The 71,483-nt window shown below is 41.9% G+C and overlaps 2 protein-coding genes across 3 annotated transcripts; both read left to right on the top strand.

Moving 5' to 3' along the window:
• Positions 1-16,372: 16,372 nt before the first annotated feature.
• Positions 16,373-46,002, top strand: NAP1L1 (nucleosome assembly protein 1 like 1). 2 transcript variants are annotated; one of them, XM_064701965.1, is made up of 15 exons: positions 16,373-16,468; positions 31,161-31,195; positions 31,874-31,962; positions 33,062-33,164; positions 34,225-34,366; positions 34,824-34,904; positions 35,108-35,236; positions 35,739-35,810; positions 36,448-36,587; positions 38,321-38,466; positions 38,575-38,594; positions 39,737-39,859; positions 40,981-41,013; positions 41,441-41,491; positions 43,242-43,968. In XM_064701965.1, exons 2-15 carry the CDS (start codon positions 31,179-31,181, stop codon positions 43,275-43,277), a joined length of 1,182 nt encoding a protein of 393 aa, XP_064558035.1. In that variant the 5' UTR covers positions 16,373-16,468; positions 31,161-31,178; the 3' UTR covers positions 43,278-43,968. The 2 variants fall into 2 exon arrangements, with proteins under 2 accessions (XP_064558035.1, XP_064558036.1); XM_064701966.1 differs by lacking the exon at positions 16,373-16,468 and adding an exon at positions 16,664-16,809 and having other exon boundaries at positions 43,242-46,002.
• Positions 46,003-50,943: 4,941 nt separating this feature from the next.
• On the top strand, positions 50,944-57,168 carry PHLDA1 (pleckstrin homology like domain family A member 1). The gene is made up of 2 exons (XM_064701964.1): positions 50,944-51,533; positions 51,631-57,168. Exon 1 carries the CDS (start codon positions 51,079-51,081, stop codon positions 51,526-51,528), a length of 450 nt encoding a protein of 149 aa, XP_064558034.1. The 5' UTR covers positions 50,944-51,078; the 3' UTR covers positions 51,529-51,533; positions 51,631-57,168.
• The last annotated feature ends 14,315 nt before the right edge of the window (positions 57,169-71,483 follow it).

Raw genomic sequence — 71,483 nt, 5'->3', positions numbered from 1 at the left:
TATATAGTATGCTACCTTAAAAAGAAACAATAAAATTTGGACTATTTCTAAGAAATGAAATGGCTTTTCCTTTGTAGAAATGTTGTAACAGTGTGGTAGATTGACCTTGGCTGGCTGCCATGTGCCCTCCAAAGCTGCTCTACCCCTCCTCTCCCCAGCTGGACAGAATACAATCAAAGACTCCTGGCTAGAGATAAGGACAGGGAGAGACCACTCACCTGATACTGTCACAGGTAAAACAGACTTGACTTGGAGAAATTGATTGAATTTATTGCCAATCAGATCAGAGTAGGACAATGAGAATTAAAACCAAATCATAAATCACCTTTCCCCCCTTCTTTCCAGGCTTAACTTCACTCCTGATTCCTTCTCCCCTTCAGCAGTGCAGAGAGATGGGGAATGGGGGTTATGGTCAGTTCACACCAAGACCCTGCCATGTGAAACCAATGGAAACAGTGCCAAATAATCCAGTGAGATATGCACATGCTGATGTCCCTGTGCCCCTCAGTGTGCTCCTCTCCTCAAACTGCAGATGGAGCATTTCATTTTTTTCATTCTCACTTACCAATGCCCCAGACTCAATTCTTGTGCACATGCAGAATAGGAAACAAGACCATTGGTTTTGACAGTTTTGTCCTTCTGACACCTTTTGTCCTTTTATCCCTTTGTCCACCATTTTCAGAGCTGCTCATCAGGTGTCCCCTCTGCACCCCAGGGAAGAGCAAAGGGGTGCAGTGAACTCCAGCTGTTTAAGGGTGCAGAATGCAATTCCACCACTGCAACAGGGAGCTTGGCACAGATTCATTTGCTCTACTGAGAAGCATCTTCTATGTGTAATGCCAAGACATGGCAAAAATGAGTGGCTCTGAATGCCCTCTGAGTTTGGTAGCCCCTTGCCACATCTCAGGCAGCCTCATTCAGTCTCTGGGTGGAGTTTCAGGATGGATTATTAGTTTCTCTCCCTCCTCCCCCGTATGCCCCTTTGGGACTGCGGGTCAGAGATTTTGCAAGAGGACATTTAATTTGAGATGCACTACAGAAATGCCAGATTACATAGCAACTCCCTGATGGAAGACAATCCTCTTCCTCACACCTGCAGGAATAGTTTCAAGCCCAGTAACTTGCTGGTGCTGTCAGCTGTTGTGGTTTACCCCAGCCAGCAGCCAAGCCCCACTCAGCTGCTCATTCACTCCCCCACCAGCGGAACTGAGGAGAGAATCAGAAGGGCAAAAACTGGAGAACTTGTGGGTTGAGATGAAGAAAGTTTAATAGAGAAAGCAAAAGCCACACACAGAAGCAAAGCACAACAAGGAATTAATTCACAGCTTCCCACGGGCAGGCAGGTGTTCAGCCATCTCCAGGAGAGTCCCATCAGGTACAACAGTGACTTGGGAGGACAAAAGCCACGACTCCAAATGTCCCTCCCTTCCTCCTTCCTCCCATTTTATGTAACTGAGCATGATGTCAGGTGGTCTGGGGTATCCCTTGGTCAGCTGGGATCACCTGTCCTGGCTGTGTCTCCTCCCAGTCTCCCACACACCCTCAGTCTCCTCACCAGCGTGGCAGTATGAATGAAGAAAGAAATGGCCTTGGCTTCCAGCACTGTCAGTCTGGCACCTTTCTGAGCTCCAAATTCTCCTGAAAATGTAAACGGAGATGGTGAGGATGAGAGTTAAATGCAAAAGTGGTGTCATTTTTTTGCATCAAGATTATAAAATTAAATCAATTTTCATAAGATCTTCCATTCTTTTGAAGATTAATTTCAACTATGAAAGACAAGTACATTGCTGCTAATGTAATTTCTTTTTAATCAGGAAAGAAAATAAACTAGCAAAGAAATTCTAGGATAACATAAACCCATTTAATTAAACTATAGCATTCCATATTAAGTTTGTTGTATTTTTTTCCCTTGTGCTTGGGATGCTTCCAGCCAAAGATCTGGCAATTTATAAATAAACAGATCAAGGTATTGCGAACATCTTTTTCCTTTCCAAGAGTGGATACAGAAACAACAACATAAAAGGGAACAAGCACAGAATGATCTCTACAGCTGCTGCAAGGACTGCCTACTCAAAGTTGGAATTGTGGGATTTTAATGCATCATCTGACCTTCCAGAAAGTGTGAGCTTGTACTTACAATCTCCTTCAGAGAAGAAACTAGGATTGTCTGCATTTGTTCCCTAACGCTTGACATCCTGGAAGTGAAGGTTTAAAATAATTCACATGGAAATTGCATCTAGGCATGGCATTGCATATTTTCACACAGCCATTTCTACTCTCTTTAACGTGTCTCATCCAAAAATAATGGTGTTAAATGGCACTAAGGAGGAAAAACCTTACCCAGACAAATTGCTTGACTGCTAAAAATCCACTCTACCTGCACACCACCTCTGCTCATTTAGCATGAACTGAAACCCACACAAGTAAGGGAAAAACACACTTTTCCTTCCTTTCTTCTTCCTATAAGAAATGGGTGAAAAGGGGGTGAGGGTGAAAAGAGCTAAAGGCAAAATTCTTTATTGCTTAGGATTATTTGGTGCTTCTCCAGAGAAGCAAAATTATAACTGAAGGGATTCACTTAGCTAAATTTTCTCCTATAGGGAGGGTTTCATTTGTACAGGACACTTGGAATGTGAATTCCAGCACTGAAGTGCTACCCATGTGGATATAAAGCTGTAGAAAAAGGCATGTAAGCAAAACCTGGAAATTTTTATATTAAGTTTGTACATTAAGTACAACATTATTGTACTTAATGTTCAGGAAACATAGTTGTGGCCTATCAGGCAATGCAGCTTTGTTAAATTACATTCATTTGGAATAAAAGAGATTTGAAAAAACATAAGTGAATAGCAAAAGCAGTGTGCTGTGAGAGTTGAAATGAAGGAGATCCTCAGTCTGACGATATTCTGATTTTAAGGACTAAGTACCCATTTTATTTCAGCTGCTCCATATTTTTTCTTACACAGTTCTACTGCAATTTATTTTTTTTTAGATCTTCTAAGCTGTTATGAGCCCAATAGCATTCTTAGAGGCATTCTGACTCCTTTTTCCTTCCCATTAAAAAGAATGCTCCTCTGAAAAGAAGTAGGTAGCATGTTTCCTTCCTACCACCCTTGTTCTTGTCATTGTCTATTTAATTAAAATTTTATTTATTTAAGGGATTAAAGAATGTTTAAATAAAATTAAATTAAAATGACATTCTAAAAAATATCTAAATTCAAAATGAGGACAACTTGTCTTCTCCTCCTCCAAAAAATACAAAATACAAGATTTTGCCTTGAGCTCAGTCCTTTCACTGTCTCCTGATGTGCCTGGGAGGCAATCCACTCCAGACCAGCCTGCAGACATCTCTGTGGCTTTGGGCTGGGAGATCTTTCAGGCCATGAACACCCTTTCCCTAAGAGCCATGCTACTCTGGAGAGCAAAGGGAGAGTTTTGGCATGTGAGCATCCCCTCCTGAGCATGTCTGCTACTGACTTGGGAATGGAAATTAAATATTCCCAGCACCCAGGAAAATTAACACCTTGAGTGGCTTCCTTCTCTGAGCAGGTAACTCTTTTTTGACAAATTCTCACACTCATTTGATCAGACCTAGTTCTACTTTATTCAAGACAACACCTGCCTCCAGGTCACTGCACAAATATTGACTTTCCACCAATTTTTAATAGAAAGTGGGAGAAATTTTACTTATGCAGACTTCTGTCCCTCTTTAAGAGCCTTTTGCAATTTTTATGGGATTTTTGTCCTAACTCCTCACATTTCTGTTAGTATTATTATTGCTAAAGAAAAGGAAAAATTAGCAATCATAGCAATTGTAATAATAATAAAAAAGTAATAATAATTAAGAAAAACTGTGATGTCTTGCATCTTTCAGTCTATAAAACCAGATTTCAGCCTTCTCTTTTTATCTTCACTCATTTTCTATTCTGGTTTTTCCTTCTGTCTTCTTTTTCTTTCATGAATCTACTATCCTATTTGTTCCCCTTTCTAGCAATTTTTTGCCTCACTCTGCTCTGGCCTTGTAACTTGCACGCTGGCCATTTACTTGCTGTTCCTGATCTTTGTTTCTCACACTAAAAAGAAAATCTCTCTGATTCCTCTGGAGCCTTCTAAAGACCACTACTCATCTCACATGCAAAGCTGAATAAAATCTCTGATGATAACAAAGCCTGAGTTAATATCTTCTTGGATCTGTTGGCTTCAGCAGACTTTCCCAACTGGATAAATGTGTTCATTTCAATATAACCATTAATCACATACTTTAAATTCTTTGTTGCTCAGAACCACTACCCAGCTGAATATGCAGAAAGAGCACTGAACCATGCAGGAGTATGGAAAAAGAAAAGGAAAGGCAAAAATCCTGTACTTACACTAAAACACTATAAAGCACTTCAATGCACACAGAACTATGTATTGTTCCTAGGTTTACTGGAGCTTGGTTGAACTTTGGGAAGAAGATACTGAGCCAAAAGACACAGCTGTATTTTAAAATATATTTTAAAATAATTTGAATAATTTTAAAGTGTATTAAAAAGGAAGAATCTATTTCTTTCAGAATACAATATATTTAATTCAATGTTTGGTTGAAGTGATGTTGTCTGAAGGTTAATCGCTGATGTTTCCCTCTCACACAGCTGTGACTCTTACAAAATGTATGTAGCACTCATGAGAAAAATTACAAAGGTTTATGTCACTTTCCTATTGCTTTGGTAAGGTTTGAGATTATCTTTTTACCTGCTACACTGTGTGAGGCCTGTGTAGGCAAAATTTATCTTGAGGGTGGGTCAGCCTAGAATGCAGTCTGTGCTAGGTGTCCTTCAGCCTCCTCTCATTCACTTTATGAAGAAGAAAGAGGAAGAAAGAGAGCCTATTTATTGAACATCCTCAGGAAAAATCCTCTCCATAAATATCAGCTATGGAAAGGCCGTGTCAGACCAGAAACCACCTTCCCAACAGAAATCAATGAAATGTGTTTATTTCCAACAAAACCAAATATTTTTTGAGAATTCACACTTTGCAGTGAACAGCTGTTTCACTGGAAAATTCCTGACCAGCAGCAGCATATGGAAAGACAAGGTCATTGTGACTCGGTGTTGTCATCTCCATTTCCTTGGAGGATTAATGTGGATCAGTAATAACGGCAGCAGCAGAGCAATTAATAATTGAAAAGGCGCTAATGAGCGCATTGATGATGTCAGCAGAGTCAGACATTTCTTACTCACTTCTTACTCATAGTATTTTGGCTCTTTTTGATCCTTTTACACCATGTGCTGAGCAAAGAATGGAGTTTGTCTCCTTATGAGGCCTGACCATCCTTTATGAGTGGAACTCTGTTTGATGATACTGTGACTGCAAGTAGATTCCTGGCCATTAAAATCCTGCAATCTGTGCTTATCTTTTGAAGTTCCATGTAGTCCATTAATTTAGGGAGCCGAGATCATCTTTGTTCTGTGATTTACTTTATCTGTCAAATATCCAGGCCATCAAAGAGGGGTGGTGACTACACATTCCCTGTACATTTCTGTCTTTACCATTTAGGATGAGCAATCCTACCTGGTTAGGCCCTTTACAGTGCTTGCATGGCCTCTAGTAAGATCCACCAGAAAGAGAGGAAAATCTTAATCTCTAAATTCATCTGCCATCTTTGATGTAAAATCAGCTTGAGCTGTAATCCAGGAAATCCTTGCTAGATGCTCAGGCTGATGCTCTTAATGGTTTTGCTCTGCTGAAAGCTCTGGACTAGATGGTGTCTCAATGAAATGACTGTGCTGCACAGGGGAGCTGCTGCCTCTCAGATTGACTCTGTGGGGAACAGAAAAGACCTGCCCTTGGGGTCACCTCTTGTTGGTTAACTGCAGGATAAGGAATGATAGGGCAAAGGAGAAGCAAGAATAAGTAAGTAGCCTCATTTTCACAGCTGCCTCATCTCTTCCCTTTGCAAAACCATTTCAAAATTGCATTCTTCCTACCTAAAATGTCTTGGGGGCTTTATCAGGGATCATTTAAATTAGAATTTGCTTTTTTTTTTTTTTTGTTATTGCAACTCTACATTTCATTTATGGCACCTGCACAATGCCACCTGTTCTTGACAGGGATTATTTTGAATGCAACACATGGATCAAATGGAACCTCTAGAGCCCTGAAAAGTGTTCTAAATATATGCCATAACCGTGAAGTTAAGAAAGGGATATGCAGCCTGCAAACCTAAAATTACACAGTGGCCATTAGCAGCCATGTGCCTACTGGAGGAACCTGAAGTGCTCTGGGCTCCTGAGAAGGGATGAGGGAACAGAAAGAGGAGCATCAAGCTGCAGTTTGTGGGGCTGCAAGCAGAAATTTCTGTTTCCAGGAGGAAGAAACTAATTTGAAGAGATAAGAAACAGTACAGAATAATGTCTCTCTGTTCTCAGGAGCACTGGAACAGAGTAGTAAGTGCTCTGTCATACCCACGAGGGCAAAGGCAGCAAAGCAGCATGTGGGAGGGAGCTGGGAAGGACTGGGTGTGGTTGATGGCATGCCATCCAGCTCCAAGTGACATACTTAATGGCTGCACATTCCCAGCAAACATGACTGATGCAGATGAGGCAGATGGAATGCACACGCTCATACTAAGGAAGAAAAGAAATTCAATTATACTGTTCCAGTGCAATAATCCCATTAAACAAAAGCTGCACACCAAGAGGATGAGAAATCAAAGCAAGGAGCAATTGTAGGTATGGCTGAGAGATGCTGAGCTGTTCAGGTTGGGATCTATGAGGAGTTCTCTTAAGGACCAAGCAAAGATGTGTAGCTCTTTCCTTTGCTGATGCATGCCCTGCCTGCTGCTTAATCCTGGGGGACTTTTAATCCTTTTCCAATTGCTATGCAGGACTTTCAATACTTGCTTTTTTCCACAGATTTCCTGCAGTGTACAGACTCTTATCCAAACACTTCAACCAGTCTTGACAATATCCATCTAAGTCCAAAGCAACAAGTGAGTATTTTACAGACTATAAGCCAACTTCATTATAATTTTCTGCTGAGTAATGCATGAAGAAGATTAGGCCTGCAATCACCTATCGCTGCATCTGCTTCAATTCTTTTTCCAGAGCATTCTGACAGCAAAACAAAACCCCAAAACCCCACAACAAAAACAACAAACAAAAACCCCAAAAGTGGTAAGTAAACTAGTGAGAGTAAAGATCATATTTTTACACACAGACAGTGCAAATAGTTAATTAGCTGAAGCAAATGAATTAAAATTCAAGAGGCCACACATTCTTATTTCCTTTGAAGCTGTTTTTTCTTTTTAGCTATGTCAAAAGTGCCTTCTATTAAGGTACCAAAGTTCAAACAGAAAATAGTTGTTGTTTTAATGGTTGGAAAAACTTGTACATCTTTTATTACAGAACCCTCAGGTCCATGCAGCTGCACTTTGCTGTACCTGCTTTCCCAGCCACCACCTAGGAGATGTTTTCAGTTCCTTGGTAGGAGTACAGAAACAAATAGGTGCAACGCTAGTGAGACCTTAGATGACAATTATCAGCCACAGTTATTGATTACAGGAACTGAAGGCTAAAGCTGGAGCCAGGAGCCAGGGGTGGGAGCCCCACTGAGCTGCAGATCAGCACCAAGGGGAAGCACACAGGAGGGAGGCTTGAGCTGCTGCAGCCACACACACCAGAACGAAGTTCAGAGCTCAGAGGGCAGCACAGCAATGCTGCCCCTTTTGGCACAGGACAAGGAGTCACTGGGACTGGGATTAGACTGATTGCTCGGCAGCAGGAAGGAGGGCAGCAGGAACAGAAGAATGGCTGGAATACTCAGCATCTAATGAGATCCTGAGAGACTGAAAAGCATTGGGGTGGCTGCTGCTGCCGTCTGCCTCATGGGATTTGGGAGGAAGAGCTGTAGATGGAGATATTTTTGGAGTAAGCAATCAATTTAATGAAGCAGGATTCCTCCAGTTCATTGACTGTCGAGAGCATATATTTGCAAAGCAGTATTTCATCAATTCATATTTTGCCATTAAAAAAACCTAGAGCTTTGAGCATGCTAGACTTTCATAAATATTTGGAGCACTGCTTGCCTATGAATTTATATCCCCTGTACAAATTACTTAATGATTGTATTCCTATTCCTCTAATACAAGTAATTCCACTTTAATGTTATAAAATGCCAGGTAACATGTAAGGTGTTTTAAATACCATGACATTTTAATGAATATATTCATGTCTGAATATCTAACAGGAAACATGCTTTACTGATGGACTGCACAATAAAATGTACTAGTTTACAGTAGTAAATATTTATATTAGTATTTTATAGTACATTATATATTGATATGTGAAATGCCACTACTTGGGTAGCCATGGAGAATTTAAAACCAATATGTTACCCTAAATGTAAAACTGGTTTGGTAGAGAAATCCCAAGAGCTCCAAGGTAAAATTTATTTTGTGAACAGACAAATCTTCTCTAGAAATTTCTGAATGCTAGAATTTATTGAAGACATGTTGTCACTGTTGTCATAACGTTTAATTGTGTACTATTGAATTTACATAGAACACCTGATTTTTACAGGACAAATGTAATTATGCTGATCCAATCCTAAATAAAAGGTGGGAATCTTTTTTAAGATTCTTTTTTTCTAAGTCTGTATTTCCCATGATGGCTATCCTTATAAATTATTTACATTGTAATCATATTATTTTTCATTGTGCATTAGTAGTGAATTAATGACTGGATGAACAGCTATTAAGAAGAAATTAAAGAATCTGGCCTTTGACATGTGGGGAAACTTTTTTTCAGAATCCCTTAAAGAATTTTGCAGAAAGGCTCTTTTCATCACGTCTTCTGAGTTCTTTGTTGTTTTATCTACCATTTATTATTCCTTTTGAGCTGAAAAAAAAAAAAAAAGCTATTCCACAGTGATGTTTTTTCAAGAAGTTGTTTACATAAGAGATGCACTTTTGGATTAACAAGTCTGCTTTCTGTCTTTTCTCTCTGCATAGCTTCTCTGTTGCATCAATTTGCCTCTTTACCTGTATGGTGTCTTGTTTGGATGAATTCCCCAGGCTTAAAAGCTGCTTCATAACCAGGTATTTCTATCTCAATGCAGATTTGTTCACCCAAGGGACAAATACACATAGCAGTTCTAGGCTATCATCTAGACCTTCCAGGAATCTTGACCATCTTTAGTGTCCTTCTGGCATCAGCAAAAATACTAAGATATGTTGCTTCCTGGAGTAGCAAATTAATAAGAAAAGGTATCTTGAGGACAAACACCTCATCTGCCCCAAAACAACAAAGCTGTGCTAAGGGAAAGGAGAAACACATCATATAATATTTGCACATCTGCCTACACCTGGAATTTTTCAGCCATCATAAAGTAGAATAATTCTGGAGCACCTGAGGAAAAGGGACTTAGGGAGCCAGGTGAAATTGGGCAGAGATGTGATGCTTACAGATGCAAGCACAAGCCAAACAACCTACTGACTATGCATACTCTCTGCATTTCAGACCCAGACACCACTGTGCAAAACAGAAAGGAAAAACAATACTAATCTTGCAAAATAAATATCCTGGCAATTTGTGTTCCAGGTGTTCTAGGGCACTCCATTTTGGCAATACAAGCTGCCCAGACTGCTTCTAATGTTCAGCTTTCTGTTCTTCACTTTCGGTGTGGAAAATAGTGCTAGAGAATTTATGTGGATTCATTAAATGCACACACTTATATTTTTGATCATCCTTCAGACCTTGTATTGTCAACAGACAAAAAAAGGCACTTCTAGAGCATAAGTCCTCCCACCTTCCAACAATTAAAACAGCCCAGGTGAGTTATACTGTACAAAGGCTTATCTTTCTCCATTATTAATGCAACACAGGAAAGTGGAGATATTCAAGTTGAGAACACCTGAAACAGGTGGAATTAATTCCACCTTATTTTTAAAGGCTTTGGTTACTTCACTCACCAAACTTCCTCTCCTTTGCTCTTCTCTCATACTTTGCAACTTCCCTTTATTTTTGTGCCTAGTTTCTGCCCTGCATCCTTTTTCAGCTGATGCAGCAATACCACAGAGTTCTTAAGAATCCCAAATCTGCTCATTGCAGTGGGAGATAGAGAAAGATGAAAAGCAATAGCATCAAAATAAAGCAACAAAACAGAATGACAAGCAAAATGTCAAAGCAGTTTTAGCAGTACTATCAGCTTTTAAATACTAGTATATTTTATAAGAAAACAGCCTAAATTAGGCTACAGATATGATTTGAAATGAATAGAGATTATAAGGCCAAATGATGCAGAAGCAGTCTGCTCTCCTGCAGAACACTAAAATGTTATATTTATAACTGGGACTCAGGGTGGCTTTCTAGAAAGTGACCTAATAAATAACAGAATACAGCCAACTTCCACTTCCCCAAGTATGAATACTTTCTTTCCCTAGGCAAATCTGTCATGCAAGCCATAGTGAACAATTTTGATTTGCCTTCTTCATGGACATTTTGGAATTAATCAGATGACATGTGAGCTCTGAGTATGTCAGGCATGCTGTGCTACTGTTCTGGTGGTTTTGAACTAAAGGTATTACACTGCATTTTTCATAATGACAACTTCAGCTGAGAGTGTTTTTCCAGATTTTCCATCTAACATCCTTGAACATCAAATGTCAACAAGGCTTTTATGTAAATTTCATAAAATAACAGAACAGTCATCCAGTCTGAATTCCTGCTCAAAGCAGGAACAGCTAGAGCAGGATGCTGAGGGCTGTACTCAATTAGGGTTTGAGTATCTCCAAGGATTCAAACTGGTGTCCTGTGCCATTCACTTTCAGAGTGAACAAGTTTTGTCATATGTTTAAATGAAATTTACCATATTTCAATTTGTGTCTGTTGCCTGTTGTCTTTTCATTGAGCATCACTGAGAAGAGTTTGGCTCTTTTATTACCCCCAGGCAGGTGTGCATAAATATTGATGAAATTGCTCTTAGCCTGCTCAAGACTAAGAGTCTCGGCTCTCTCAGCCTTTTCTCACAGGAGAGATGCCCTAGTGTCCTAATCAGAACAGCTTCTTTCCAGAGCTGCCTTACTGAAGGGCAGGACTCAGTGCTACAGATACATCTCACCAGGGCAGACCAGAGGGGAAGGAACACCTCCCTAGACCTGATGAAACCCAGGAGGCTGTTGAGTCCAGACTTTCACCCTGTCTTCAGGGACCTGGAACTCCTGAAGGCAAATCTTATCTGTGCAAATTGAGGCAAAGGCAGCATTGTGCATCTTGGCCATTTTTGTGTCATTTGTCCTGTTCAACACAGGGCCCTTCCTGTTGAGACACATGCAGAAGCCCTTCTGGTAGCCTTTCACGTCCCTTAACAGAATCAAGTCCTGGTAGGCTTTGCCTTTTCTAATGCTATTCTTGCATGCTCAGACAGCATCTCTATATTCCTCACAGGTTACCTATCCCTACTCCCACCTCTTGTGATGCTTCCTCTATATGACAGTGTTTTTTGAGGAGCTCATTGTCCATGAAGATCTCCTGCCACCTTTGGCTCTCTGAAAGTTAGGATGGACTGATCTTAAGCTTCAAGGAGGGAGTCCTTGAAAAATTAGTAAACTCACTTGGACCTCTCTTCTCTGCAGGCCCATCTTCTAAGGGATTCATCTCAGTAGGTCCCTGAGCAGGCCTTTTACCACGGAAAGTGTGAGATCTTCCCTCACAATGTTATCTTAGCACTTTCTTATTTGGGTGTATATGCTCAAGGTTCCCTTCAGTCCTGCACTGCTGGTTCCAGTCAAAAGTGTGCTTTGGCTATATCAGCCAACAGGATTTAAGCATCTGAGAACCCCATTGGTACAAACTCTTCCAGACACCCTCTGGACAGAACTGGTGTCAGCCCCTGACAGACTGTCCTAAGAATCTGTATGCAAGATACAGCAGCCATTGACCCAGACTCAAAGATCTTCAGCACAATACCCTCACCTCTCCTTTCCTTTTGACTCCTCTCAGCTCTAGCCCCAAGCCAAAGCTACAGAGGAAGCAGTATGGGAGCAAAGAGAGAAAATGAGCCTTATACAAAAGTTTTAAATATGCACCATTTCTTACAAATTTGCTTAATAAAGCTTGTTCATATCCCTAAGTTGACATGCTTCAGGTGGCTTTTTCCATACAGCTGATCAGCCCAGAAATAACCCTAAAAACATCAAGTGTACTGTACTTGAGATTTTAACTTCTGTACTACCTCTAAAGTAATTGTACACACATTTCTTCATTGTTTTCAATACATCTGAACAATTTAGTTTTTTTGCTCCAGTTTATCACTACATACCACATCCCTATTTTCTCTATCTCTCCTCTAGGTCTGGATTGGTGGGGTTTTTTTCGTTCTGTTAATTTTAATTTATACCTTCTGTATCCATGAGCAATCCCTCTAATGTAAGAAAAAGTCATAATTTAGTCCCTAGATAGTAAAAAATATTGAAAAATTAAAGATGTTAAAGGTTTATTGTATCAAAAAGTGTATAGTCTTCTTTCAGCATTTCACTTTTTTTCAAACCATGTAATTTTTATTTGTCTTTTATTACAATATGTCAAAGGTTACACACACTGTATTTCTTTAGTTTGCTGCTACCCCTGTGTTCCCTGAGGGAAAATCTGCACTCATTTCACAAAAGCAGAAGTAAATACAAACCAGAAACCTATGAGAGCTGTTCACTCAGCTCTACGGGGGGATTTGCATGATTTGCCATGTGTTAGCTCAGCAGAACTTTCTATGCTGCCTGTGGCACTGTTTCTAAACTGACTTGCTTTCTGGGATGATGTGTTTTCCTTAATAGAACAAGTAGCTCCTCAAAAAGTAAACAATACATAGAAAAACTAACCAGCTCTGTGGTGTGTCATTCATTGTCTGGCCATGTAATTTGGAATAATCATCCAGTGAGAGTTGAAAGAATTGCTTTTAGCCACACAAAAGCAATCTCATCTTGTTAAAGGAATACTCTGGATTCTCTGGTTTCACTGTGTACTGATAAACCTAGTACGTCCACACAGGTTTGAGATTGTACCAAGGAAAAGGCATCTCTTTGTGACACTTGGAGTTTTTGCTCTGTAAATAGTTCAGTGAGTGTTCTCATTTCCAGTGACTGATGATAACTTCCATGGTGATTGCAGTTCAGCCAGCTACCAGAGACACAAGCACACAAGGAGCACTTATATCATCCATTGCTGTGACTCAGTGCCCACATCTGCCAACAGATTTCAGGAGAGGGTAACCTTGGACAATTGGTCCTTTGGAAAACACTCAGGGCGAGCTGTTCTGAAATCTGCCATGATCAGAAGAAAATGCGTAGTTGTAGTTTTTCATACATTGCAGGTCTGCAGTGCTGAGCAGGACATGAATCCTGTAAAACTGAGCCTATGTTAGGTGCCAAGCCTGTTGCCTAGTAGTCTGAAGGGGTGTCTAGGTGTTCAGGTAATCACATCCAGGTTCATACTAAGGATCTTTGGCATTTTTCAGGTAGTACAAAAGAGAATGAAAGCAGCTTTAATGGTCAAGGAATCACCTGCCACAGTGGAGTTCTTGATTTGAAGTAAGCATACTAAGCTTCATGACCAACACATTTTTCTGAGCTAAGGCAGTGCCGCTTTAGCCTGGCTGCAGCCTGAATGCAGCACAAGCACGCTGAATGCTGTGCTGAGCAGGACTGAGCCTGGATCCCAGTGCCAAACCCATCTGTTGCAACAGGCTCTTACAGAAATACTGGTTTAGCCTCCTGCAATAGAATCAGTGCTTGACCTTCTTTAGGGGCCTCCATGTACCAACCCAGAGCTGTGCTCTGTCCCTGGGTGCCCTCAGGCTCCTGGAGACAGCCTCTGCTGGAGCCCCCCTCCACAGGCAAGGACTGAGTCAGTGATGCAAGCTCTGGGGGCAGGATGCAAAGGGAGCATTCCTGATAAGTGCTAGGCACTGAGGCAGAGCTCAGAGTCCTGCCATTGTGTAGCTCCATGTGTAAGACACTCAACTGGCAAGTGAGGGACCTCATTCAAACTCTTCTGCTGATTTGGAGCAGCAATTTGACCTCAAGTCACTGTCTCCAGAAGACACATCCCAGCTTCTATGCCATAGGGCAATTCTCCTAGTGCCTCTGTCAAGGCTCTTTGTCCCAACTGGGAGAAAACGATGGCTCTCTGTGCACTCAGTGACCACACCTGAATGTTTCTTACACACATGTTCTGAGTCTTTTAAAAAAGCTTCAAGATGTAATATTAAAAAAATAAAAAAAAACCAAGATCACATTTACAAGGAAAATATATATATGTCAATATCTAAGGTATTCTCTGGTGATTTTATTCCCATTATGCAAAAAATGGCATTAGTTTGATGTTCTGTGCAATTCCAAGTCAGTACTTCAACTATCCAGACAGACTGAAACCACAAGTTACAGAGCATGCTCATGGAAAACACACAAAAAGCAAAGAAAAACATATCAGCCATTAAAACTCAAGTTTTACTAAAGTTTATGTAATTTTCATGACTGTACAAATGTTAGGATGAGTTGAACCATTTGACAGCAAAACAACTGAAACTATAAAGTTTGAATGTGCATACAATTCAGGTAAGAAGTAAGTTTGTTTTCTCCTCGTACCACACATCTGTGATGGCAGGTGCCATGTGGAAGCAAGAGCTGTGTCCTTATATCCTGTCTTTTGTCCCTTTCTAGCTGTTCACAGAAACTGCTTCTTATTGAAAAATGTTTCCATATCTGTTGTTCTTCCAAAACTGCTAAAAAGCCCTTGGTTAAGGACTTTGGTTTTATTTTGTCTTATGAGAAGGGGCTGAGTTACTTGACTAATTCAAACCCCCAAAAGACATTTCTGAATTCTGGTTGGAAGGCATTTCCCTCCAACCTAGAGGTACGTTTCCAGCTTAGACTCGTGCCCAGTCTTTACCTGTGGCTGTTGACTACCTTACGCTCTCTACTCCACACTGCTGCCTTCTGCATGTCTCATTTCTCCTGTGGCCCTTCACAGGGGTCACTGGGTGTCACCTCAGGGTTGGGCATGTCGCCAGGTGGCAGATGTCAGAAAGACAAGCAAGGCGAGCCACTGCCTTGTGAGTCACTTATTTACAGCAGATTGCCACTTTAGCTGATTGAATAAAGGGAACGCCTGTAATGGCACATAATTGTTGTTGCAATAATAGCAATCGACTGCTCATTTTTACCACATGCCTGCTGTACTTCTCTGCCCTCTTCATATTCCCAAGCACCAAACACCTCGGATAAATAAGACATTAGTATCCAGTACAACTTTAAAAGGGTTGCAAGTGGGAGTACAGGTATTTTAATTTTAGAGTCATGTGGCATCCCCATCTCTGTTTCTCCCTAATTCCTGTCACTCAGACTATGCTGTGCAGTCCTTGTCCTGGATCCTTCTTTTTCTTCCTTACTGCTTTGTGGTTTCAAACTATTTAAAATTGAATGATATAAAGAAGCCCACCTTCAAAAAGTCAGTGTGCTGGGGAATAGGAAGGCATCCTTAAGTTCTCTCCATAAACTTCTGTCTTGCAGATGGGATTTATTTGCCACAAAGACATCTGCTTTTGGGGGCTGAGATTTTACTGCCAAACACCGGAACAAAGCTGGTGTGGGGCCATACAGAATAGAATCCTTTATATTTCCTTGTTCTTAATATAGAAAGTGTTGCAGATACTTGGCAGATGCACTACTTTTTTTTTTTCTTTCTGTTGTCATTTTCATTATTTAAATAGATACATTCAGGCTGCAGATTGCTTTGACAAGTAGATGGAAGAATTTGGTAAATTCCAAAGAACACACATTAGGTATTTGGCAGTATATCCTCAGCAAACAGCTCTAATGCCATCACACCCTGTGTCTGGCCATCCCACCTGATTGTATTTGGAATCACTGGCTCCTTCCAGCCAAGGGGAGCTGGAAGTCTCAAAGACATTTACATTTAGTGTAGATCACAGATGTCTTCTCCAAGTGTGCTCCATGCTATTACTCAAGACCATGGGCATGGGAGTGAAACTCTAGAAAGGAATCCGTTTTAGGAACGGCATTGTTTGGAGCTCAAAGTCAGGCAGGAAACCAAGTCTCTGGCAAGGCAAAATGGGAGGGATGGAGCTGTTGCTGCCTTTGGCCGTTCATCCCAGCCAAGGCAGAAACGGTCGAAACTGCTGAACCACCGCGGTGCCCAGCTTGGTTTTTCAAGGTAAGCTAGTACTGACTGTGGTTTTGTGGCACCTGCGGCCTCTGTGAATGCAGTTTACCTGCCCGACTAACTTCTATTTATGCTCAGGTGCCTTCAGGAGCCCCCAGGTCCAGGCTTAGGGCAGCACCGAAGCACTGCGGGTACATCGCACCCTGACCGGCGGGCGGCTCCGCCCTCGCCCCGCTCCTGCCGGGGCAGCACCTGGCGGCTTGGCCGGCGGCGAGGGGCCCGTTCCCCCATTCCCCTGGGCCCGCGGGCGGCCGGTACGTGAGCGGGCGCGCGGCCGGGGGGCGGCACGGGCGCGTGGCCGGGGGAGGTGACACGGGCGCGTGCCCGGGGGTGCCAGCGCGGGCGGCTCCGCGCGCGCCGCCGCTCGGGCCCAACGGCCCTCGGCCAACGGCCGGCGCGCGCTCCCGGGGCGGGCGGGCGGCGCGAGGGCGCGCGCACGCGTTGCCATGAGACGCGGGCGGCGGGGGAGGGGGGTTACGTGGTGACGTTAATTCTATATGAGCGCGAGCGGCGGGAGCGCGGGTCCTTTCACCGCCGGCCGCGCGGCGCCTCCGCCTCGCTGCTCCTGAGTCACCGCCGCCCGCCGGCCGCGCAGGTACCGCCGGAGCGCGGCCGCCGCCGCCGCCCCGGGCTGGGGGTCTGGGGGGCACGGGGGGCGCCCGGGGGGCGCTGGGCCCCCCGCTCTCTCGCGGGGAGGCCGTGGATGCCGGCCCGGCCTAGCGGGGCCCCTGGGCTGGCGGGACGCGGGGGGCCGGCGGTGCCCGTGCCACACCGGGTACCGGCCCGCGGGGCGGCCACGCCGCTGCTCGCCCCCCCGGGCCCGCAGCGAGCAGCGCTGCCCGCCGCCTCCAGCGCGTCCCTCCGCTGCGCCCCGCGGAGCGCCCGGGCCGCGCTAGGCCGGGGCCCGTGGCGTGGCCGGCGCTGGGGGGAGGCGGGTCGGCCCCGCAACACGTGGGCGCCCGAGCGGGGCCGCGCCCGGCGCGGCCGGGGACCGGGAGGGCGGCGGGGCCGGAAAGCGGCGCGGGGAGAAGCGGGTGAGCGTCCGGCCGGGCGCGGGGAGGGCGCGGGAGGGGCTCGGTGCCGGAGCGGCGCGGGGCCCCGCGCGGTGAGTGCGCACATGGCGGAGCGGGGCGGCGATGGCAGCGCGCCGTGGCCTTGTGCCGCCTCCCGCGCCTTGTTCCCGCTCCGAGCGGAGCCGCGGCGCGGGTGTGCTGTGCTCTGCTGCTGGCAGGGGGACCCAGAGATTCAGCCAGCGGGCGGGCTGCTCCCTGCCTCGGGGTACTGTGGTGTCCGAGAGCTCAACATGTCGCTTCTCCGGGCGCCTGTTTGCTGGTATCGCCCTGAATAGTGTCCCCAAGGAAGGCTGAGACACTACCTGGAGGATTTAGTAATTACAAGTGGATCTACTGTCTTGTGTTCAGCATTCATTTAGATGTATAAAACATACTCTATTCCATATTGAATGTTTAGGGGCCTTACACTGCCAATACTTGTGAGGCTTTCAATATTGGCTAAAAAACCGACATCGTCTGCTTGCAGAAAGAAAGTACAAACCTTTTTTGAAGCAACTGGGATAGTAATAACGCTGCAGCACCTTCCACATTTTATCTCCAAGCTCTCTGCAGTTAGGTACATGTTTGAAGTCCTGTTGAGATACACTTTGAGTGTATCTCACTCTAGTGAGAGCATTTCGTGTTCTACCTCACTTGTGGAGGGTCAGAGAAGTGGGCATAGTGTCTGCAGGGTATGACAAATACTCTCCTTTGCTCAGCACCTCTTGGGATTTTAACATCTGCTGGTAGATAGATGCTACATTAATCAGGCAGGAGATAGTGCCTGATAATTTTAATTACAGTCATGAAATGAAACTTGAGGGAAGAGTTAAGGCCTAAGGCTGTGAACTCCTGAAGGTAGTTTTTGACAAACATGTTGGTAGCTTTTTAGCAGCCTTCCTGCTGAGCCCATTTTACAGTGGTACTCTTTAAAGAATGAGAGAATCACTGTACTTTGATTGAAGCAACCTGAGTGGTTTCCAGTCTCTTGCAAATCCAGAAACTATATTAATCCTTAGAGGAACATGGTATTTAAAATATACATACATGGAAGTTTAAGTGACTTGGATGCTTCTATACGAGACAAAAGTTGAGGCTGCTCAGGCTTGGAGTACCTGAAACATTGATAGAAGTGCTTAGAACAGGCCGCTGACACCTGAGCTTGTGTGTGTCCCACTTAGTCCCGTGAGAGTGATACATGTTAGCAGTGTTACTGCCCTCCACTTTTTCTGTGCTTTGTGACAAGTCTTGGATATCGTGTACTCTTGGTTTCTGAGGCCAGAATGTTGGTCCTGTGCACAGGTGGTAGATTGGTGTTTCTCAGAGCTCCTGGTCCTTCTCTGCCTTGGACAGACTAGGGAGTGAATGTTGGGAGCACGCAGAAGTTCTGTGCTGCATCTGTGCTGCCAGCCCAGTGTTTCAGAAGTGCCCGATCTGCTGCAGCTCTGCCTGTTTACAGGTACACAGCAATGCTCCCACCATCCTGGTGCATCATCTACCGCCTGCCTCACTCAGAAACTATCCCTGGGAGCAGCTGGGGGCTTGTTATGGTGACCTGCTTACTAAATACCCTGGAAAGGGGTGGTGTGGTTTTTTCCTTAGCTTTGAGCATGTGTGCACAAGCGAAACTGAAACCAAGGTGGTGTGGGCATGGTGTTATAAACCTCTGTTAACAGAGTTTTCACAACCCCGAGTGAGACCTGGATCTTCCAGGCTGAGGCCGTGTCCTCTAGTAGAGAACTCCACATCTATGAGGAAACTTTGGCTTACCCTGTACATTTGATAAAAACCTCTTTATTCACTAGGCTCCTAAAAGTTAAAGCAATGCTAACATGAAGAGCTTGACTTATCATGGCAGAAATTGTATTCCTTCAGGGAGTAAAATAGCTTGAGGATATTAATTTCAGTAGTGAAAAATTTTAGGGGGGAAATAAGACAAGAATCTTCTATTTTGAATTTTTGTTCAGTCCTTTGGAAGCCAGTTTATTCCAGTAGAACATCAGGTATTATGAACATGTCTCTGATATCTTCACCTTTTTGCTAATGTAGTTGTAATGCAGTTCATATTGAGGTTCTTGTGAAACAGCTGCAAACATGGCATATCTCTAACTAAGGATCTGATTCTAAAGGAAACTGCAGGAATTGGACAGGTTACAGAAAATGGAGATGCAGGTGTTCTTTCAATGCCTGTTTGTTTTTCTGCATCCCTGTAAACATTCAGTGCAACTTCAGCTCTGGGATTTTCCATGAGCTGGGAGTGCTTTGGTATTTGTGAGGTACAGATAGCCATTTACACAGAAGACAGAACTTTGCAAACAGAAGCAAGACTTTTTAATGCTAGTTTTATTTTAGTACAGCTGAGGAGTCTTCTCAACTGCTCTGGGCAACTGCATTGCTTTGAGCTTCTCCTTAGGGAGGTGGCTAGTAAATAACAGAGTGGAACTTCATAGTAGGTCTTTAATCCAAGGAGGGGTTGTGATGAGGGGTTTAATACTTACAGGTCAGTTTTCATTTGTAAATTGCTTGGCGTTCAAAAGTGATTATAATTAAAGCTAATTCAATCTAGCTGATTCTCACTCAGCTCAGAGGTTAGTGCATTTCCTCATCACCCAACACTGTTAATCTGGAGAGTAGGTCTGGTGTCATAATGTATTTGTCTAGAAAACCAGACATGCCTGGAAGGCATCACAGAAGTTGCTTGGGGATTCATTTGATGACCTTCTGAAAAATTAAGCTATTTAGAAGCAACGTGTGAGGGCTTCCTACACTGAATGATTATATCATTTTCTGAATCAGCAAAGTTAATGCAGAAGTAAAAATCCTAATTATTGATATACTTGTGTATTTAGCCATAACTTTTGACCTTAATTTTTCAGGAAGATTTGACATATTGCAGATTAAATCTTCATTGCAGTCAATTAAAAAAGTTTTCTGATTTACCTTTGACACTCCAGAATTACTTAAAATATAAATATTTAAAGATATGAACTTCCTGAAAGATTAATATTTTAAATAAATTTGCATCATCTGCTTAAATGAAGACATTATCTGTATCCTAACTAGTTGTCAAAGGTTAAACTGCAGGTCTTTCCTAGATAGAAAGCTGTTTAGATTTTTAGTACTGGAAAATACGATGCATTTGGGGGCTGTGTGCTTAAATGTACATCTGCACAGACATGACTTGCAATGGTGATGTCTCAGTTTAAATCCTAACTTGCCACAATGAATAGACAGTTTGCACATCAACTGTTTCACCTTGTCATTGAGGACTGTAGAAGAAAGTACTACCAGTTGCTCCTTGGTAGATTTTTATGTTCAATGAAAGCCAATTTTAGATACAAAAGCTGGGTTTTGGATGTACCTGTATCTTTGAAGCATTCAACTGATGATTTTATATTTATTCTTTAAAAAACTACCACTGCCAAATAACAAACAAGCAATGAGGAAACCTTCACCCAAAACATGAGAGATACTAGAATTAACTGAGTGTTGGAGATTGTGGTTATGAGGTTTGACAAAGTGGGTGCCTGAAATCTGAAATGGACAAACCCCTAGACTTCTAAGACCCAGGATAGAAACATAAATGTTATCTTTTCTGACCATCTGCACTACAATTGGTTCAATCCACTACTTTATTTAGTTATAGTTTAATATGCAGTGTTTCAAAGAACAGAGAAGCAGTTCTTTCAGATTTCTTGTGGGATGACTTGCCCACGAGGGAAAGTTTTGGTTTAGTTTAGGCCCTCGTTAAACCTGATAGACATTGAAAAGTCAAGTTGAGGAATGCAGGGAGGGTCCATGAAAAAAAATTGTTCATATTGAAGCCAAGTTTGAATCAGTTATTTTTGAACTTCTTGTTAATGTATGTATTTTTGTCATTTCTTGTTGCTCTTCACGCAATTGCTATTAATACAAAATGTGAACAGCTTCTGTTGCTCAGGTATTTATGTTGCTAGGCCCTTAACTGAGCTAGTTCCTCTCTTCAGTGTTGAGCAGTGGATACAGTATTTTCATTAAGGACACATTACTGAAGTGCAGGATGATCGTATTTTGTGATTGTGTGTTTTAGTCACCATGGATTCATTTCAGATCTTGCCGCTTTTGCATGTTGAGAAGAAGTCTTCAGTGGACTGCATGCCATTATATATAGTCTTTACATAGCAGATTTTTGACCTTTTGAATTCTAAAGCAGTTGGAATTGCATCTTTTTATTTGTTCCTTTAGATTTAAATACTATTTATTTTGCCTCACTTGACTCACCCTTTTAAGCAGTAGTTGAATCGTGATACTACAGTTTTGGAAATAACTCATCTTTGAATGAAAGTATCAACTGGTATAGTGCTTTATGCTGTTTCTTGTGTGTGCAGGGTGGCTTTATCAGATGCATGCTTGCTATGTTTGAGCTGCGGAGATCTTCATGACACAGCCTCTTGATTCTTTAACCACCATCTTCAGTGTTTTGGAGGTACCACATACTTCCGTATTGCTGCTGAAGGCAAGGTTGAGTGAAATTCACAAGAGAGTATTTCTGGAGATAACTTTGTAAACAGCGCTCAAGTTCCATGGTTCAAGTCTTCCGTAGCCCTACTGCATGTTTACAATTGCTTTTTAAACTGCACCTGTATTCATTTGAAAGTGACTGGCTGAAACCATAACCATGGGCATTCCTCTGTTGGGTCTCTACTGCCAATTGTAACATCTCATCCCAATAGCCTCCAAAATGTGTTAAAGTTCTGGTTGTGTTCTTTTTTAGTGCACACTAACTTGTTAGTTGAAAACTGCGTGCTTTAGAGTTGGTAGTCTAGTAGTGGCCTGGCTTCCATAGGAAAAATACTAAACAGAAGCTAACAAAGAAGTTGCTAAATACATTTAGGAATTTCAGTGGCTTCTTGATTAGTGAATGAATTTAAAATTGCATTCATCAGATGTTCTAGGAAAAAGCACACTTCTGAAGCATGTACATTTTTTTCAGTATTTTATAACTTTCTTTTCACAGAAGGATGCTTAGATGTTTTTGAAGTCATATTGGATAAAAACTTGAATGCTGCAGCATGTGAGTTTTGCAGATAGCAATGTAATTGCCAGTATGGTTGTGTTTGATTATGTGGCCATCTAGGCAACCATTTAATGCTCTTTCCCATTGTTTGATGTTGTGGCACGCACAAGTTTGGTTTTCATTAAGTTGTTACAGTGCACCCTGTTACCTGAAGAACTTTGTTTAAAAACAATTTTTTTTTATTACTTTGCCACTTTTTAACGAACTGAATACCTGAAAACATGAACTGTATTGGGAAATACTGTCATAGGAAATTTCAAATATTTCTTTATACACAAAGACTTTGATTTCAACCCTCTAGGATGGCTGCTGTTCTTCCCATTATCCATGATGGAAAGTAAAACCATAAAAACCTATAGTAAATAGTTTGTTTTAAAAAAAAATAAAGATCCTTGTTAATTTTTCCAGGTTTGTATTTAAACTTGTGACTTACCTAATAACGAAAGATTGTTCTAAGTAGAAATTGTTAAGTTTTCTGCTGCAGAATCTTGGCATTCAGAACAAAGGCAACATTGTCTGCTAATTACCCTATTTTTAGAACATGATCACGGAGCTCAGGTCAGTAGTATAGACAAGCATGCAGATGTAGTTTAGTCCTGATTTTAATTTGTAATTTGGTAGTCCATCTCCTTCTTGGTATGGAGGCTCTTTTCTGCTGAAAGAGTAAACAGGCACTATCTAAAATGCAGTTAAAATACTACAGAGAGAGGAGTTCAGTATTTGTTGATTGAATCCTCATTTCCTGATAGAAAACTTAGTTCAGGGGAAAGCTTACAGTGGTGTTCTACATGAATGAAAACAAATCCTGAGGTTACTAATAGCTGAGTAATATTATTACTTATGTATATGATCCCTTTGCTTTGTTTTGCAGAATTTGACTTTTTTCCCATCAACTGGCATTCTCATACAAGTGTAGAGCACTTCTGAATTGAAATGTGGAAAATGTGTTTTCATGCTGTAACATGTATACATGTATTGTGCAGAGGCCTGCAAGGACTAATGAAATAGTTGCATTGGCAAATGAAGTTGATGACTTTACCTCAGGAGTTACTAGGGAATGCAAAATAATACCACTTGAAGGGGAAAGAGCAGTTTCAGTTGTGTTGTGTTACTTGGTTCAGCATTCTAATGATTTTATCATGTTTGTTCTCTACAGTCAGAATCTGGATTTTTCCACATTATCATAAGCCAGATGTATCAGTACAGTGTCACAGTAACTTCAAACTTGCCTAACCCTTTTCATGAGTTATAAAAGATACTTGCCTGTGACAACCTCTGTCTCTTGACCCTGCTGATACTCGGTAACTGAAGGTCTGACACTGTACAAAGAAATGCTTTCAACAGTTTTTAACTTTACTGTCATTCAGACATTGATGGAAGGAAGGGAGTATAGGGTTATGCATAGCTGAGGAAGAACTACAATAAACTTTTTCAGCAGGGTTTACTTTCTCTAACTTGAAGATCATTCAGAAGAGAAACTGGCTGTTCCCTTTATGAAGGGAATGTATCTCTCACATGATGATATGAGTGCTTCCCATCTCAGATATTTAAGCTCATGTGCATAGCTACAAGTTGTTCTGAGTGTTTTGTGAAACGCCACTTCTTGTCTGAATTTCTTGGGCTTTTCAACTTTGTCAGGACACCTTACTTCAGCTTCTGCTTAAGATTCCTGTACATCTCCATGCCAGTTAGCATGTCTGCAGTTAACTGTGTATGTTTTTGGCACACAGTGGATGAGTTGGTGCTAGCACAATAAGTTGTGTCAAAATGATGGGATTTGAGTTACTGCAAGAGTCCAGTGTCACCTTCTTGTTACTGTATTGAGGCACCTGGGTTCCTTGCTTCCACTGACCTTTAACTCCTTAGTCTCTTTATGCAGAACTTTATAGCTTTTATATTAGTATTGTGTTTTTTATTAGATCATACTCCCTTGTTCTGTGCTTATTTTTGGGCAGACAATTTTAATTATCTATTCTAGATTTGCAAATTTAAATAAATTTTGTCAATTTTTGTTCCTGCATTAACAGTTAGAAATCTTTTGTGAACAGAATAACTTTGCGGCACTAATAAAGGAATTGTCTCTGGAGAGTTCAGTGGCTGATAAAGTCTTTCATTACACACATGTGGTATGTTGATGTTCTAGCAGTGCACTACTCTGCTCATTTGATTGAGATTGATTTTCTTTTGGACCTTCACCTTTCCTAAGAAGGCATATTTTTTCCTTAAGATGAATGATAATGTGTTTATCCGTTTAACATGTTTATCTGCTGTGTTAATCATAGAAACATGGAATTGTTTAGGTTGAAAAAGGCCTCTCCTCTAAGACTGAGTCCAGCTGTTAACCCAGCCCTGCTGTGTTCACTGCTAAACCGTGTCCCCAAGTGCCACAATAACACATCTTTTGAGCACTTCCAGGGTTGGTGATTGCACCACTTCCCTAGGCTGCTTGTTTCAGTGCTTGACAACCTTTTCAGTGAAGAAAGTTTTCCTAATATCTCATCTAAACAAGCCCTGACATAACTTGAGGCCATTTCCTCTCATCCTGTTGTTTGTTAACACTGGGGAAGAGACCACTCCCCACCCAGCTACAGCCTGCTTTTGGGTTGTAGCAGGGAGTGATAGGTCTCCCCTCAGGATAGTAATAGGTACAATATCCCTTAGTTTCATGACCAGTTTTCATGATAGTGGTAATGGATGCATGAATTTGATCTCATAGGTATAAAGGAAACACCTGGTCTTCTGCTTTATTCCCTTTTAAAATGACATTTTAAACCTGATACATTATTCCATTGCTTCTTTTTAAAGAAGAGCTAAATTTTCTCCTGGTTACTATTGAACTGTATGATCTTCTCTCTCATAATGATTTCCCTACCCTGTGACTGCTACCATAGCTTCTACTAACAGTTTTGGAATGAGTGATGCATTTTTTGGGTTGTAGTCCCAAGACATTTGAAGTGTGAAACTCTATACCATGTACTGTGCACTTTTTAAACAGTCACTCAGTTCTCACAGAATTGTTTAGGTTGGAAAAGACCTTTAAGATCACTATGCAGAGCATCTGAGCTCTTTAAAGTTACAAACTTGTGTTAGAGATTTTGAGCAAAATACCCCAGACAATTGTTTTGGTCATGTGCAAAGAGAGTTTTCTAATTGATCTCTACAATATTTTAATTTTTGTTTCCTGTATTTATTGATGATGATGTAAGGAGAAATAATACAAGTTAAGAATTCCAAGTCCTGGAATTCTAGGCAAGAACATCAGTTAGAAGTAACTTGTAGTGAATGTATTGCCCTTGAGTTTCCCAGTCTTTAGTGAGAGTTGAACTTGACTGGTATGATGTCATTTGTCTGGCACCTTTGGTTTCTGCACACATTGCAAATAGTTTACCAGACTTAATCCTGATTATTTTTTTTTAATACAACTAGCTGTCCTCCTGTGTGATCAATTTGCCTAGAGAAGGGGAAGAGGTGTTTGCTGAAAGGGGAGGCTATGGGTTCTGTTGGTGGTGTGGTGTGCTCAGAGCTGCAGAACAGCTGAGATGTGTTGTCAGCCTGGCAGCCCTGGGGCTTGTGCAGAATTGCCGATGTTTTGCTGGAGGAGCTGTGTCTCAGGAATGTCTTGCTGCCTCAGCTGACTTGGAGTTCACCTCGCTGTGACCTGCCTTCCTGAGGCCAGCGGATGTCCGGGTAATCTAATAGCCTGTGCTTACTTGGGACATGTAAAGCTGATCTGAACGAGAGAAGCCTTCTCACCAAAGCCTCTGTCCTAGCTGTAACATGGCTGGTGCCTCTGTGCAAGCTCAGGTTCGTTTCTGTGTGGATAAAGGAAAGATTAGGAAGCACTGAACACTTGGAGTTTGTATTTCTATCTTCACTTATGCAAAATCACTCAGTGAAGAAATAAAAGCCCTTGAAAACTGAAGGCTCACTAATGACTTGAGGATGAACACGTGAGCATTCTGCTTGTATCAAACTCCATTTTGTAAAAAAACATGACAGTTTAACAAGATTGTGTCCTTTAAGCCTAATGAAAATAACAAATTGTCACACAGTTTTGATAAGTTTTAAATTTTAGGGGAGTTTTGCTAATTTTTAGTAATTCTGGAGGATGCACTCAAAACAGTGGGTAAGCTAGTGCTGGATTAAGTCTTCCAACCTTTTGATTTTGATAAAGAATGTGCTTTCTTGTGATGGCAGGCAAGCTTAAGGTACCTGTATGAAAGAGGTTTTTAATTGAAACCTATAGGAAACTTGCACTGTAGCTTGCTTTTCTGTACTCTTGCTTTCTTTTTGTAGCATGAACTTCCTACACATTCTCTTTCAAGCCCTGAAAAGATAACTGTTGCTTTTCTTCTGCATATTTTTACAATGAGCAGCAAAACATTGTAAGTAAAGCCAGTGGGTGCCTCTGTATTTGATGATAATGCATCTACTGCATTCAAACAGTTAGTGACTGTAGCTTTCAAGAGGGAAATAAAATATTTTACTAAGGTGTATATTTATATTTTTAAGGTTTTTTGCATGCTGGCTTTATGCAGGGGTGTAGACTACCCTTTGCCTGTGCTCATAAGCCTCTTCATGCAGTCAGGACTCCTACAGTCCAAACAGTATCTTAGTCCAAAACAGTTACCTAGACACTGAGGCTTGAAGTAACACACCAGGTGTATCCAGGTTTGTTATAATCCTGCAGTGACAACTGGTGAACTGATACCTCCCTGGCACTGCTTCAGGGAGTGACGCTAGTTGCTCACATGCCAAGGTGTAGCTGCTGTTTATGAAAGTAAATGCACCTATGAATGAACTGTGTCTTATGGAAAGTGGATTGATAGGAGTTCTATATTTAAATATTTATTGCTGGGGAGATCCTGCAAAATAAATACTGCAGAGATCTATTAAAATTTTATTGATTGTGGTATGTAGTGTATTTGAAACTGTGAAGACAAGGCCAGGACCTTGAGCTGGGCACTGCTCAGAGATAGTGGAGGTTGTTTGCTCTCAAAGAATGCATTTTATCAGTGCTTTTTTGCAGTGTTTTTGTTTCTGTTTGGGTTTTTTTAGCCGGTTGAGCTGTGTTTGCAGAGAAACTTATGGTTAAGTAAATGACAGTAAACAAAATGTGGTGCAGCTACATCTCTTCCATGCTAGTGGGTTGCACAGATTAGCCTAAATGTCTGCCAGCATAGTTTTCTTGGCAGTGCCTTGTAGTCTCCTTACTCAAGAACAGTTGTCTAGAGCTGGCAGATAATTGTCATGACAGACACTAGTATCTCCTCAGTTTGCAGAAGAACTCTTCCAACTGTGTACATTCTGATACTGAGTTGTGTAAAAAATGGAGGGAAGATTAAAGGATGGGACATGAAAAAGACTGCTGCAAGGAGAATAGGAAAAATTGGATGAGAGAGAGAAACACACTGGAGGGAGGCTCTGAAGCTGACAGCTGCTTGATACAGTCTATTTTAATTTCAAAAAATCTTTGAAGAATGTTGTTCAAACTCTCTGAGTAAACTGGGCCATAATTTGAAACCATACAGTGCTTGCAGGGATTGTTTTAAGAGTCAGGAAGCAGAGGGTGATAACTGCCCATTGCAATGAGGAGAGAGAGGCACATGCTGGAGTCCCACAGGGTGCTGTAGCAAGATGAATGCCTTTAGCGTAGTCAGAAATGATCTTGGAAAGAGGATGAACAGTGAGAGGATGGAGGAAAGTTTGTGATGACAAGTAGTTGTTCAGAGGCTGAAAATAAGGGCCCAGTGAGGAATTCAGTAAGGGGAGACTGTTGGTGAAACTTTCTCTGCTACACAGTTGCATAGTGTAGAAAAATCATTGAACTGATCTCTGAGCTGAATATTGCACCTGAGAAACTTGAGTGATATCATCAGCTTACCTGCTGGTTCTAGGGAAAATGAGGACTAGTTTCTGAAATAAAAATTTGTTATGACATTGTCAAATACCTGCACTTCTGATCCAGTGTGTTTTTGCTGAACGTAATTGAAAGCTACAAGTGTTTCTGGGAGAATTCTTACCATGTCATTGCTTTTTTCCAATGTATTGGCTAATGGCCCTTGTTGGAGGTGGGATGGATGCTGCTTATAGTTTTAAGGCATCATTTGTTTATAGCCACTCTTGTATTCATTTGGGAAAAAATGTTGAAATGAACTGTGGAAGTTGGTCTCTTTCAGAAAACCTCTAAGGTGTTTCAGCTGCTGGTTGATCTAGCCCATTGACTTGGAGAGACCACAGGGTTTGTGCTGCCACTGGTCTCTTGTTTGTTGAAAGAACTACCTCCTGTTTTATGGCAATTAAAGTGTTTTTTGATAGGGAGAACAGAGAAAGGAATTGCTGGTCTCTGCAAGGAGCACCACTATGTTGGATTTGCAGAAAAAATGTATGAGAGGCAGGTGAGCTGTGCTTCTTTGCTCTTTTGCACAGCAATACTATCGGTCTTCTTGAAATGCATTAAAAACAAGTTAAGAGGAAGTGTGTAAGTGTGGGATCTCAGCACCTCAGGACTGAGGTGCCGAGTCACCGAGACCACCCTTGGGGGGCTCGGGAGTCCTGGAATGTTGCCAGAAGTGTCTGGTGGCTGGACTTTGATCCTACACAGGAGACGACACCTGTATGAGGATAGGAGGATTTCACCGGGGTGAATGGTGAAGGGATTAGTTAATTAGAGGGTGAGACACAGGGTTTAGGATTTCTGTACAGGGGGGTTTAGAGAAGTAAGATGGAGGAATTGGGGTGTGTCCTGTCCTTCTTCTTCTTCTTCTTCTCCTCCATCTTCTGTGGTGATGGTGGCACTTTGGGATTGGTCATTACTAAAAGTGCACTGGGCAAGAAGGGTGAAAGGTATTGGGGAAAAATGATAAATATTGTACACGTAACTTTGGGTATAAAGATAGGTGACTGTCCGGAGGGCAGGGGAGTGTGCTCATGGCTGGCTGCTGAGCAGACCTCTGTTGGGCCAAGAGAAAATCTTTTAGATAAGCAATTAATAAACACAGAGACCGAGAAAAGAACTGAAGCCTCTTCTCGTCCTTTGAAACGCGGGCTGCCCCAAGGCCACCCCGGGCCTTTCCAGGCCATCCAAACAGCTGAAAATCGGACATGTAAGGAAAACGTAGTATATTTTTCATGGATGCAATATTGTGTACATCAAAAATAATGCTAATTGTTACATTGCTCAAGTAAAACAGGGCCCTGTATGTGAGAGTTGTAATTGTAGTATGTTGTTTCTGTAGGTCTTCAGTGTATGCTATATTTGAGAATGATATTCAAAGGAGAGTCTTTTGAATTGTTGCAGGGAATTGTTACATGGGTAAAACTGAAATCACAAGACAAGCAAATGTGATCTGAATAAAATGAGTCAAGAATATTGCTGTAATTCTTCTTACTGAATTGTTAGATTTTCTTTGGTTTATAGCAGTGCTCCCATCCTATTTATTAGCAAATACTGTATTATTTTTCTGAAATAGATGGCTTTGGTTCTCTAGTTTTTCTGCATATAAAGGAATTGAATCTTTTGATTACATTCTAGATCTTTATTTGGCGCTATGAAATTGTGGTCCTAAATGAGGACATCAGATACCTTCTTTCTATGTAATTCTTGGGAAGTATTTATGACACCAGAAAAACTATATTTAGATTATATTTACATAAAATGTGGGAGTTTATTTCTGAAGATTCTAAGATGTTTCTTCATATTGACTGTTAATTACTGGGATTGTGGTTTTGTGTTACACTTCAGTAGATCAAATGCAGTTTTTTCTTTTTCTGGAACACATCCGTGTAACACTTTGCTAAAATTCCCATTTGAATGCATTGTAAGGAGTTGAAATTTCTGAAGGAAATTTCAATTTGTTTAGCTTACAGGAGAACAGGTAAAATGGAGACTCTAAAGCATTGGTTTCCTTGCTTTCTGGGCCAGCAAATTATTCCTGGTAGTTGGAGCCTCCTGAATTACTGGCAGTTGGTAATAGCAGGACAGTGTTTTCTTGTGCATAGTATTGTGTTAGACTTCAAGTTACCTGAAAGATCTTTTTGGAGAAGATACTCCCAAGTACTGTTTTGCTGGTAGAAAATGTTACTCATTTTATAATATATTTGAGAACATGGGTTCTTCATGGTATGCAAGATTTGCAATAGTCTCAATATTAAATGCTTCTAGTTACTGTGTATGGAATATGTTTATGATTTCACTAAGATATTTAAGAAAATTGTGATCATTCTGAGCATGGGAATTGGTCATGTTCTAAAATTTTATCCTGGCACCTGGCATAATTTTTTTTGTAAAATGTTGCAATATTGTGGCTATTCTGAGGAATGACTTGGATTGGTTTTGTAAAGTTGGGATTAAAAGTAAAGCCACGAAAAGGCGTTTTCATTCTCAAATTGTTTTAGCTGTAAGTATGTTCTGTCTGCAGTCACATGCTGGAAATGATAAAACAGTTACCAGCACCCTTTTTGCTTCAGTTTTTCTCAGGTTATATTCCAGTTTTATACTTAGGACTAATTTTCAGTCAGTGATATTAGAACAGTCCTACAATCCAAAACTCAACATGGTGTTTTGCTGGTACTTGGTACTTCAGTTTATGTGAGTAGATCTATAGGTTCTAAACCAGAATGAAGTTTTTCAAAATTTCTGTATGTTTTAAAGACTGACAGCTCAAAATGTGCAACGGAGATGTGCCACGCTTCAGACTGTAATATATATTTATCACGTTTCATAAAGCTGACATGATTTTGTTTCTTTTAGTATTATGGCATGTGGCCATAGAGTTTATAACTGAAATCTAGTGCTCCTGTTCTAATGTGGTTTTTTTCTTTTTTTTTTTTCCCTAGTGTTTGAAGTCTTGCAGAATGGCAGACGTAGACAAGTAAGTAAAATCTGTCCATGATTTTACTGCAGCTCTGAGTGTGTCCTGTACTGTACTTGACATGGCTGGGCTCTCCAGATACTGGATAGGCAGGGTCTACACACTGACCTTGAGCACTGTGGCAAGACCTGAGGAGAAAAGCTTATGTTGCTCATGATAAATGGGTTTGTGATCTTAATTGTAAGTAAATAAGAAAGTGGAAGAAGGCATGAGTCAACTTCCTATATTAGTTGGAATTCTGGAGGGGAAAACCAGATAATATTGCCCATTCCTATTGTTTCACTCCATGTAGGGTTCTTTCTATACTTTGAGTGCTCTTTTGTGGCATTCAAAGTATAATGTAGGTGATCCTACCCACTCTTAAGGAAGATATGTGGAGCAGAAGGGGGCTTTGACTGGTTGATAAGAGCAGGAGATGAAGGAGTTTTTTATAGAAAGAAACTTTGTAATTCTGGAAAGTTGCTAATTCTGTAAACTGTTCCGGGATTGTCAAATGTGAAACTTTGTGAAAACAAAATTGGTTTTGTTTGTCTATTAAGACTTGCTTGTCAAAGGTCAAAAGATGCAACAGTTTGTTTCTACCACATAACCTCTAGTTTGAGCTCTTTAAGCTCCTTAGAGTATATTATAAAATTAACTACTTGATTGAATGAACTTGTTACTGAATATTTCTAATAGCAAAGAACAGTCTGAACTTGATCAGCAGGATATGGAGGATGTTGAAGAAGTAGAAGAAGAAGAAACTGGTGAAGATGCCAACAGCAAAGGTAATGTTGAAACGAAGAGTTTCTAAACTTCTAAGCATATGTGCTTTCTAGCTAGTGTGTTAAAAAGTTTTTACTGCAAAAAAAATAGGAAGTGGTAAAACAATTTCAGATGGACAATTGTGTTTAAGTTCTGAAGCAAGGACTTTTTCTTTCAAATTGAGTGATTTTTATTAGTTGCAGTTACTCATTGTAGTCATGTTTAATACCAGGTTCATGCAGTGCCAGCCACCTGTATAATTGGAAAAGACAGGATTATTGTGGATATGTAACAGGATTATTTAAAAACTTCACACACCTGAAGTTTTGAGTATAAAAAATTAATGTGTGCATATGTATGTATGTGTATCTCTTACTTTTGATTAGTTGCTAATAATTTGCTGTTGAGTTGACAGTGAACAGAACAAATCATGCTTAGTGTTACCACTCTTGAAATTAATAAATTCTTTTTTATTCCCCCCTCAACAAATAACGTAAGCACATATCAGAATACTTGTTTTGTCAGTGCTGAACAGTCTTACTCATGCTTTGTATTTGAAGTGTGGGGGCACAGATGGAATCTAAAGAGCAATTAGCCAAAAGAGAAATAACTAATAATCTCTGCAATAAAATTACTTGGACTGCTGATAGTGCCATGTTTCAAGTTTGCCCAAGCAGAATAATAACATTAAAATAGAACATTTTTCTCAAGATGGTATACTTCGCTAATCTATCAAAAGAAGTGTTTTCAAAACTGGATTGCAAAATTTTAGGGAGCACTAATTAGCTGAAGTAATTAAATGGCCTACAGTAATTAAATGGTAAGTATTCAGGTGTCCCACAGGAGCCTAGAGATGAATAATGTGTATTTTCAGTGATTTCCCAGTTATTTTAGGTGAGAATCAGAGGGGAAATTATACTCTAGAAATCCTAGACAGAAATCAGATTTTATAAATTAGAAACATATTTTGGTATTAGGGAGACTTCACACAGTTTTAAACAGTTCTTCTGCATCTGTAATTCTTGCTTGTCTAATTTTCTTTATTTTATGCACCATTCTTTCTTTCAAGATTGGTTCCAGAAGATGCACTTTGTGCTTACTTAATCTTCTTTTTTAATTCAGCTCGGCAGTTGACTGTGCAGATGATGCAAAATCCTCAGATTCTTGCAGCCCTTCAGGAAAGACTTGATGGTCTGGTAGGAACATCTGCGGGATATGTAGAAAGGTACAGCATTGGTTTAGTATGAGCAGAGTGTTAAAATGGTTCTTTTAAAATGTTTTCTGAACAGTGTTATCTATGGTTTATGGTCATAAACCACTATTTATGTGGTTTTATCTGCTCAGCAGAAAAGCTGATATAGTCTGTTTGTAGTGCATCTCAGAATTGAAGAGTTTTTATTTGAAGTTTCATGAAGAGTGCTAATATTTAGCATTTAGTGGCTGACGTTTTCCTCTGCAATTACAGTATGGCACACTTGTTAGGATACTTTCCTGATCCTTGGAATCTCTTTTGTAGCTTTGCCTTGGTCATGAAACAGTTACTTAAACTGGACAGATGCTTGGAGGCCTGGTGTCTCTAGCATAGTAATTTTATGCTTAGACTGTGAGCATTAGCTGATACAGCAATGTTATTAGCAGTACTTCATGTGGTTTTCTCAGTATCAAAACTTGATATAAATTCTTGCCAAAATTTTCTGTAGTTGATCTGCATTTATGAGGCATGCAGTAATTGCTTTCCTTTTGCACATTTGTAGTACAGTGGCTCATTTAGCAAACCAGTTCTGGCTCACTTTGGGTCAGACAGTGTGTTTAAAGACAGTGCTATTAGCTGCTGCACTCAGTGAAACAAAGCAGCAAATTTTGAAGAGTAAATATCTAAGCAAAAAATAACAACTGTCTTGAACTTTTTCATGAAACCAAACAAATTAATGGTGAGACCTTTCTTAGTTGTACTCAATACTGTGATTTTACTTTGTAACCTATTAATAATGTAGAACTTGTTTTTAGAAGGAAGATTTATTGCACAAATTTCTCTCATGATTTACCCAGGTGTTTGGAATACTCTGGTTCTAACTGTGGTTGAGCCTCAGTTTAAGAGTTTGTGCTAAGGATTTCAGTGTCATTGGTGAAAGTGGTTGCAGCTTTGATTTAAATCTAAAGCTTAAAGCAGAGTGTAAAATGTGTTGTGGTACAAGTTGGTTAACTTGCAAGGGGTCTGGTTAAGGAGAGATCAATATGTGCTTAAAATGCAGTGTTGGTAACAGTTCTGTCACTGAATTTTTCAGCTTGCCTAAAGTTGTTAAAAGACGTGTGAATGCCCTCAAGAATCTTCAAGTTCAGTGTGCACAGATAGAAGCAAAGTTCTATGAGGAAGTTCATGAGCTGGAAAGAAAGTATGCTGCTCTCTATCAGCCCTTATTTGACAAGGTATTTTAGTGCTACTCTGATTTGTACTTTAAAGCTTCATCTAAAATACAGCAAGGGATTATAAAAACCAGAACACTTAGTCATGTTCCAAATTACTTTGGTCTCATGTGCACCTTCAATTCAATTGATACAATTTTGCCATCCAACTGAATATAACTAAGATTGAGAGAGTGAAAAGTTAAGTCTGTTCCATAGTTACCAAAATGACTTCAGCATATCAAACCTCATTTTAATTGAGCAAATGTCAGATGATACTCTAACTTTTCTGGGACTTTGGTGTTTATTTTAGTGTGTTGTAAACCTCCTAACTGCTGAATCAATCTTCTAGAGCCATAAGAAAAGGTAGATAGTTAATGTATTACTAATTGTGTAATTTAGGATTAGGAATTTATTGGTTAGGGCATTGCTGATTGCAATGACTAGGAAATTAAAAACTATTCTTGGTTTAATCTTCCAGCGAAGTGAAATCATCAATGCCATTTATGAACCTACAGAAGAAGAATGTGAATGGAAAGCAGATGCTGACGAAGAAATTTCAGTGAGTATCTTAATTAGTTCTCATCAATGTCTCAAGCTTTAGCATGGAACAAGAGGTTTGTAATGATTATTTGCTATTAGTAATGATGCTAATTCTTAATGGTTGCTTAAACATCTACATGACACTGGTATCAACAAAGAACTGATGAACCTTATGATGAACCTCTTAAAATTAAGGAAACCAAATATTTTTATTTTATCAAGGATGAAATGAAAGAGAAAGCTAAGCTTGAAGAAGAAAAAAAAGATGAAGAAAAAGAGGACCCTAAAGGAATTCCTGAGTTTTGGCTGACAGTATTCAAGAATGTGGACTTACTCAGTGATATGGTTCAGGTAGGCAGTGGTCTAGCTTCGTTTAAAGTTGCATTGGTAATTAATCCAAGTGTCTTTAAGAAAGCAGTGGAAACACTTTGATACTCTATATGTCTGTTGGAGAGCAATAATGGAACTGTTGCTTGGATGTCATCTCTGGTAACTTATCAAGTGAGAGTACAGAGTACTGAAATACCTCCCTGCTGTTTTATTTCTTGAACCTATTCTATGATACTAATGAATTTTTGGTGCTTATAGAACACATGTAAAAAGTGTGGCTAGACATGACTAAAAATTGTTCATGGTGTTAGCGTGGGTTTTGGTTGTGTACTGTACTAGGGACTCTGTAACAGCCATTGTTGCCATCTGCTGGTCATGTTCATGGAAGTATTTCAGTGTTGTAACAAGGTTTTTTTTTTCTAAGTCAAACTTGTTCTAAACATGGCTTTTTATCTCTGTGAGGCCTTAAATCTGTGTGTAATTGAATGTTATGAAAATTAAATACACTGTGTTTTCTCTACAGGAACATGATGAACCTATCCTGAAATACTTAAAAGATATAAAAGTGAAATTTTCAGAAGTTGGACAACCTATGGTTAGTTTGACTTATTAAACAAGATTACTTTTATGTTATCTTAAAAATTATTTGTATTTTAGCAACATGGTCTGTGATAGCCAATTGTCTTGTGGAAATCATGAGAAAATATACAGCTGCTGCTTCTGAGAAAGCAGTACAAGGTCTAGTGCTAATCTTGCATCACCCTGTGAATGAGTGTATATTGAATTTAGCCTTCAGCTTCTGATGAGATTTGCCTTAACAGCTGATAACTTAGGTTTCACCATTGCATTTTGATACCTTTGGGTACTTTTTGTGTAACTGCTGTAATTTCATATATTTCCCTGGCAGAAATCAGACCGTTTTCTAAGTTATAATATTTTTAAATTTAGAAATTCTCCCTATACATTAGTAGCAGGAAATCTGTGTGCTGGGAGATCTGTCATTACTGCCAGCAGTACAATAACTAGAAAAGTGCAAGATCAAGTAAATGAAAAGATTTGAAGATCTTTTCTTTTTCAAGATTTTTTCAACTTGGGTGGAAAATTCTAGAATAAGTTAGGCGTGTATTGGAGAAAGGTGTATTCTGTTGCATGTGTACTGCTTGGATTTAGGTGTTAAGAATTTAAAGTTGTTTGTAAATAATTAAAGTTACTGTTCTGCAATTCTTTTTAAGAGTTTCACATTAGAATTTCATTTTGAACCAAACGACTACTTCACAAATGAAGTGTTGACAAAGACGTATAGAATGAGGTCAGAGCCAGATGATTCTGATCCCTTTTCCTTTGACGGACCAGAAATCATGGGTTGTACAGGGTAAGTGCTAATAGATACCATTAAGGCAATATAGCAGCTTTGCCCTTAGCATTATCCAGCTGTAGAGTTTTACAGCATCTTGGGGAGGTGCTGGAAAAGATACTTCCCCTAGTAACTTGGGAACAGCTAGGTTTGATATGAGGTTTTGTGTAGTTACCAATAACTTCAATACAATATAGAAAAACATTATTTGTATTGAGTCATTTATAAGCATATATATTATATAAGCATATAAATAAAAATATAGTCAGTATTTGTTTAGAACTACTGTTCTGCAGTCACTAAAGAGGAATGGAAATCTTTTAGTATCTTCTAGTAGGCCTGTATAGCTTTTGCTAGAATTTGTTTGGTTGCTTTTATTAATATTTTTGTATTTCTGACATGCTGCATTTTGGGGAATTTATATCAGATTTATTTTTTATATTGCAGTTGTCCATTTTGTTTTATAAGCGTTGAATGTTTGCCTTTGAATTTCTGTCTATTTGAGAAATGGAGAATAGTCCTCATAATTCCAGGTTACTCTTTTTAAAAAGCTGTCACACTGCTTTCTTAGTGAAATCTTCTGTTTTAAATTAGTTATTTTTTCTGCTACGTTTCCCTTTTTTGTGAACAGAGGGATGAGAGAAAACTATGTTGTATATAATTATTCTTACGAGTACACTTGGGCCTGTTCAGTAGCTTTTGTGTTCAAGTCTCTAGTGTTCTGACTGCTCTTCTGAGTGATAACAACTAAGTTACAGACTTTCACTGCATAGTCTGTATGTGTTGGTTTTACTCTTTAAATTAATCTCCAGTTGCTCATACTGACTTTTTGCCTCTTTATTTTCCAGTCACTTAACATATTTTCCAAAGTCCTGTAAGATTTAATTTTAAATGATTGGGTAGCTTTGATTAAACTGCTTTGTTTTCCCCGGTTTGGACTGATTGGCAAATCATGAATCTTGACAGGGTTTGGTGTGAGTTGCCACTGCTTCTATAAAAATTATTAACTCCTAGTCCTTGTTTTCTCTTGTAGCTAGGATGGCCCCTTCTTGTCCCAAAGCAACTCACTGAATTCCTTTGAGTCTGTAAAAGAATCTAAACCAGAAACTTCTGCAAATGCAGTTACTTTCACTGATGTGACTTTTCATTTACTTGTCACCTGAATGCTTTGACTGTTAGGGAAGCCTGTAGGCATGATTTTGCTCTGTAAGCAGAATAGAGTTAACCCAAAAAAAACCAAAACCCAAACAAATGAATATAACACAACACTACAAAATCCCCACAAACAACTCAAAATCAGCCAAAACCTACATGCTTGTTTGATGCATTGTTTTAGGGACTTACTGGTTATAATGATAGGTGTGGTGAACTTTGGCATATTACTAATATGCCCAAATATGACATTGCTTTACAATGGATGGGAGGCTCTAAAATTAGTGCAGTACTAGCTGTTGATAGAAAACTAGGCACTATTTGGTAGCTAATGAAAATTAGCATTTCAGAGATTGAGTGGAGAAGGAAAAAATTCGGGATGGAAATAATCCTAAAATTAACCTGTTACTCTTGTTCTCAACTGATAAACTAATGAAAAGATAGAATATTAAGTTAGTATTTATTTAGTCCTTTCTTCCCTGTATCTCTTGCAGTTGTGATAGTCTCAGTAGATACTCGTAACAAGGGGAATGGTATTAAGCTGCAGGTGGTTGTGGGTTTTTTTCGCTGTAATTTGGTTTTTTGTTTTTACTCTTTAGTTGCCAAATAGACTGGAAAAAAGGAAAGAATGTTACTTTGAAAACCATTAAGAAGAAGCAAAAACATAAGGGCCGTGGAACAGTCAGGACAGTTACAAAAACTGTTTCCAATGACTCTTTCTTCAACTTCTTCAGTCCTCCTGAAGGTAAACTAAACGCTAGTAATATAACACTAGTTAATGCTACATGTATTAACTTTAGATGTAGAATGTATCTCACTCACTTGTTTCTTCTGCTTTTTTTTTTTCCTACAGTTCCTGAAAGTGGAGATCTGGTAAGTTGGCTTATTTAAAAAATAATGATGGCGTGTTTATGGAATTTTAAAATTTGTTAAACAGCCTCAGCTTTAACTGCTTCTGTCTTTAACTGAGACTACTTATGAAGACTAGTATGTATTTGAGTTTTCTTTTTCAGGAGGAATATTTGAGTTGGATGGTAGAGTTTAGTTTAGTCAACTTTAATAGCTTATGCTTCCTGAAAGCTACCTTGTGGATTGTTAACAGTTGTAGAAATGTAGTGATCTACGTTATTAGTCTTTGATCTAATGGGTGGTGTAAGTCTCTCTCTTCAGGTGTTCTTTGGATGATTTTATCTAATGGCTGAATGTATCCAGTTTGTGTTTTATTCTGTTAAATTTTCTCAAGCTGTTAACTCTTGAAAGTAATAAAACAGGAACAGAAAACTGCAAGAGCCTGCTTTTCTGTGTGCTCACTATGGTAATAACCCATCGTTTTTGTAACGAGAAAAACTACCAAAAATACTTAACAGTAGGGAATATATTATGCAGTTTGAGTAAGAAATATGAAATTAAAGCTTCCAGAGGCATGCTGTAAGAACTCTAGTTGGCATGAAGACCAAAAACTGTATGTTCATAACATTTAGAAAAACAGAAAGTAATTGCTCAGATGGGAGGCAGCAGAACACTTGGTATGAAAACAAGAAGAGTGCAAGTCTCAGATTGGATCAGAGAGCGTTTTGAAGTGTTCAAGTGCTTCAGTAGTGGCTTTGTCTTATGGGAATCAAGGGGATGCACTGTAGGAATCAGAAGTAGGTTGTGAAATCTTTATTGTGATAGGCTTACCTGGCTATTGTTCACTTATTTAAGAGTATTGTGCATATGAACTGAAAGTCTCTGGGAGATATTAAATAATCCTTATACTTGGAATAAAAGAAACTCCAGAATGGTATATAATTAGGCTTTCTGAAGCAGCAGCTCCTCCCTGTATAATGTAGGTGGGCTGTTCAGAGTGTCGAGCTTGGCTCCTCAGGTTTAGTTCTCTAAAGCAGCTCCTGGAACAAAAAAATCAGTAATGGGATCTGTATAAATCTGACCCACATTAAAACCATGTAACTTGTGTGTATATATCAAAAGTAGCTACCATCTTATAGTTTAGGAAATAATACTGTTTTCTGCAGGATGATGATTCCGAGGCAATCCTTGCTGCAGACTTTGAAATAGGTCACTTCTTGCGTGAACGTATAGTGCCCCGGTCAGTACTGTACTTCACTGGAGAAGCTATTGAAGATGATGATGATGACGTAAGTATAATATTCATTCAGAGCACTAAAAACCTTCAAATAATGCTGTTTCATGCTTGGGTAATTTCTTACATTGGTATCTTTAGAATGGGATGTTAGTTGCAGCAGACCTTCCTAGATTGTTCAGGAAGAGCAGTATAAAAATAATTCTTCTTTCAAGTAGTGACTTCAGAGTTTTTTGGCAAAAGCAGTGGTAGAAGCTGATCATCTAGAGGATGCCATAGTAGCATTTTGTATTTAAGGCATTCCTAGAGAAGTGTACCCAATGCTTTGTGGAACTGTAATGAACTGCCAGAGAACAAATGAGACACTTTCTAGCTGCTAAGCCTGTTCTTTGTGCTTACAGTGACATTGGGCTATAAAGTTTTCAAGTCTCGTCCTTTCAAAAGTACTCTCTTACTTTAAAAAAAAAAGCTAGATAAGCACATTCAAAGCATGCCAAAATAATCAAAGCAAGTTCTGCAAAAGCTTAAGTGTTTTAAAAGAGCTAAGCTTGAAATTGTCAAAACGTGAGACCTCAGAATTTTATACAGGTATAAAAGATTTTTTCTGTCGCTGCCTCGGCTAAACAAGGACAGTTTGACTGTTAAGATGGCTTAGATATATGCCATCTTAAAAAGAAATGTTTAGAATCTAAACTGTTGTCCCTCGTTGCAAAGGCTTGGCTGGGGCTGCGGAGGAGGGAGGTACTGACAGGACGGGCTGCTTTGGGCTCCGCTGTCCCCTGCTGTCCCCCAGTGGTACCGCAGGGCAGTCAGCTCCTCCCGGGCTGCACGGAACGGGGACAGTCTGCTCTGACGAAGCTCACCGGGGGAAGTGGAACATTGCTCATGCTAATGCACAAAGTGTTTTTAAATCTGACAGACACAGGAGCTTCTTGGTTCAAATTAAAAGAGACTAGATTTAGATTAGGTTGGATGAGACTCTGAGCAACCTGGTCTAGTGGAAGGTTTCCCTGCCCATGGCAGGGTGGTTAGAGCTGATGACCCTCAAGGCCCCGTCCACCCCAAACCATTGTATGATTCTCTTAAGATCACCATATGGAGTGGTCTCTGGCATCTACTTGAGCGATAGATAGCTGCATTTATGAAATTACCAAAACTATTTATTTTCTTTTCTAGTATGATGAAGAAGGTGAAGAGGCAGATGATGAGGTAAGATGACAGATGCCCCTGATTAAAATAGTTTACGTGTTGTAGTTTGTTATCTAGAATAAGAGTTCCTTTAGTTTTTGAGTGCTGTGGACACTAAGAATTACTTCTGAAATAAGATAAAACATACTGTTTGGTGGATCTCAGATGAATAATTTAAAAAACCCAAAAAACAAAACAAACAACCAGCAAGACAACAGCAACAAAAAAAAACCCAAACCAAGCTAAGACAGCCTTCAAGGTATCTTAAAAATTAAGCTGCCGCTGATTTCAAAAGATACACATTATTGGAGGATAAACTAATACAATATGTATAACATAAAGTGGTAATGGATGTATTTCTGAGTACAGTTTAATCTTAATTTTCATGAAAATGGCTCCGGAAGCTGAATGTGGTTAAGCTAGAGAAATATTAAGTGTTTTTTTTCAGGAGGGAGAAGAAGAAGCAGATGAAGAAAATGATCCTGATTATGAACCAAAAGTAAGAAATTAAAATGAATGTTTAAAGTTTGTGTATGCGTAGAGACATTTAAAATTTTATGTATGTTGAATCTTGATTTTAGATTAAGTATTTAACCAATAGTTCCTATGGGTGAGCATGTTTTGTTTTGAGACTGTTTCGGGCCTAATTCTGACAGAGTAGAATTGGTAGAGAAACTTTGTAAAAGTTCTTTCTCCAGGAGTCATTTTGTAAAAGTAACTTTTGGCTTTGAGCATTGAGGTTAGTCAGGCTTGGTTTTCTATAAACTTGTCTTGCACCAATTTGCTGCCTAATGAACATTGCAAAATGGTTGTAAGGACATGGAGAGAATTGTGTCATCCAGCTTCAGTTTTTGGGGGCTTGCTACAAGCTGGCTCTGCTTGTAGCAAGGTTTTCCCAGCAGAATACAAAATACACTCTTTCATGTTAGGTCAATGGCAAATCTTTCATTGTTTGAGATAGCAGAAGTCAAGGTTCAGCAATGCATCTACAGCCAAGTCCTAAAATGTGAACAGCCCCAAGAGCAACTGGAAGCTTTCTTATTCCATGAGAAGGGAAAAATCATTAATCAGGCTGGAAAAACAATTGTGAGCCACTCAATTCATAGCTTTTTGATAGCTGAGATAAAGGAGCCTCTGGCCACATGAAAACATCTGATGTGGCAGGTGAAAGTTGCAGTCATGAAGTCTGAAGTGCTCCAAAATGCCTGTTGTTAAAAGGGCTTGTCATTTCAAATTAGTGTTTTTCAGTAGGAATGGCTTGAGCTGCTATCAAAGTACTGTTGAGAAAATTACATTAATCTTAGCTTTGTACATAGAAAGGCAGGGTACAAACTTGTGATCAAAATGTGCAGCCATCTTGGTGATGTTTGATCTGCTGTAGTGTATTCAGATTGGTTCCTAGTCAAGAAAGTTTTGAAATCCAAATGAAACAGCTGCAAGTTGGACTTATTTCCACCATTTCAGATTGCTTTTCTCCGTGAAACAAAACTGAGAAAGGGCAAGACTAGGCTCAGAGTGCTGCTCAAAGGCTGGAGGTAGTAGTAGTGCTATAGTGGTGTACCAGCTGATCTCAGGCTGTAAGCCAGCTGAATTTATTGAAGCACTGTGCTCCTAGAATAGCTATCCAGACCAGGGAAGGTGATGGAGTAAAATCTGCAACTGAACTCTGCCCCTCCCAAAAACTTTCTTGAATTCCCATATTACTGTGACATAGTAATGGCTGCCTGTTTCACAAACAGAAGTTTTCCATGTTAGAATTTTTAAACTGGAATTTATTGCAAAAGATGCTTCCAGGGCATTAGGAACTGTGATTTGGCATTTCATTGCATTGCTGTACAGTGTTTTCTGGCATAAGGCCATGCTCTTGTTACCACCCATAGGAAGTTTCTTTTGTCTCAAACTGTGAAGAGGGTCTGCATGCTTCTTCTGAGCTTGATTGTTTGTTGCTGCACCTCACTCTTCTCCTTTTTCCAGTTACAGTGTCTTTTAGAGTACTTCACCACACTTAGTTCTGAACAGGTTTTTATTCTGGATTGTATCCTGATGTGCCAACAAAGCCAGAATAAATGCAGTGTGGATATTGCTGCATCCAATGACAGTAGTGTTGCAAATGCTAGACAATTAGTGCAAGGGATAAGATGGAAGAACTTTAGAAGAATATTGCAGCTTGAGAAAGCATGCTTAGCAATATTGATAGTTCTTCTTAAATACTGTTTCTCTAAACTGTATTTCCTTTTTTTTTTCAACAGAAGGATCAAAACCCAGCAGAATGCAAGCAGCAGTGAAGCAGTGTGTCTGTGGCCTTGAGGATTACCTGCACTGTAATAGCCTAAACACAACTATTAGTTACTTACAGCCTTATGTTTTGTATCTTGGTAGAATTAAGTAACCAATTTGTTAAAAAAAGAAATCGAACACTTAAGAACCAGTTTAAAATGTAGGTTCAATCTACCTAGCATTTTAACAGTATAATTTTCTGCCAATATGTAGAATGCAGTAAATGCCCTAAAGCATGAATGTTAATTCATTGCTACATAGTTTGGTTCTTGTGAAGTCTTTGTCATGTAGCTATTAGACTGCAGCTGTGAAGATGATCAGAACTGTTAACTGAGACCAATATTTGTTTAGAGAAAACTCTCTCCTGAAGAACCAACCAAAGTATTTTTTCAGCCCAGTAGTCTGAACGGGTTTAAGTCTGCTTGCACTAGCTGTGCCTTCATTACTTTGTTATAGAAATGGCAGTGACTTGTACTAACAGAGATGATGATGCATTTTGAATTTGACTACTTGAGAAGACTAGTATAACTTGTTTCAATTTCCTGACGAGATCACATTTAAACATTCATAACTGTCAGCTTGTTTATGCTATGGGTTTTGTATTTTATGTGACATAGTGATCTACAAAAGAAACCTAGTCATATTAGGGTTATTGTTTACCACAGGGGTGTGAATAAAACCTTGTATTTTAAGAAGCCAGTCTTGTTTTATTACTTGTGTATCTGCATGTGTAAACTGGTAATGCATATCTTACATGCTGCAGTTCATGTTTTACTAGAAAAAAAAGCTGATAATTACTGAAAAGTACATTATATAGCATTTGAAAAACAAACACAATAGTTTGGAAAGTTTGATCTATACTTTGCACTTGCAGTGTGATACTTGTGAATCTGAGCTCAATGTTTCAGTGATTGGTCCACACTGCCATTTTAGAGAAGACAAGTTCTTAGAAGTGGGGCTAGATCTGATAAAGGACTTCGGTGCTGCTGTGCCTGACCCTAAGGCATTGCCTATTAGTATGAAATCTGGAGCGAAGTGCCTTGGATTTTCAGTCTGTGTAGATGGAGCTAGGTGGTCCTGTGCAAAGCATGCCCTGCAGTCAAAGGGAGTGCTGGCAACACATGGCTGTATTCTAGTTTGTCCTCACTGTGTCAAACATCTATGAGGAAACCAACCCAAAGAAATTCTGCTTTCTTCACCTAATGTTCTGTTCACTGTGCTTGTGTTTGCACATTCTGGTTCATACTTTGTCCATATTGGATATTTTTGTCAGTTGAAACACATGGGCTAGAAGATCTTTCTCGTCTCATTCTTACCTTGCCTGTAGCCTAGCAGTGGAGGTGCTTGGTGAGATGTGTATTTAAACATACTGAGCTGAAAGAGGCTGTGAACTGATGTATTCTGAGTTTTGCTGGTCAGTAGCATGCTAGTATAGTCCATGCTGTCTTGTCCTTCACACAACTAAATATATATTCTAATCTTCTAAACAAGTAGATAGCTTTTTTGGGGATGGAATAGTCCTTGTAGTGTTGGAAATTGATCTATTTCTGCAGTAGCTACTTGTGCCACTTACACACCTAGCCATAAAGGTTTTAACAGAGCAGGGCAAGGAGGAGGCAATGACCACGTGAGGATAGGGCTGATGGAAGAGTTTCTGTAGCATGTCTCTTCCCTGGAGGGTAAGTAATACGGAATGAAGCTTATCCCAAGTGCCCTTCTAAATCCTCAGCCCCCCTCAAGAAGATGTGGATCTAGTGTCCTCTCACTAAAATGTTTTTGTTTTGTTATTGATTTTTCTTTTTAATTCCTTGAAGGCCTAAATACCACACTGCTTCATTTCAGAATCCCTGTCAGTCTTCTCCTCTCCAGGTATCTGTGGATTTGGGAGAAGGAGCTCATTATCTATAGCTGTATGTAAAGCAGGACCATTGAAGCTGTGGTGTTAGGAGGTGGTTTTTAGGTAACACAGATCATAGCATAGAAAAAGCAGTTATGAAAGGTTAACAAATACTCTCAGTAGCTATGTGTTAAAGTAGATATGGTTGTGTTTTTTGTGCTATCAGAATATGCTTATGCTTATCCTTTATCCCTGACCCTGCCAGGTGTTTGGGTTTCACATGATCTCTTCTCTAAACATCTCCCAAGATTAGGTTTCAGCTTGAGGACATGTAGAGACCAAACTGTGATGGTATGTTCTGAGCTTGAAAAGTCATTAGGATGGGGCTTTGGAGTTCATACATCTGGATATGGGAAGTCTCTGAAGTCCTTACTTAGATCTAGCCCATTTTTGCTAACAGCATCTGGTAATTGTATTTTTAAAAGAAAATTAACTCTTAAAAGTTGTAAGTTTCAAAATTCACTACTTAACAAATTTGGCTTGCTTTTTGATTACTTTCTCATGTAACACCTTCATAACATACAATGGGATACAATATTTGAAAAGGGGAGTTGTTAGATGCACACCTGCAGCCTGCAAGATCCAGGGTCATGAATGCATCCTATTGACAGATTTTGGTAAGCTTCTCTCCAGAATGACATGCTAGTTCTAAATCAGCAGTTCTTGTGCTCTCCAGACTGCAGCAAAAAGAAGAATATAAATGAGGTGCCAGTTCTTATGGCATTGGTTAAATTAAAACTGTTCTGGTGCTTACTGTAGTTTTGTTATTAATGACACTCTTGTTTAGCAGTTCTGAAAGGCAGTATGTAGCAGGAACATTAAACTTTCAACATTGATTGGAGTGTCGTGACTCATTCTTTTCACTTTTTATTTATACCAGGTGTAGAGAATCTCCTCTAATATTTGAGGAGGGTAATTTACCTTGTTAACAGGCTCTGGCTGGGAAAATGTGTCACTGAAATAGGAACTGCTGTCTTTGGCAGCAGTTGCAGAAATGCACCATAATTTAACAGCTGTGTAAATAGTGTCTTCTGTCCAGTTTTGTTTGCTGTATTGAAGGGAGAATTATTGGAGGGGTGGGAAAGTGGGAGGTGGGTGAGGAAAGAGGAGAGAATTAAGTGAGACTTTGGATGACAGGGAAGGGGTTTTTGGGGCTTATGCTTGGTGGAGTCGGAGGCTTCTTTGCAATTCTTTCATAATTGCTTTTAGCAATCTAGATTAGATTAGAACTGAGGAGTTTGCCTGTCTGAAACAACTTTGTTCATGTTAAAAAAAGTAAAAAAATACAGCATCTTGAAATAAAGGAGCCCAGATTTAAGCTTAGCATTCCAAAGTTTTAATTTTTGGAGTTAGAAGTGGTAGTTTACTTTTTGGTGCAGTTAGAAGTGTTACCTTGGATTATTTGAACACTGGGCATAGCAACACTGCTTACTAGTGTCTCCTAGCTTCATAAGCTTGGATGCTTTTCTGGGTTATTGAAATTGATGTTCCTGAAACTAATAGCTGATACTGTAATTCTGCAAGGTTTTGCTTTTTAAGTGGAAAAAGCCAAGAGAATGTAGAAAACTGGAGAGAATTAATGTGTTCACCTTCAAGCTGATACTCATAACTTTCCCTGTGTTTCAGGGCCCATTGTTAGCCTGATGTGGAAATTGATAGGAAACGTATATGCAGATGAATGATTAACCCTTCTGCTAAAGGTTTCTTATTTCCAAAGGTGTCTATGCAGCAGCTGTTTACCAAATGCCTTCTTTTGGGCAGAGGATTGTGCTGTGACGCTCTCAGCAGCTTAAGGAAGCAAAATACGACACCCTTCAGTACAAAAGGGACAGCCTGATAATGAAAACATGAATAGCCTTGATGGTCTGCTGGGTTGGGTCCAGAGCCACATGGATGTTGGAGTAGGTAGACTCAGCTTTACAGCACTTTCTCTTTTTTTCTGTACAGATTTGGTCTTGTCTAATCCAAGATTTTTACAGTTCAGAGAAGTTGCAACCACATGTCCATTTTCATTTCTTAATAGTTGCTCCGTAACCTGTTTGAGGTTCCCCACAACATCAAGAGGATGTTGAAAGAATTGACTTTTAATTGGTAATGCTTGCCTAAATTGAGCATAAATTATCTACTGAAAATAATACAGTCTTCTATACACTAACAAGAAGAGGTAGAAATTTGTCCATGTGACATTTGTCTCATTGCTCTTAAAAATCCCCTTGTCAGACCTTTGCTCAGGCCTGGTAGTGTTTCACATGTGCTCCGCATCTCAGCTTTTGTAGGGAGATCAGAGTGAGTAAAGCAGACAAGATAGGGTACACCAGGCACAGACAAGCTGTTTATTCCATATTTTTCTGTGCCTGTGTACACCAGGGACAGGCAGACAAGGTTTGAGAGGCTGTGGCAGAAGGGCTCTTGTGTTCGCAGGTGTCTGACTAAAGCCTGTGAATTGTCAACACAAGTTGGCTCTGCAGCTGCAGGAGGGGCTGAGTCCTGAACTTTCTCTTATGAGCGTTGCTTCTGTGTGCTCAAGTGTTGGCAAGTAATTGCTCAAATTTACATTTGCCCTGTAGTGGAGAAACTGTTCTGAACTCATAGCATGTTTTACTGCAGTGGTCAAATTTGAGAACCTTAAAAGCTCCTTTACAGCCTAGTTTGTCTCTACAATGTGTGAGCTTAAGTTGGAATATTTTTGGAAAACCACTGCCTTGGAAGTGCTGCAAAGGACTTTGAAAAAGCCAGGCTGGAGAAGCTGCTATGCCAATAGCTGGTGAATTGCCTGCAGTTTATTTATTTGGTACTTCCAGGGGTTTTAGGGAATGCTAAGGCCTGGCACAGTGTGGTTGTTAGTTATGGTAAATGTTTCATTTATGCTTCATTTACTGAGGGGTATATACAGGTATCTGTGAGATGGAGTTGCTGACAGGAAAGGTCTACACCCAAGGTCACTTTTTCAGACTGTAGTGTTTTAGGTTTGACAGTAGGAGGCATCTTCACATCAGCTATTTCTGGAATGGCTGCAGAACCTGCCTGGTATTTACTGAAACCTCAGTAATGGTAGCAGATGTGAAGCATTTTATATAAATGCAATGGTTTAAATATGTATTTCAAGAAAAGTAATGTAAAATCTGAGTGTGGTATTGTAGTGTGCCTAGCTGTTGAATGTGGTTTCTCAAAATAGTAATGCAAGAAACATTTGCATAAGTTCAGTTATGACTTGCATCTAGGAAAACAAAGTTTGTTATTCTTTACTGGCAAATTCTGCACAATATTTAATTTTATCGTGGAACTGTCAGTATTTCATCTGCACTAGTCTTGTAGCTTTTGACTGATCTGGATTTTTTGGTCAAACATAGTGTTTTAAGTGGCTGTTAATACTTGCTGGCTTACAGAGTACAAATTTAAATGAATGTTTTGCGTGTTTGCTTCTGACCACATGCTTAGGTGAATTTCACCGGGAATAAAGAGTGCTGTGAGTCTGTATATTAGAGTATGTCCATCAGTGTTTGGAGTTGGGTTCAAAATCTGACATTCAGTGCTTTGTCATGGAAAGGTGAAGTAGAATGAATTTAGCCTCTTTCTCCTGTATGTTTGATGAAAATATTGGCCTTCCACACTAGTCTCCCCATTTTTTCATATGATTAATTGCAGTTTACTGTCAGTACTGAGAACGAGAAAAAGCTCACCTTAAATTATACAGATACAGGTTGTGTGTTAATGTCCTTAAGTGTTACAGTGCAGTGTTGTGGGGTGGGGGCAGAGTTTTTTGAGTGCTGTTACAGTGTAACATGGCACTCTCAAATCAAATGTGATTTTCCTCACTACTGGTTAGTGCATTTACCTGGAATTAAATGGCTATTTGCTTACAGCAGTGGAGCAGCAACCAAAACTGAACAGGTGAATTGTTAGAAATTGGTCTTCTGTTGGTTTAGCCTAGTGTCCTATGCCTTACATAAACTCAGTATTTTATTAAGCTGCTCTATCTGTATAGGTGAATGCATTTTAATCTGTTTGCTTTAGTAGGAGAGTTTCAAGATAGTGTGTCACATGAGCAGAGACCTCATCAGGAGCAAAAAAATCGGTGCAAAACACAGGTGAAAAGGCAGGAGTTCTCTTACATTGCTCAAACTGTTTTTGAGGTACCTTGTATTTGCACAGTGAGCTGGAGACACAGATATTTGTGCAAGGAATTTAGGTTCAAATGGCTGTGAACTGCTGGTGGAGGCAATTGGTGAATGGTATTCAGATCCTCTGAAAATCAGCATGTGCCTCTGTTAAAATAGGCATAAAATGGATATGAGAATGAACTGTATCTTACAGTCTATCCATTCAGCTCTAAGGAGAAGGGACTATTCTTTATATAAATGGATGGTTTAGGATATTGATTTCCTTTTCTGCCTAATTTATGGCTAGTCAAGTTGCCTTTGTTCCTGAGTGTTTTCCAGTTACCTCGAAAAGGGTAAACCAGATAAATTTTAATTGCTTTTATTGCCTTAAATTGTTTACCCCTCAGCAGTTTATCAAAATTACCTTTGAACTTCAAGAGGAAAAGATTATAAGAGGAAATCCTTTTTAAAATGTTATCAGAAATAAACTCCATTGACGCTATCATCATTCTTGATTTTTTTCTCTAATCTGTTAGAACACAGCACATGCTGCAGCATGATCTGCCTCCTAGCTGCCAAGATTAGTGTGAGAAGAGTTTTTTTATGGCCATGATAAATGTATGTTTAAAAACAGTGCTCTCAGACATAGTATGAAACTTCTAGCATTCAGTTTACATTGGCTTTGTCAGCCAAATTCAGCTATGTGGGATTTTGATTTACATCTAATACATCAGAGGATTAAGAATGAAACAGTTTCATATTAACCTTAGGACACTTTACTTTTCTACTCATTTATTCAAAAGCTAACCTCGGGGGATAATCCAAACAATAAGCAAATGTGTGGCAAAAAAGCAGAGTGATAAAAATGCTCTTAGCTCCTTGCCAGTTTGATTTTGTTTGGTTGGTTTATTTTTTCCCCAAGTCTGTTTTTGCAATTTCCATGCATTGAGGTCCTGCTGTTTCCTTAGGGCAGTGGTACAGATGTCTTTTTTTAGACATTATTCAAACTGCTGCAGAAGGTAAAGATTTATTTTATATGTACCGTTGAAGCTGCTTCTCCCCAGGCCAGGGTAGGAATCAAGCTCTTGTACCGGTTCTTTCAGGCTTTCTTTTGTTTAATGGGGCGATGATCGCTTAAATATCAGGGTTCCGCTGGAAACTGGCAGTCTTTTACTGGGCTTGAATCGAAAACATGCAGAAGAGGGCCCTTTACTGCTCCTGCCCAAGAAGGCAGGATGAGGAACTACATTTCAACTAAATAGTGCGGGAACACCCCGAGGAAGGCAAAGGAGCACTTTGGGGCATTTGCCGTGTCCTGGTAATCTCCGTGTATCATTCTAGCGCTGGTTGATACGGCGGGGATCCCCTTCCCTCCGCAGCCGTGCGGTGCCGTAGCCCCGGGCGGGGCGCCGGGCCGGGCTCGCTGCCGGGGAGCGCAGCCCCCGCCCCGCCCCGCCCGGCGGGCGGCCCCGCCGCGCCTCCGGCCCCGCTGCTCGCACCGCGCTGGGCTTCCCCGCGGCCGGCGGGCGGGAGGAGCCGCTCTTTCCGCTGGGTGTCACTCTGGGGTGGGAGAGGCGCATTCAAAAGCGGGAGGGGAGGGAAAAGCCCGCCGACAACCCCGGCCGCCCGCACCGGCAGCGCCCGCCGCTCGCCACGCCGCGGCACGGGCGGCAGCCGCTCCGCTTCCTGCGGGCCGGGGCGCTCCCGGCCCTCCGCCTCGGAGCCGGCGCCCGGCGGAGAGTGCTCGGCTGGTGCCGCCTGCACCCCGAGCCCAGCCCCTGCGGGCGGAGGCCGTCGAACCCTTCCAGAAGGATGCTGGAGAGCGGCTGTAAGGCGGTGAAGGAGGGCATGCTGGAGAAGAGGAGCGACGGGCTGCTGCAGCTCTGGAAGAAGAAGCGCTGTATCCTCACCGAGGAGGGGCTGCTCCTCATCCCCCCCAAGCACCCCCCGCCGCCGCAGCAGCAGCAGCAGCCGGCCGAGCCGGCGGCCAAGATCAAGGAGCTTCACTTCTCCAACATGAAGACGGTGGACTGCGTGGAGCGGAAGGGCAAGTACGTGTACTTCACGGTGGTGATGGCCGAGGGGAAGGAGATCGACTTTCGGTGCGCCCAGGAGCAGGGCTGGAACGCGGCGATCACGCTGCAGATGGTGCAGTACAAGAACCGCCAGGCCATCCTGGCCGTGCGCTCCACCCGGCAGAAGCAGCAGCACCTGGCGGCGCCCCACGGGTCGCGGCTCCGCGGCGCCTCCAACTCCGCCTAGCGCAGGTACGGACCCGGCTCCGCCGCTCCGGCTCCGCGGGGCTGCCCGCCCCGGCCGCCTCTTCGCCTGACGGGTGCCCTGTGTGCTCTCTTCTCGCTGCAGGTCACGGTCACGGAGCGCTGCCGAGGAGAGGGACAGAGCGCGTTCGTGGCGGACCTGCCCCAGGGGCTCAGAAACTGGGCGGACGCCGGAGGTGCGGGTAGAGCGGAGAGAAGCGGCTCAAGAGCCCGAACCTCAGCCAGCTGCTGCTGCTGCTTTGCCGCCCTCGGTGCCGAGAAGCATTTCAAATCCATTATTTATGAACCTTGGAAAGGATCCTTTGGTGTGATGGGACTTCTAGGAGACATGATGTACTGTAACTTTATTTTAATGTATTTTATCTTATTTATTAGGGTTGTTTTCTTTTGGTTTTGTTTTCCTTTTTTTTTTTTTTTGTTTTGTTTAAGGCTTATTTGCAAGACATTTCTGAATGTAGGCCATATCAAGAAAGTAAAGGAAAAAACCAATATGCATGTAAGCTCCCTAAAAGAATGGAGAAGTTCTGGGTACTTTGACTGTGTGCAATTTGACAAAAAGTTATTAATCTTTTACCCAAAATACACTATATTCCACCAGCATGGAAAATGTGATGCGTGTTTCAAAATTTGGCTGAAACCTGTACTGCATATGAAACATATTTTCTCTAATGAGAACAAAAATTATAGACTGGGGCTTAATTGATTTTTTTTTTAATATTAAACGTAGTGGAAGATGATAAAACGTTATTCATGCTTGGCTATTCAAAAAAGCAATGTTGCTTGTCATTCTGGGATTGAAACCAACCTGTTTAGTGTATGAGTGGAAGGAATCTGACCAACTTCTTTTGTGATACAGGAATCTGAGTTGGACTCCAGCAATCTGTGTGGTGTGCTTGCTCCTAGGCTGGTGGGCCAGGCCTGGGAAGTGTTCATGAATGTTTCTTAGCTTCCAAGTCCAGGGCTCCCTCTGCACGCTCAGTTTTCAGAGTGATCTGGACTCTCAACCTGTGTTGCATTTTCATGGCGGTTTTTTAATGTCTTGCATTAAAGCAGTCTGTAGTTTAAAATTTTATGTATGTTTTAGCGTGCAAATGGATTATTTTGGTCACAGTTTTTATAAGCTGAAAGTTGCTCTCTAGCTGAGATGAACTAGATTAATTTTGGTGTTTAGCACTGTCAGATGTTGAGAGAGGCGTGCCATCTTGCCTCTAAAAACGTTGACGAAGCCATGAAGTTGGAAAACAAAGGGCTAATTGCACAGCTGGTGTGTGTTTCTCTGCCTCGTAGAAGTCAGTGGGGTTGGGCTGCCGATGCCGGCCGGAGCTCCTTGCCCGGTGCAGAGGAGGCCGTCGGGCACGGGCAGTGACATCTCCAGGACAGGGCCCTTCTGACGGTGGCTGCCTCACCTCGGGTGCTGCCGCCGCCCAGGTTCTCGGGTTTAAATGAAAGGGGGAGGCTGCAATGGGACAGAGCCATGTGGCCCATTATCTCTGGTCCAAAGTAAAATGTCAAAGCCATGGAGATATTTATTTTAGCTAGTGTGGTGAGGAAAATGGCTTTTGGCCCCTTTACAATTTACATTAATATAAACAAAATCTTTTAAAGCTACACATCCAACGCTTTTGTGTAAATGAGCAAGAGCCTCAGATTCTTGGTGCAAGCTTGTTTCTGTCAGTGTTTAAAGCAAAAAGCTGATGTGATACTCAAAGGGAGATGTTAGAATTCACTATGGTGTCCATCGGTCCCTTCCTCTGCACTCTAAGATTAAGTCAGTCCTGGAAGGGAGTAAGTTGAGGTCTGTGCTAGCCCTTGTCTTTTGTTCCCTCCTCCAGGTGTCAGGGTCAGAGATCTGGACAAGTAAAGCATGCTGTGGTGCAGATCAAAGCCCCGACAATGCTCTGTAGTTACTCCTGAGCGCTTATTTTCAACCTGGCTCTGGCCAGGGCTGCCTGGTGAACTTGGGGTGGTGGATTACAGCTGTCCTAACTAACTAAATCACTATTCGGCCATTAATTGAAATCGAAGGTGCCCCTCATCTTCTAGGATTAGGTTCGCTGGCTTGGCAATCATAACACTGAATTTCCACTTCTCTGTACATCTGCCATTATCATTCTGCTAACGCTTGGATGTTAGAGCTGCAAGGGGATTCTCTAATGAGCTAGTCAGAGACTCACAAAATAGACTGTAATTTGGCTCCTCTCTTTACAGTGATTAACAACAGTTTACTGAGAAACTAATCCACCTTTTCAGGTATACAGATGTATTGCTGATCTCACCTACTAAAATACATTTTAGCCTACTGAAGGATAAATGTAACTGATGAGAATTAATTCCTATTTGATCAGAGACACATGTATTTCTCTGAGAGAGGCAGTTATTCTTGTCCTCGGTGGATGCAAGCCTCTATATGCCACAAAAGTCTGTGGATGTAGTCTAAAGCTGAAATTTTACTGTTCTTCTGGAAGTACTTGTACTTTGAAAGCTAAAGATGATCATTTTAGTGAGAAAATTAACATTAAGGTATGAGGAAACTACATTCATTTCAAATTTGCTATTCTTTTTCACTGGTTAAAGTCAATACCCCGCTTTCATGTTTCTTGTTTTAGGTTGGTCTAAAGGAGGATCTGAAAACCTTTTGGACTGATGTAGTTCAACAAACTTTTGTTCTTTGTCATTGCCTGCTGTGTTACCTGTTTGGAAACTTTGGTGTCAGCCAGCCTCCTAGTGTGAGAGGTGGTCACATCACAAAATCTACCTTGATACCTCCAGCCTGAGTGGGTGGGATGGGTGTAAGGATCAGACTTTTCCCTCGTGTCTCCGAACTGTCTCCTGGAAACTGAATGGGAACAAATTGGCTGGGGTTCCCCGGGGACAGATGGACCATGTGGCTCATGCCCTGTCAGTGTAAATAAGGCTAAATTGTCTGATGGGGACAGTCTGACAGCTTTCTCACGCTTTGAATTCCATGGCGTGTGGGGATTTTAGGGCTTTGGGGTTTTGTTTTGTTGTTTTGTTTTGGTTTGGTTTACTTTTTTTTTTTTCCCTTGACTGATAGTAATTTTAGACCAAGAAATTGTTTGATGTTATAAGGTACTTCTGGGGATTTTTTCATCTTGCCCCTCTGTTACTACATAGTCTTCATTTGAACATCTGGATTTAATACTGTTACTGCATTGTAAGCAATGGCTATGAAAATGGGTTCAGCACAGCATGCTCCATCTTATTGGAGCTTTACAGATAAATAAATTAAGTTGTCCTTCCTCTTCCAAAAAAAAGAAAAAACCCGGAAAGCAATCTGACAGCACATGGCTGAAGTAAATTCATTACAGAATAAACAAAAATGCTGGTAAAACATACACAGGCAAATGCTTGATATAGATAGCAAAAGTGGGAACAGCATTCATAAAAAGGTTAAAATTACTTGTTGTAATAAAAAAGAAAAAAAGTAATCAAGGGGTGGATTTAGCAAGAAAATCCAAGCTGTGACCAAGACAATTTAGGTACTGGGGGAAAAGGAAGATCAAGTGGATGCTGTTTCTGTGACATCCTGAAGTAATTCCTCTTTTTTAAGGTTCATGGTATTCAGATGCCAACTTCTGAATTATAGCTGCAGTGATGTACAAAATGTTTTCTAGCATATCCTCTTGTGAGCAGAAATACCAGTGTCGTCAAAAAAAATTTGTGTGTAAATATGACTCATAAATGATTTCTGAGAGATGTGATTTATTTTTCATATTTTTCAAGATACATTCCATTTCAAATAAAGAGGTATCTATTGAAAGAGCTCTCAATATGTTGGAAGAATGGTTGTTTGGTGGGCTATTTGTGATGATTAAAGCCTGGTATAAGCTTTTCCAATGTCTTAAGCTCAGTCTAAGAGCCTAAGAGGAACACTTTGAACCTGGGTAGGTACTCTCTGAAGACCCACTCAGATGCTCCAATTAATCTTTATATATATAGCACCATGATGAGATTGAGTCCTCAGTTTTGCTTCTTGCAGTGTGTGATGTGTGAACGCCCACACCAAGTGTAGCTGATTTCTGTAACACGCCGTGTCACAGTCCATGTACAGCAGGCCTTTGGGGCACAGAATTCAGGCTCATCACTGTCACCTGTAAAAATGCCGTGCTCTGTGTGACATTAGGAGGCCTTAAATGTGCCTTGTTTCTCTTTTTCTCAGATCTTAAGCACTATGATTGAATTGCAAGTAACCTGAAATTAATCCAGAAAAAAAACACTTCCACCATCTGGCATAAACTCTGACCTGTTCTTTTCTAGCTTCATGGGAAAAGAAATTAGGTGTAACAAGAAACATGTGCTGCTCTGGGCTCTCTGTAGTGCTGCAGCTGCTCAGATGTCTTGGACTCCCCTGATATGTATTTGTATGGCAGCAGGTCCTCATTTCCAAGCATCTGCTGAAGGTGCATTACTTTCAGGGACACAGGGTGCATTGACCTAGACATGTTGGTGCTGTTTGCCTTCACTGGGGAGATGTCAGTAACCTCTTCCATAAGAAGGCTTTTATTGTAAAAAGTACAAGTTCTCTTTTCAATAGCAAACACCCTAAAATATAGGCATTTGAACTTAATATTGATATGCAAATTATAGCTTCAAGATCTGACCTCTTACAAGTGCTGGTGCTCAGCAGCTTTGAAAAGTCAGTTAAGCATCTCTAAATTTATTATCTATTCAAGGACCCACTGTTCCTTACAGCTGTTGGAGGTATCCCTTATAAGCTTTTAATAGCAGTGGTAAGTGTCTTTGTAAGGACATAAATATAGAACAAGAGTTTTATAATTGGTGGTTGTTTCTGCTCCAGCATCAGTGGTGATATCTTCACAAAGGTACATCAATACATGCTTCTCTGCTTTAACTTTTGATTAAGAGGATGTGAAATAAGACTGCTTATGTAATTGTGGTCCATATGAAATGGTCCTAGAACATAGGTCATTATTTTCCTAGCAGGGGATGTTGTCTTATTAGCATTTTCTCTTAAGTTTTTTCTCATCTGAAGTACAATGTGGGGTACAGAGAAATTATCTGGATCTGATTCAAAGTTCATTGAAATCAACTAGAATTTTTCCAGATTGGGACAGATGTTGGCCTTTTTCACAAATGGTGGCTGCTTCTCTTTTGTTTTAAAACCCCAGAAGCAAGACCTTTGCCTATGATCTGTGTCAGTATTGATGGTGTGTGATTAGGGTAACACTGACATTCTGCCCTTTCATATTTCCCAATTAAATGACGGGGAGAGGAAGTTGAAATAGTGCCTATGCTTTTTGAGCAAAACAAAATACAAAGGAAGGCCAATCTAAATGTGTGTGTGTCCTCCTTCCCCCAGATGAAATCTAGACCAGAATGTAATTTCACTGAATTCACAGCACACCTCAAACTGAACTATTTTCTTTGTAATTGAACCCAAACCATAATTCAGTAAAAGCCTTTACTCCTCTGAGTGCTTGTTTCTATCAGGAACAACTCAGTCCTTTTTAGAAAGTGCCAAATTACTTCCACACTTATCCACATTTAAAAAAAAAATAAAATTAACCATCATAAACATTTTCAGCCTAAGTCTTTTATAAATTTGAAATAAGTGTTAAAAAAATAAAAGTCATGAACAGTACCATGGGTGTTTGTAATGTTTTTTTCTGTCTTTCCAGTGTGGGATTTTTGATGTGTTAAGTAAGGACCCTGGTACACGCTTCTCACAGTGTTGCTTTGTGCCTTCTGTGCTGAAGATGAGCAGAGGCGCCTTTGGGCCTGCTAAGAGCTGAACATCCTCAAGGTGTCCTGACACCCAAAGGAGCTGGGAGCTGCCTGGGACCTCAGCATGAGGCTCAGTTACTTGTAGAGTCTTGGCCCAATGGTGCACGGTGAATCTACAAGGAAAGGGACATCAGCTCCTCTACAAAGCACTAATAAGTGAGGCTGTACTGCTGGCTGGCGTCTGCATGGATCTTGTGCTGTGCCTCTACAGCCTGGTTTCATTGCAGTACCTACAAGTTTTCCTCAGGAGACTTGTAGAAAAAGCCAGGGGTGAGGTTTCTGTGCTTAAGTGCTTGGGGATTTTTTGGTTTTGTTTAGGCTTTTAGAAAAACATCAAAGCAGAGATGTGTATCCCAGTAGAGGCTCATCACAGGAAATTTAAATTAGCCACTCTTGCAGCCTTTCCCTGGTCTTCTCTTAGATGACTCTGGCTATGCCAGCCACCAGTGCAGGGGAAATGATTGTTTGAATGGGGGTTAGATTTGCCTTTTGTGTTGTATTGTGCTATGACTACAGTGGGTTTCTGATAAACAAAATTTCTAATGACCCTGCTTCCTAATCTTGGCCTTGCAATAGTTTGTGAGCAGCTATAGTAGATTAACTAAACCAGAAAATATGTATAGAATGACTAACCATTACAATGAAGCATACAGCCCTCTGTGGTCAGCAGAATATTTCAATTGAGACAATTTACCCCATGTTTTGTAAGGCTTCCAGCAAGATGAAGAAATCACTGCTTTTGTTTTTAAGATCTTGTCTGTGTTTTGTAAATATTTCTGATATTTATGACTGTACATATGGCTTCAATTTTAACTTAGGCTCAAGAGCTGGGTTGCATACCATCTAGGAGGACATTACTTAATTATTGTTCATTTTTGTCAGGTTTTGAGGCTCAGCCTTTAGGGCCTTTTGTGCCTACAAAAGTAAAAGTATAGCAGTGAACCTGCAGCTCAGAGAGCACATACGCCCTGTGCTTGGGTTGGGTGCCAGAGCCAGGGTCCTTTGAGGGAATAGCTCTCCATGTTGCTGTGTGCCTTGGAGCTGGGCCTGGGATGATAATTCTCTGTGCCAGCAATAGCACCTCTCTGCAAGGCCCTCAGCCCACTTGTATATCATATCTCTGTTTTGGAGAAGAGGAAACTCGGGACCGGAGAGCCCCTGCTGCCTGCCCAAGGTCATGCCTTGGGAGCCAGAGAGCAGTGTTCCATTGTTCCATCCATACCAGGCTCCCTGTCCCTGTGTGAGAAGGGCTGCCTCTCACCGCACAGCCTGCTTCATTTCCTGGGCTTGGTAGAGACCTTCCAGTGTCCAACCCCCCTGCCAGTGCCACGGCTCCTTGGATGGAGCCCTCAATGGGTGACTGCCTTGCCATCTAAGTTCCAGCCTTAAAGATTCATTGTATTGCAGTTACTTGCTCCTCGGAGACAAGAGCAAGGCAGAAACACTTGGGCTTCACTTGGGATTTAGCAGAATCTTGGATGATTTCAGATTATTAAATCAGCTTCTGGCTATTCCCAGCACTAAGCATTGTGCAAACGGCGTACTAGGGATCTGTGAGTTGTTCCCTATTTCCTGAGCAATTAAGCTCCTCTATTTGCTGTGGATTACGAGGACAAAGAGAGGTTATCAGCCCCATAATAACTGGAAAGGACTCTGTAGATATGAATCCAGTGTTAACACAGCTTTTCCAGCCTGATACTTGCTTTGACTAAAACACAGAAAATAAAGGGGGGAGAAATAATTTTCTTTCTCTACTATTCTCTGTCATTTAACCACTTCACTCAGAAAGAAGGAGCTTTGAGAGAAATCCCTTTAGTCAGAGACACTCATCCTAATCTTGTTTTTCTAGCAGGAAAAACCTAAACTGACTGGTGGACAAAGCTGTAGGAGCCAACCCACTTATCCTAGCTTGCTGCTGGACAGTGGTGGGGCTGTGTGAGTGGATCTTTGTGGGCTTTCACAACAGCTCCTTCAACCATCTGTGGACCTGAAAACTCCATGTCTTTTCCTGTGCCAGCAGCTACTGCAATATGCAGATGACTTTGCATAGGGGCTTTTCTTGTATGCAGATGAACACATGAAAAATTACTGTTCTTTTAAAAGTCAGCCTTGAACTGGAAAAGCTATTCTTTATTGTTTGCTTCGGAGGCTGCTGCTACTCTCAGCCAGTCAGAGAGCTGTGCCTCCAGCTGAGTTAAATGTGTACTGGCTGCTTTTTTCATTTTTATCACAGATTGTTAATATTTCCTGTTCCACTAAGCCACGTTTCCCTGGTACTCTTTCCTAGTGCTTGGCTCCTAAACAAAGTCACAGCTCTTGTCACAAGGCAGCGGGCTGCATACTTATCCTTTATGTGAGTGTTGACTGAGGGCTCAGCAGTAGGGAAGTAATGCTGACAGCTCTGCTCCAGGACAGCAGATTGTCAGCATTCCTCACCAGGGCACCCAGCTGGCCTGGGAAAAGGGCTGCTGTTTTGGGGGTGGGGGCTGGGCCTCTAAAATAAACTGCCTGTCCTTCCAGAACTGAGGAAGATGGAGAGGGATGGTCAGATGGCCTCTTTCTGGTCAGAGGGAGGGTCAGACCTATGCATCTGCAGAACCCAAAGTGAACACTGCAATTCTGCAGGCATGAGCTGAGTTGTTGGGTACAAAGAGAGAGAGGTATCTGATGGCTGAGATGGCAGTAAGACCCCATAACACAATGTTCATGTATTTATGGTCCATATGAAATGGTCCTAGAAATAGGCCATTATTTTCCTATAATTGTTCCTAATTATGAACAATTAGCCATTTCCCCCCTCCACCCCCCTCCTCATTAAGAGGAAAGTGTAGCTTGCATTAGTGGAGAGGATGACAGGTGGGCCTGTTCCTGTGCTGAAGATTAGCCCAGGCAGTTGGGAGCAGCAGCTGCAAAGGAGAACTCAGCTTCTGCTGCCCCAGGGAAGCTGCTACAGTCACTCCCAAGCAATTTGGAAAGTGTTCCTGTGTGTTTTCCTGAGGGCTTAAGAAGCTTGCAGTCCTGGCCCACAGATGGCTAGAGTTGTGAAACTGCAGCCATGGGGCAATCAGCTGCCTGCCACCCTGCCTTCATCCTTAGTCATCTGGGAGGGAGGCTGAGGAGGGGCTCCCCAGGCAGGAGCTGCCTCCCAGAGGGACTTGGGGCAGCCAGATGGGTGGGCTCTGGACCCACCTCTGTCCTTCTGCTAGGTACATCTGACCAGAGGAGCCTTCCTGGGCCACACTCGCTCCAAAGGCCTCTGCCCCACAGAACAAGCTTTGTCATGAATGCCACTGAAGGCACTTGCCAGCCCCCTGCGCTGTGTCATGCCACTGGCTTGCTGGCAGCTTCACCTGTGCTGCCATTCCTCACCAGGGTGCTGGGAGCTCTAACACTGCAGTGAGCATCTGGATGAGGTCTGAAAGCTCCAGAGGGCTCTGCAGAGCACCTTTAACCTGCAGTTCTGCTGCTGATAAACTCAGAAACAGCTGCATGACCTGTTCTTGAATTAGGCTGCGGGAAGTTGATGCTCTGAGCTGAAGGTGCAAGGCAAACATACCCTGAGGACAGAGGTCGCCAGGGCTCGGTGCTAGTCATCCCAGGGGTGGGACGATAGCCTCCATGCTTGGTGGCACTTGCAGGGTTGGGGTTTTCCTAGTTTTTCCCTAATTCCGCTGGTTTCAGCCACAGAGCCACTTACCAAAGGGTATTTTCTTCTCAAAGGAAATTCTAAATAACTTAATCAATTTTCCTGACTGTAGAAAATCCTCAGCAATCTCTTTTGCTGCTGAAACATGGTGCAAAAAGGTGAATGCTTATGCAGGTAACCTTAATAAAATATTTCATTTTTGTCTGGGCAATGGCAGAGATCTAACACCATGCAAAGTTTGCATAAAAGTAAAGATTATATGTATTTGCAAATCTGTCATGGCTACAAACATCATTTTGCTGCCTTTGATTTCCTAATGTTTTAATTTAACTGAATCTAAGCAGATTTAACGGTTAATTTTCAGAATATTCTCTTTCACTCAAAGTTGAAACCTTAAATCAAGCTGAGTTTGGGAGAAGTAATTTACTTTTGCTCAGCTCTGGATATGCTTTGTCTTTCTTCAGCCCTCTTTTTTCTTTTCCTCATCCCTGAGCTTGCAGCATTTAGCGGGACCCGCGATGAGAGCAGCCGCTCCCATACCCACTCTGTGCACCTTGCTGATGTAAGTGTCTCCTAGTGTCTCCTAAAGCTATGGTAGCCCTGCAGCAGCCACAGCCACGTCCTCTGCTCAGTCTCTATGCAGCCATCCTCCATTAGATTTGCCCTTGTAAAATAAAATTCCGGCGTAGCTGGAGCTTGCTCTGAATTCAGCTGTCACAGTCTGCACCCAGCTGGCCCAGGGGTACTTGGAGGCACAGCCCTGCAGCAGCACTCTGCACCAGGGTCCTTCAGGAAGGTCTTTTATTGCCACACCTCTGCTGCAGTCACTGGAAAGCATTCACAGACATTAAGGAGATGGGATGGGTCTCCCCCTCTCCCAGCTGCCAGCATTGCTTTCCACATGTGATTGATTAAGGCGAAAGCTGGTTTGCCTTTGCCGCCGTCACTGCTGCCCTTGTGCTGCAGGCAGGAGCTACGGGGCACTGAAAGGCAGGAATGGTCTGAGAGCACAGGGTATTTATGTGATACTCCTAATGGGTCTGCCAGTACTCTGTGTGTGGCCTTTCTCTAGCCCAGACCTCACAGAGCTGCTGTAAAATCCAGTGCCTCACTGACCTGTAGCCTGGGAGAGGTCAGGGTGGCAAGGTTTGTATGTACCACTTGGAAAAGAAAAATGCTTTTATAACACAGAATTCCCAGTTTGTGATGCAATGCAAGCCAGGTCTTGTTTAGCATGATTCTTATGCAGGTGCATGACTTCTGATAGCACTGATAGCATTCTCTGGAGCTGGCAGGGTTAGCCCAGATTTAGGGCCTCTCATGAGGGCCACCCCCGTTCCTGTGCACAAAGGGGAGGATATATACCAGGATACAGCTGTTTTCAACTCCCAGATGTTGTCTACATGACACTGGAAAACTGTATCTTAAATTTACTATTTAACAGTGTTGCTACAATGCCAGTGGGCTAAATAGCTCAGAACTGCAGTGAGCTGTATTAATTGCTGTCCACTCTCAACCCATGAAATCCTCAGCTTTTATAAATGCTGTCTCTTTTTCTCCAGCCCTCTACATCCTTTACTAGCTTTCTGAAGAGGAAAGCTCAGTTTTTGTATACTTCACCTCCCTTCTCCAAGAAACATTGCTCTTAATTTTGTCAGCAGCTTCAAAGAGATCTCTAGCCCCCAGGTTTGCACACAACCTACTCAGGGTGTTCAGTTCCTTCATGTTCACAGAACACATGCAAGTGTAGTGCTAGGAATGAGGAAAATTTAGTCTGTTCAGCAGCCAGAGATGCTCAGTAGCTGCCCACCCCTGACAAGCTGTCATATTTCTATATTTTGCAGCTCAGGACATAGGAAATGTTTCAATTTTTCATATTGGATGATTTCAAAGCCCTTGGGTCTGTTCTGCTGGAGAAATTAACCCCTGTATTTCAGTGTGCATGGAGGCGTGCACAGCAGTGGAATTCCTGCATCCCGTGGGTGGGATGGAGCACAGAGGGCTCACAGCAGGTGCCAGAGCCCAGCTGCCCACAGAGGAGGTGAGTCCCTGACAGACACATCAGGATTCCTCCTCTCTGGTGACCTGGCCCCCTGCAAGGCTATTCTGCAGAGGATGGGTTTGTTGCTGGCATGTTGATGGAAAGTGGACAGTGGAGGGGCTGCATAACTCACCCTCCTTCCTCTGACTTGCAGCCTGGCCTCCTTGGCAATCTGATCTCAGGCTGGCCCAGGGGAAGGACACACCATACTTTAACACTTGCCCTCCAGCCTGAGCATTACCCAGGGGCACAGGGAGGGCCTCGGGCCTTTGGTGGGAGCGACACATTAGTGAAATGGCTTGAGACACAGTGCCCTCAAACACAGCGGCTCCATGAAAGGTCTGCAGGATATGGGACACCAAGGCCTCTCCCTGCCCCTCCCTGGCCTTGTAACCAGATAGAGCCCATTTCTGAGGGAGTCTTTCTAGGAGACTTGAAAACACCCTGGTGGAAGCTTTAGTGGAGACCAGACCTGGCTTTCCTCAGGTGGGCACCACCCATGGAGATCCCTTCAGCCCCAGGTCAACGTTTCTGCTGCAGCCACCTTTGCCTTGCTAACAGCAGTGATTAAGCTGTTCCAAAAATTCAGAACAGCTAAAGTGAATGGGGCATTCAGGAAAATAAAGAATAAAGCTCCAGAGATGTAATTACGGCACTGCTGAAGTCTGTGACAGAATGTCACTGACTTCACTGAAGGACTTGTCTCTTTAGGAAATCTGCGATCAAAATGGGAAGCTTGAGATTTTTCATATCAAAAGCTTCTTGGGAAGATTTTGATATGAAAAATATGCTGCAAAAAAATCAGTTGCATTTGTCATAGTTTGCCATAGGTACTCAGGTATTGGGAGGAGATTTAGGAACCCAAAGGGAAAGGTACCAGATATTTGAGTTTTCACCGTCTGATAAGATGATTTCTGAGAAACACTGTTGGTCCCAGAAGAAGTTCCAGGGCTTGTTTAGATAGTGAAGAAAGAGCTTCATTGGCACATGGTACCCAGTTGTGCACCCTTGAAGGGACAACTGGCCTAGGTCCAAGTCTTCAGCAGGCATTTCAACACAGTTCCAGTTTCCCAATTGTCTCTGGGAATTCAACATTTGTCAGTGGCAACAAAATAGGTATTGTTCAATAATCATGAAAGTTTGCTATCTTTCTCTTTACTTACTGCAGGATGCTGCAGTTGAGAATGTGCTTTGAGAACATCAGAGAGGAAGGTAAACCTCTGTCATACTGGCAGAGATGGGTCTACATGGCACCAAGAGGCTGGAATGCTGCTCTTGGTCACTGGCTTGCCAGGACTCTTAAACCATGAAGCCTGGCTTATCTCGGTACCTCTGCCTGCTTGCCAACAGCTGCCTAAGAATTCTTTTCACTGTGCAGCATAAATAATTACTGAGCTGTCTTCTCCTCTGTTGCTCCCCCTGCCTCTGAGCCAGCCCTTGGAACCAGAGTTGTATTTACGCTGTTGCTGAGTCTGCCTGCAAGCCCTGACATGCTGTCCCACGCAGCCTGCAGGAAAGCTGTGCAGGGGGTGCTTGCCACCAGGAACACCAGGGAGGAGGAGGTGGCACTGTCCTACCCACATGGCTGCCTGGGGATGCTCTGCCAGGCAGCTGCTGCACCTGGGCAGCCAGCACCCTGTGCCCCCCACACTTGGGGTGGATTCACAGCTGCTGCCTCCTCTGCAAAAACGTTGCCACCGCTGGGGGAAAAACGTGCAAGTCCAAATTTGTCACAGGGCACTGGGAGCAGGAGCAGGTCCTCAATCTGCCTTTGCACGGTCCTACCTGTCCCACCCTAGCTGCAAGTCCGTGCCCTCAGGCTGTCACATGTAGGACTGGGTGGTCAGGAGCTGGCTGCCTGGGGGCAAGCCAGGGCAATGCTGGGGGGCTGCCACCCCAAACGCCAGCACAGCAGTGCCCATGCAGCCTGCCACACTGGGGACTGGCTGCCAGCCCCACTGCAGGCTGGCCACAGCTGTGTGCTGCAGCTGGGGCCACCCCAATGCTCCAGCTTGAAGAGAAGTGCCGCCTGTAAAGCCTGCAGCTTTCCCTGTGGGTGCACATTGGCTGTTATCCCCTCTGTCCATTCCCTGTGTCCCAAGGTGGAGGTCCTGTTATGTCTGGTACCTGAAGAGCAGCTTGTACTTAGATGCCATATCATTAGAGGCAGCTCTCACTAAAGGACAGTGAGCACTTTGCCATTATTCTCTTCCTCTGTGGCAACTCCTCACAGAGGTATGGACTTAAAACCAAGGAGCAAGTCTCTTTTCCCAGGTCTAGGTGATATTCCTACTAGTTTAATTAGACATTTCTGGTGATAGCTGCATGAGGCATGCTGCAGGACCTGGAATAATGCTCTGCCGAACAGAGTTGGAGCCCAAGATGGTGTGATAAAGAAACAAAAAGTCTTGATCCTTTTGCCCATCTTTTATTTGGAGTGAAATAAATTCTGGGATGCTTAAACTGGGAAGTTTCAATGAGAGGTCTGCCTAGAAGTGGGGAGGACCTTCTTGTTGTAGAGTGTTCTGTTAGTTTGTTTAATTGCTCCCCTATTTTCTGTATTGCTCCCCCATCTTCTGTAACGGTCCTGCCCTCACCAGTTTTTCCCGCCATTGTGTTGTCAATTATTCGGTTGCCCTAATAACTCCCGCCACTGTCACTGTCAGTCCCTTGAGTTATATAATTTCCCCTCCCCTCATTCCCTTTAAGTAGATTTGTTTCTCCTCCCTGGGCCCAGTCAATCACCCCCCACTCCTCCTAGTTTACCAGAATCTTCTCCTCTCGGGGAGGCATGATTGGCTAGGGCTCCAGGGACCCTCCCTTACATTGTACCTATTGGTTTTCCCTTAATGTCTATTATCGTAGGTTCACTCCCTTATCTTCCCCTATTGGTCCTCTATAAACCCCTCCCTTGAATACCTCCCCCCTTTATAACCCTGTTGCACCCCTTGTTCAGGGTTACTCCCTGGTTGACACGTTGGGTTCTACAATAAATATGACAGTCCCCAGCAAGTGTCCAGACTCCTCTATCTCGTCGGCATAGCAGCGAATCCGTCCGCAGTGAGCACAGCCCGAGGCCATTGACGCCAAGGGGTGCTCGTCCAGTTGCAGTGGGCTGTTGGTCGCCCCTCCTGCTAGTCGGACTCTCAACCTAAGACTACCACCTCGCTGCACCTCCTGGGTCATGAGGATGGTTCTGAAGGGAGGCAAAGAGGTATCCATCCTTCCCTTTTGCATTTGCCTCCCATCTGCTGCACCCACTCCTGAGACAGGAGCTTGAGCTTTGAGTGCTTTCGGTCCCAGCCCCTCATCACTTTATGATTGTGCAGCAGGTCGATGATGGAAGGCAAACCCAAGGCTGGGCATCCTGTGTCCTGAGGAAGTTGCAAATAAAAAAGCAATATTATTCTTTAATGACTGATGACCTGGCACTGTGAATCCCATAGACTGGGTGTGGCATGAAGGATATCAGTTTTATTAAGTATGTCTATTTTTCTATGAGACATTGACTTCATGTATCTGCAAAGAGGAGACTGAGGGATTTCATCCAGCTCTGACCCTTCTTTTTCAACCTCCCCTGTTCTGAGTCACCTTCTCCTTGCCTAATTTGTCTGTTTTGCCCCAGTTATGTTCTCCTGTGAGTGTGCCTGGCTCACAGCAAACATCTCCACCATTAGCAGAGGCAAGGAAGTGGTTGCGTGATGTTGCCGTCAGTGGATGGTTTATCTAGTTGTAATTCCCATGGCTCCAGCTCTGGGAGTGCTTATACACAGACCTCATTTTGCAGGGGTGGCAAGGGGAAAGGTCAGTATTCATGAATCATTTCCTCCTGGCTGTGGCAACGAGGTTGGTTTGTTGAGTGAGTCATGGAAGAGCAGCCTGGAGAGGCAACGATCTCCCAGCAAAAGACCTTCAGATCCTTAGTGACCCTTGAACACTGCAGCCAAGTTACCATCATCATTTCACATCCCCAGCCACAAATACCTTTAGTTACTTAAAACGCTCTGTAGGTATCATCTACCATGTCTGTGAGAAATTTTGTTTTTTCTGGAAGTATGGCAAGGACTCAAATATATGACTGCCCGATGGCTAATCAATTATCACATGGCAAAAAGACAGAGGGAAGCCTATCACTTATTCCTCTGTTATAAACATGGACTTGTGTTTGTGTGCATGTCTCCATGCCTTTGTTATGGAGAGGGAGAGGTTTCCCAAAGGGAAGTGACCTGATGAAACAGAGTGGTTGAGGCTGGATTGATTACTGCCTGGAACGAAGTTTCCATGTTAGTGCAGAAGTGATTCTGCTGCAGGGTTTTATCCTTGTATTAACATTGAGCAGTGTAGTACTGCTGTGTTATGAGCTGCAAAAACTTGGAACAAGCCTGTCCTCACAATGCAGAGCATAAAAAATGGAATGACTGAGATGCTGAGAGAAGTTGTACATGATCCACCTCAACACTTTTGAAATAGCATCAGCAAATTACTGCGCAAAGAATGCATCCTCTCACTCAAGAGATCCAGTTTTAGTGCAGACTTCCAGGGAAAACATTTAGTTCCCTGTATTAAAATATTTTCCAGAAGAGCTGCCCAGCTGCAAGCTCTAAAATGTTCAGAACTTCCTCCAGAGTAGAGCTATTTATTTTCACTGCCCTGTTTCCCCCATGCTCTCTATTGCTGCCATTAGGACTATTTGGAGCTGCAGTGGTGAGTCAGGCTCCTTCTCCACCAGCTCCTTTAGAGGTTTCCAGCCTGCCCTTTTGTCTTGGCACATGGGGGCTGGCAGTGTCAGGACAGGTGCAGAGAGCAGGGCTGAGTTTTCTCCCGCGTTTATCGGGGTCCAGACACATTTGGTGGAACAGAGCCTGGCCAGTCCTAGAACTGTCCGTGCTGCAGGTGCCTGGTGCCTCTTGGCTGTCAGACATCTGAGAGGGAAGCATGTCCTTCCCATCCCCACCCTGGTGTGGGAGTGCTCCTGCGGAAGCTGGAGCCAATATCTCCCTGCTTGTCCAGTCAGAGGGCACAGGTTTGAGGGGCTAAGAGTAGAGGGGAAGCATGTCAGCTGGTGGTGGCTCCTGGGTGAGCCACTTCCAAATAATATTACCAGCTGTTTCCCTGACAGGGCATCCATCTGAACATCATCCTGGAGCCACACAGGACCTTCTGCTCGGCCTTTCTCACAGACACCACAAGGCCATGGCCCTACAGCAATAATTGTTAGCTGAAGATAGGAGATGTAATTAAAATGGAGATGAGCTACCAGGGGATAACACATGGTGTGCTCCCTCTCTGAAGGCAGAGAAGGCAGCGAGGAGAGGGCTCGGGCTGGGCTGTGCAAGGGCTGGGAGGATGAGACCTCCTGCCAAGCTGCTTCCAAGCATGGTGCTTGCTGCACTGAGCCTGGGGAACCTCTGGCACCTGTGGCTGCCCTTGCACTGTTTAGGAATACATTCCTTGCAGGAATATCTCATCTTTGGCCAAAGAGCTTCCATTTACCATGACCTTGAGGGCTCTCAGCAGGAGAAGGACCCTGGCAGCTGAAGGTTTGCACTGCTACTGATGGGATGACACAAGCTGAACTTGCCTGGGGATCCTGCCTGCCTTGTCAGCTGGTGGTGCTGGAAACTACCAGGAAATAGTTGTACTTGTTCATTATGGCTTTCCCACTGCAGCAGGGCTTGGCTGGGCATCTTCTGCAGCACATCCCCGTGCAGGGACAGTGCCCACCGAGCCAGCATGGCCACAGGGGGAACGTGGCTGCTGGCAGTCTCGGCTGCGTGATGAGCTGTTGGCACTGCAACCCTGCCTGTGGCAGCCTCCAGAGAGTCTGACCATGTAGTGGGAAAGGAGGCTTTATTTAGGAATGGAAAGCACAAAATGAGGCACCCACCTCTGGCCTCCTGCAAATGATGCCACTGTAGCTCAGGCAGCTGAGCTGGTCTTGCTGCCACCATGCTGGCTGTGACTGACACTGGCAGCATGAGGTCTCAGCATTTCACACATCTGAAGGCCTGATCCTTTTCTCTGAAATCAATCCATAGACACCTCTGATCACCACAGAAACACAATAGTTGTCTTAATAATGCAATGAAAGAAATAAACTGATAACTTTGCTCTCCAAGATAGCATTGGCCAGTTAAGTCAAAGAAAACACCTCACAGATACATTAGAAACGAAAGACAGTCTTAAAATTAAGCATTAAATTAGCTGTCATTGTAAGAAAGTCGAGATAACAGTGAGAAAGACTCTAACATTGACAAATTGCCTTTAAGATATTTACTGACAATCTTCAACAGCAAAAAGGTCTCCTTGGTTCTTGCAGAAATGTTAACTGTATTTGTATACTTCCTGCCTCCAACCCAAATAACAGTACCACCTGTGATTTATCTGTAGGGAAGTAAACTCAGCCCAAAGGTTCAATTTTCTTTGTTGTGGGGTTCTGTCCTGTTTTTAAAGGGTTTTCTGTTGGGCATAAAAGGGTTTTTGGTTGGAATGGGGGAGAGGCTGTTAGGAGTGGTGCTTATCAAATGCCATTACCAGCACAACAATTCTTTTTAGTATTTACATGTATCTTTAAGGACATATACATATTTAATGACTTATATCTTTTCCCCTCCAATATGCAGAAAATTGCTTCCTCTCGAAGGTCTGCTACTCATTGATGTGATTTCCGCATGGTAAAATAACTCTTAGGTCAAAGCTTAATTCAGCTATGTAAAACAAATTAAAAAAATAAGAACTGCAGTCTTTCCAAGTGAATGAGTAACAAGAGTAATGGTGAAGGCTTTTAGTGCTGGTGGCCGCACCATGATTAGCAAAGAGGCACAGTAATGGTCAATTGTCAATCCCAGATCACAACAGGAATTGTCACATATGCAGGCAGGTATTGTTCATCCTCAGGGATTCAGAGCAGTGTGGAACAGTATTAGCAAATATAATCCCTCCATTCAGTTTAGTACTTTAAGTCTTTCTCATGTATCTTCAGTACCTTCAGAACAGCTAGCTAATTCACAGGAAAGGCCTGAATGTGAAACACATGTTTCAGTGGAGTTTTAAATCCTCACAGTCAACATTTGGCTGGCTCTTTTTATTTCCCTCAGGAGCTTATTGATACTGTTGTTCAGTACACAATAACCCTTGGAGGTTTTTGCTTCCTTTGGGCCTCCTGAAAGGCAGCAGGTTTGCCTTACTGACTGATCAGCTGTAATCGAGGAAGGGATATGAGATAATTTTGAAGTTGCACAGAGCTTTTCCAGGTTGGACTCTGCTCAGTTTCTTGGCGCTACAGTCTTCCACTGGGTATCCACACTGTCCACAAGACAGTAGCATGAAATGCCTGGACTTCAAAAATCCTTCCTTCATTTTTGCCCTAGTCACATCTATTTGACACATTTTTCTTTACGTGCCTTGATAGTGAATCCCCTGATTTAAACAAAATATTCAAGACTTTGTACTTCAGATATGTTACTGGCATTGAGGAGATGTGTATGGCCATGATCAACACTGTCTTATCTATTCTGTATCATCACTGTTTGGATCACCCATGTGTGTGTAAGCCAATGAGAGGGCTTTTTTCAACTTTCTTTTTTTGGCTTATTGTCTTTCTTTGCTTGAAGTTTCTTGTCATAAACCTATTTAGGGAAGGCAGGGTGAAATGCTCCACCTGTCCTTAGAGCAACACAGCTCTCAGGGGTGTATGGTCTTACTCCTGAGTGTGAATTGAGGCCATTCAAACACTTGGCATTGGCCTTGGGAAGAGGCAGGAGATGGGTAGATGTGCCCAGGCTGAAAGTCAAAGGGTTCTGAGCTATCAAATCTGTCTTTCTTTTAGGTGTGAAGAGCAGGATCTAAGTCCCAGAACTCGTGTGCCATTTTCTGTACTGTATGAAGTACCCACTTATGTGTGTATTTTCCCTGTGAAATGGTTGCTTTTCTTGCTGTCCCCACCTTCTGCCTCCCAACACATTGTCAGAAGAAAGCCCAGAGATAAGTGCTCAAGCATTTCCTGAGCTCATAACTCTGTTCTCCTGAGGGACAGTTGATCTGATTCATTCGAAAGCTTGACCAAGTGTCATTCTGTCTCTTACATACATACTGACTGAAATTTTGAATGCTTTTTTACAGCACTGAATAAAACACATAAAGTGCTCCTCTCTCTGCAACTGCCTGGTGGCAGGGGCACTTTTGCTATAATATTGTGTATCATATATCTAAATATAATGATATTCTACATATTTATATATACATAAACACACAGAGCATATATTTTAAAACCATTAGTAGCTGTTTTCAGCTTTTTGGGGATGTGAGGAGCTTCTGTCATCCATGAGGCTTGTAGGACTCAAGCAATGGTTTAAAACTCATGGTATGTGGATAATTGAAGGATCTTAATTTGAACTACAGGACAAAAGCAAAAGCCACTAGACTTAAAAGTTTCTACACAGGGCTCTACATATCATGGACTGGAAAAATATTATGGGACTGACAG

Source organism: Zonotrichia leucophrys, chromosome 1A (genome assembly GCF_028769735.1).
Source record: "Zonotrichia leucophrys gambelii isolate GWCS_2022_RI chromosome 1A, RI_Zleu_2.0, whole genome shotgun sequence".
NCBI classification, from domain to species: domain Eukaryota; kingdom Metazoa; phylum Chordata; class Aves; order Passeriformes; family Passerellidae; genus Zonotrichia; species Zonotrichia leucophrys.
The sequence above is the reverse complement of the archived record's forward strand: the minus strand, read 5'-3'. Positions and strand labels throughout refer to the sequence as shown.

Coding starts and splice junctions, on each gene's coding strand:
- NAP1L1 (XM_064701966.1), top strand. Junction 35,237..35,738: donor TACTCAGTGATATGGTTCAG/GTAGGCAGTGGT, acceptor TTTTCTCTACAG/GAACATGATGAACCTATCCT. Junction 36,588..38,320: donor GAAATCATGGGTTGTACAGG/GTAAGTGCTAAT, acceptor TTTACTCTTTAG/TTGCCAAATAGACTGGAAAA.
- PHLDA1 (XM_064701964.1), top strand. CDS start 51,079: ATGCTGGAGAGCGGCTGTAAGGCGGTGAAGGAGGGCATGCTGGAGAAG.